The sequence below is a fragment of the Phyllobates terribilis genome, unplaced genomic scaffold (genome assembly GCF_046119375.1).
Source record: "Phyllobates terribilis strain yellow unplaced genomic scaffold, ASM4611937v1 Scaffold_9__5_contigs__length_417890890, whole genome shotgun sequence".
In the NCBI taxonomy this organism is placed as follows: Eukaryota; Metazoa; Chordata; class Amphibia; order Anura; family Dendrobatidae; genus Phyllobates; species Phyllobates terribilis.
In genome coordinates this window covers 331,651,708-331,723,796 of record NW_027362769.1, presented here as the reverse complement: position 1 = coordinate 331,723,796, position 72,089 = coordinate 331,651,708, and positions in this window count along the sequence as shown.

Sequence of the window (72,089 nt, the reverse complement as noted above, 5' to 3'; positions counted from 1 at the left end):
GCTAGAAGCCGAAAAAGTTTTTCAGAGCTAGATGCAGAAAAAAATTATATTGAATTTGCAACCTGATGGAGGTTAGTATAGATGGACTAATAGAACAATTCCCACACACTGCTAGAAGCCGAAATAGTTTTTCAGAGCTAGATGCAGAAAAAAATTATATTAAATTTGCAACCTGTTGGAGGTTAGTATAGATGGACTAATAGAACAAGTCGCACATACTGCTAGAAGCCAAAATATTTTTTCAGAGCTAAATGCAGAAAAAAATTATATTGAATTTGCAACCTGATGGAGGTTAGTATAGATGGACTAATAGAACACGTCCCACACACTGCTAGAAGCCTAATTTTTTTTTCAGAGCTAGATGCACATAAAAATTATATTGAATTTGCAACCTGATGGAGGTTAGTATAGATGGACTAATAGAACAATTCCCACACACTGCTAGAAGCCGAAATAGTTTTTCAATGCTAGATACTGAAAATAATTATATTGAATTTGCAACCTGATGGAGGTTAGTATAGATAGACTAATAGAACAAGTTCCACACACTGCTAGAAGCCGAAATATTTTTTTCAGAGATAGATGTAGAAAAAAATTATATTGAATTTGCAACCTGATGGAGGTTAGTATAGATGGACTAATAGAACAAGTCCCACACACTGGTAGAAGCCGAAATATTTTTTCAGAGCTAGATGCAGAAAAAAATTATATTGAATTTTCAACCTGATGGAGGTTAGTATACATGGACTAATAGAACAAGTCCCACACACTGCTAGAAGTTGAAATATTTTTTCAGAGCTAGATGCAGAAAAAAATTATATTGAATTTGCAACCTGCTGGAGTTTAGTATAGATGGACTAATAGAATAAGTCCCACACTCTTCTAAAAGCCGAAATAGTTTTTCAGAGCTAGATGCAGAAAAAAATTATATTGAATTTGCAACCTGATGGAAGTTTGTATAGATGGACTAATAGAACAAGTCCCACACACTGCTAGAAGCCGAAATAGTTTTTCAGAGCTAGATGCAGAAAAAAATTATATTGAATTTGCAACCTGATGGAGGTTAGTATAGATGGACTAATAGAACAAGTCCCACACACTGCTAGAAGCCGAAAAAGTTTTTCAGAGCTAGATGCAGAAAAAAATTATATTGAATTTGCAACCTGATGGAGGTTAGTATAGATGGACTAATAGAACAATTCCCACACACTGCTAGAAGCCGAAATAGTTTTTCAGAGCTAGATGCAGAAAAAAATTATATTAAATTTGCAACCTGTTGGAGGTTAGTATAGATGGACTAATAGAACAAGTCCTGCACACTGCTAGAAGCCAAAATAGTTTTTCAGAGCTAGATGCAGAAAAAAATTATAAGGAATTTGCAACCTGGTGGAGGTTAGTGTAGATGGACGAATAGAACAAGTCCCACACACTGCTAGAAGCCGAAATAGTTTTCAGAGCTAGATGCAGAAAAAAATTATATTGAATTTGCAACCTGATGGAGGTTAGTATAGATGGACTAATAGAACAAGTCCCACACGCTGCTAGAATCGTACATAGTTTTTCTGAGCTAGATGCAGAAAAAAAATTATATTGAATTTGCAAACTGATGGAGGTTAGTATAGATAGACTAATAGAACAAGTCCCACACACTGCTAGAAGCCGAAATATTTTTTCAGAGCTAGATGCAGAAAAAAATTATATTGAATTTGCAACCTGATGGAGGTTAGTATATATGGACTAATAGAACAAGTCCCACACACTGCTACAAGCCGAAATAGTTTTTCAGAGCTAAATGCAGAAAAAAATTATATTGAATTTGCAACCTGATGGAGGTTAGTATAGATGGACTAATAGAACAATTCCCATACACTGCTAGAAGCCGAAATAGTTTTTCAGAGCTAGATGCAGAAAAAAATTATATTGAATTTGCAACCTGATGGAGGTTAGTATAGATGGACTAATAGAACAAGTCGCACACACTGCTAGAAGCCGAAATATTTTTTCAGAGCTAAATGCAGAAAAAAATTATATTGAATTTGCAACCTGATGGAGGTTAGTATAGATGGACTAATAGAACACGTCCCACACACTGCTAGAAGCCTAATTTTTTTTTCAGAGCTAGATGCAGATAAAAATTATATTGAATTTGCAACCTGATGGAGGTTAGTATAGATGGACTAATAGAACAATTCCCACACACTGCTAGAAGCCGAAATAGTTTTTCAATGCTAGATACCGAAAATAATTATATTGAATTTGCAACCTGATGGAGTTTAGTATAGATGGAATAATAGAACAAGTCCCACACGCTGCTAGAATCGTACATAGTTTTTCTGAGCTAGATGCAGAAAAAAATTATATTGAGTTTGCAAACTGATGGAGGTTAGTATAGATAGACTAATAGAACAAGTCCCACACACTGCTAGAAGCCGAAATATTTTTTCAGAGCTAGATGCAGAAAAAAATTATATTGAATTTGCAACCTGATGGAGGTTAGTATATATGGACTAATAGAACAAGTCCCACACACTGCTACAACCCGAAATAGTTTTTCAGAGCTAGATGCAGAAAAAAATTATATTGAGTTTGCAATCCGATGGAGCTTAGTATAGATGGACTAATAGAACAATTCCCACACACTGCTAGAAGCCAAAATATTTTTTCAGAGCTAGATGCAGAAAAAAATTATATTGAATTTGCAACCTCATGAAGGTTAGTATAGATGGACTAATAGAACAAGTCCCACACACTGCTAGAAGCCGAAAAAGTTTTTCAGAGCTAGATGCAGAAAAAAATTATATTGAATTTGCAACCTGATGGAGATTAGTATAGATGGACTAATAGAACAAGTCCCACACACTGCTAGAAGCCGAAATATTTTTTCAGAGCTAAATGCAGAAAAAAATTATATTGAATTTGCAACCTGATGGAGGTTAGTATAGATGGACTAATAGAACAATTCCCACACACTGCTAGAAGCCGAAATAGTTTTTCAGAGCTAGATGCAGAAAAAAATTATATTGAATTTGCAACCTGATGGAGGTTAGTATAGATGGACTAATAGAACAAGTCACACACACTGCTAGAAGCCGAAATATTTTTTCAGAGCTAAATGCAGAAAAAAATTATATTGAATTTGCAACCTGATGGAGGTTAGTATAGATGGACTAATAGAACACGTCCCACACACTGCTAGAAGCCTAATTTTTTTTTCAGAGCTAGATGCAGATAAAAATTATATTGAATTTGCAACCTGATGGAGGTTAGTATAGATGGACTAATAGAACAATTCCCACACACTGCTAGAAGCCGAAATAGTTTTTCAATGCTAGATACCGAAAATAATTATATTGAATTTGCAACCTGATGGAGGTTAGTATAGATAGACTAATAGAACAAGTTCCACACACTGCTAGAAGCCGAAATATTTTTTTCAGAGCTAGATGCAGAAAAAAAATATATTGAATTTGCAACCTGATGGAGGTTAGTATAGATGGACTAATAGAACAAGCCCCACACACTGCTGGAAGCAGAAATATTTTTTCAGAGCTAGATGCAGAAAAAAATTATATTGAATTTGCAACCTGATGGAGGTTAGTATACATGGAGTAATAGAACAAGTCCCACACAGCGCTAGAAGCCAAAATATTTTTGCAGAGCTAGATGCAGAAAAATATTATTTTGAATTTGCAACCTGATGGAGGTTAGTATAGATGGACTAATAGAACAAGTCCCACATACTGCTAGAAGCTGAAATTTTTTCAGAGCTAGATGCAGAAAAAAATTATATTGAATTTGCAAACTGATGGAGGTTAGTATAGATAGACAAATAGAACAAGTCTGACACACTGCTTGAAGCCGAAATATTTTTTCAGAGCTAGATGCAGAAAAAAATTATATTGAAATTGCAACCTGATGGTGGTTAGTATATATGGACTAATAGAACCAGTCCCACACACTGCTACAAGCCGAAATAGTTTTTCAGAGCTAGATGCAGAAAAAAATTATATTGAATTTGCAACCTGAAGGAGGTTAGTTTAGATCGACTAATAGAACAAGTCCCACACACTGCTAGAAGCCGAAATATTTTTTCAGAGCTAGATACAGAAAAAAATTATATTGAATTTGCAACCTGATGGATGTTAGTATACATGGACTAATAGAACAAGTCCCACACAGCGCTAGAAGCCGAAATAGTTTTTCAGAGCTAGAGGCAGAAAAAAATGATATTGAATTTGCAACCTGATGGAGGTTAGTATAGATGTACTAATATAACAAGTCCCACACACTGCTAGAAGCTGAAATATTTTTTCAGAGCTAGATGCAGAAAAAAATTATATTGAATTTGCAACCTGCTGGAGGTTAGTATAGATGGACTAATAGAATAAGTCCCACACTCTTCTAAAAGCCGAAATAGTTTTTCAGAGCTAGATGCAGAAAAAAATTATATTGAATTTGCAACCTGATGGAAGTTAGTTTAGATGGACTAATAGAACAAGTCCCACACACTGCTACAAGCCGAAATAGTTTTTCAGAGCTAGAGGCAGAAAAAAATTATATTGAATTTGCAAACTGATGGAGGTTAGTATAGATGGACTAATAGAACAAGTCCTACACACTGCTAGAAGCCGAAATAGTTTTTCAGAGCTAGATGCAGAAAAAAATAATATTGAATTTGCAAACTGATGGAGGTTAGTATAGATAGACTAATAGAACAAGTCCAACACACTGCTAGAAGCCGAAATATTTTTTCAGAGCTAGATGCAGAAAAAAATTATATTGAATTTGCAACTTGATGGAGGTTAGTATATATGGACTAATAGGACAAGTCCCACACACTGCTACAAGCCGAAATAGTTTTTCAGAGCTAGATGCAGAAAAAAATTATATTGAATTTGCAATCTGATGGAGCTTAGTATAGATGGACTAATAGAACAAGTCCCACACACTGCTAGAAGCCAAAATATTTTTTCAGAGCTAGATGCAGAAAAAAATTATATTGAATTTGCAACCTGATGGAGGTTAGTATAGATGGACTAATAGAACAAGTCGCACACACTGCTAGAAGCCAAAATATTTTTTCAGAGCTAAATGCAGAAAAAAATTATATTGAATTTGCAACCTGATGGAGGGTAGTATAGATGGACTAATAGAACACGTCCCACACACTGCTAGAAGCCTAATTTTTTTTTCAGAGCTAGATGCACATAAAAATTATATTGAATTTGCAACCTGATGGAGGTTAGTATAGATGGACTAATAGAACAATTCCCACACACTGCTAGAAGCCGAAATTGTTTTTCAATGCTAGATACCGAAAATATTTATATTGAATTTGCAACCTGATGGAGGTTAGTATAGATAGACTAATAGAACAAGTTCCACACACTGCTAGAAGCCGAAATATATTTTTCAGAGATAGATGCAGAAAAAAATTATATTGAATTTGCAACCTGATGGAGGTTAGTATAGATGGACTAATAGAACAAGTCCCACACACTGCTAGAAGCCGAAATATTTTTTCAGAGCTAGATGCAGAAAAAAATTATATTGAATTTTCAACCTGATGGAGGTTAGTATACATGGACTAATAGAACAAGTCCCACACAGCGCTAGAAGCCGAAATAGTTTTACAGAGCTAGAGGCAGAAAAAAATGATATTGAATTTGCAACCTGATGGAGGTTAGTATAGATGTACTAATAGAACAGGTCCCACACACTGCTAGAAGCTGAAATATTTTTTCAGAGCTAGATGCAGAAAAAAATTATATTGAATTTGCAACCTGCTGGAGGTTAGTATAGATGTACTAATAGAACAGGTCCCACACACTGCTAGAAGCTGAAATATTTTTTCAGAGCTAGATGCAGAAAAAAATTATATTGAATTTGCAACCTGCTGGAGTTTAGTATAGATGGACTAATAGAATAAGTCCCACACTCTTCTAAAAGCTGAAATAGTTTTTCAGAGCTAGATGCAGAAAAAAATTATATTGAATTTGCAACCTGATGGAAGTTAGTATAGATGGACTAATAGAACAAGTCCCACACACTGCTAGAAGCCGAAATAGTTTTTCAGAGCTAGATGCAGAAAAAAATTATATTGAATTTGCAACCTGATGGAGGTTAGTATAGATGGACTAATAGAACAAGTCCCACACACTGCTAGAACTGAAATATTTTTTCAGAGCTAGATGCAGAAAAAAATTATATTGAATTTGCAAACTGATGGAGGTTAGTATAGATGGACTAATAGAACAAGTCCTACACACTGCTAGAAGCCAAAATAGTTTTTCAGAGCTAGATGCAGAAAAAAATTATAAGGAATTTGCAACCTGATGGAGGTTAGTGTAGATGGACGAATAGAACAAGTCTCACACACTGCTAGAAGCCGAAATAGTTTTTCAGAGCTTGATGCAGAAAAAAATTATATTGAATTTGCAACCTGATGGAGGTTAGTATAGATGGACTAATAGAACAAGTCCCACACGCTGCTAGAATCGTACATAGTTTTTCTGAGCTAGATGCAGAAAAAAATTATATTGAATTTGCAAACTGATGGAGGTTAGTATAGATAGACTAATAGAACAAGTCCCACACACTGCTAGAAGCCGAAATATTTTTTCAGAGCTAGATGCAGAAAAAAATTATATTGAATTTGCAACCTGATGGAGGTTAGTATATATGGACTAATAGAACAAGTCCCACACACTGCTACAAGCCGAAATAGTTTTTCAGAGCTAGATGCAGAAAAAAATTATATTGAATTTGCAATCTGATGGAGCTTAGTATAGATGGACTAATAGAACAATTCCCACACACTGCTAGAAGCCAAAATATTTTTTCAGAGCTAGATGCAGAAAAAAATTATATTGAATTTGCAACCTGATGGAGATTAGTATAGATGGACTAATAGAACAAGTCCCACACACTGCTAGAAGCCGAAATATTTTTTCAGAGCTAAATGCAGAAAAAAATTATATTGAATTTGCAACCTGATGGAGGTTAGTATAGATGGACTAATAGAACAATTCCCATACACTGCTAGAAGCCAAAATAGTTTTTCAGAGCTAGATGCAGAAAAAAATTATATTGAATTTGCAACCTGATGGAGGTTAGTATAGATGGACTAATAGAACAAGTCGCACACACTGCTAGAAGCCAAAATATTTTTTCAGAGCTAAATGCAGAAAAAAATTATATTGAATTTGCAACCTGATGGAGGTTAGTATAGATGGACTAATAGAACACGTCCCACACACTGCTAGAAGCCTAATTTTTTTTTCAGAGCTAGATGCAGATAAAAATTATATTGAATTTGCAACCTGATGGAGGTTAGTATAGATGGACTAATAGAACAATTCCCACACACTGCTAGAAGCCGAAATAGTTTTTCAATGCTAGATACCGAAAATAATTATATTGAATTTGCAACCTGATGGAGGTTAGTATAGATGAACTAATAGAACAAGTCCCACACGCTGCTTGAATCGTACATAGTTTTTCTGAGCTAGATGCAGAAAAAAATTATATTGAATTTGCAAACTGATGGAGGTTAGTATAGATAGACTAATAGAACAAGTCCCACACACTGCTAGAAGCCGAAATATTTTTTCAGAGCTAGATGCAGAAAAAAATTATATTGAATTTGCAACCTGATGGAGGTTAGTATATATGCACTAATAGAACAAGTCCCACACACTGCTAAAAGCCGAAATAGTTTTTCAGAGCTAGATGCAGAAAAAAATTATATTGAATTTGCAATCCGATGGAGCTTAGTATAGATGGACTAATAGAACAATTCCCACACACTGCTAGAAGCCAAAATATTTTTTCAGAGCTAGATGCAGAAAAAAATTATATTGAATTTGCAACCTCATGAAGGTTAGTATAGATGGACTAATAGAACAAGTCCCACACACTGCTAGAAGCCGAAAAAGTTTTTCAGAGCTAGATGCAGAAAAAAATTATATTGAATTTGCAACCTGATGGAGATTAGTATAGATGGACTAATAGAACAAGTCCCACACACTGCTAGAAGCCGAAATATTTTTTCAGAGCTAAATGCAGAAAAAAATTATATTGAATTTGCAACCTGATGGAGGTTAGTATAGATGGACTAATAGAACAATTCCCACACACTGCTAGAAGCCGAAATAGTTTTTCAGAGCTAGATGCAGAAAAAAAATTATATTGAATTTGCAACCTGATGGAGGTTAGCATAGATGGACTAATAGAACAAGTCGCACACACTGCTAGAAGCCGAAATATTTTTTCAGAGCTAAATGCAGAAAAAAATTATATTGAATTTGCAACCTGATGGAGGTTAGTATAGATGGACTAATAGAACACGTCCCACACACTGCTAGAAGCCTAATTTTTTTTTCAGAGCTAGATGCACATAAAAATTATATTGAATTTGCAACCTGATGGAGGTTAGTATAGATGGACTAATAGAACAATTCCCACACACTGCTAGAAGCCGAAATAGTTTTTCAATGCTAGATACCGAAAATAATTATATTGAATTTGCAACCTGATGGAGGTTAGTATAGATAGACTAATAGAACAAGTTCCACACACTGCTAGAAGCCGAAATATTTTTTTCAGAGCTAGATGCAGAAAAAAAATATATTGAATTTGCAACCTGATGGAGGTTAGTATAGATGGACTAATAGAACAAGTCCCACACACTGCTGGAAGCCGAAATATTTTTTCAGAGCTAGATGCAGAAAAAAATTATATTGAATTTGCAACCTGATGGAGGTTAGTATACATGGAGTAATAGAACAAGTCCCACACAGCGCTAGAAGCCAAAATATTTTTTCAGAGCTAGATGCAGAAAAATATTATTTTGAATTTGCAACCTGATGGAGGTTAGTATAGATGGACTAAGAGAACAAGTCCCACATACTGCTAGAAGCTGAAATTTTTTCAGAGCTAGATGCAGAAAAAAATTATATTGAATTTGCAAACTGATGGAGGTTAGTATAGATAGACAAATAGAACAAGTCTGACACACTGCTTGAAGCCGAAATATTTTTTCAGAGCTAGATGCAGAAAGAAATTATATTGAATTTGCAACCTGAAGGTGGTTAGTATATATGGACTAATAGAACCAGTCCCACACACTGCTACAAGCCGAAATAGTTTTTCAGAGCTAGATGCAGAAAAAAATTATATTGAATTTGCAACCTGAAGGAGGTTAGTTTAGATCGACTAATAGAACAAGTCCCACACACTGCTAGAAGCCGAAATATTTTTTCAGAGCTAGATGCAGAAAAAAATTATATTGAATTTGCAACCTGATGGATGTTAGTATACATGGACTAATAGAACAAGTCCCACACAGCGCTAGAAGCCGAAATAGTTTTTCAGAGCTAGAGGCAGAAAAAAATGATATTGAATTTGCAACCTGATGGAGGTTAGTATAGATGTACTAATATAACAAGTCCCACACACTGCTAGAAGCTGAAATATTTTTTCAGAGCTAGATGCAGAAAAAAATTATATTGAATTTGCAACCTGCTGGAGGTTAGTATAGATGGACTAATAGAATAAGTCCCACACTCTTCTAAAAGCCGAAATAGTTTTTCAGAGCTAGATGCAGAAAAAAATTATATTGAATTTGCAACCTGATGGAAGTTAGTTTAGATGGACTAATAGAACAAGTCCCACACACTGCTACAAGCCGAAATAGTTTTTCAGAGCTAGAGGCAGAAAAAAATTATATTGAATTTGCAAACTGATGGAGGTTAGTATAGATGGACTAATAGAACAAGTCCTACACACTGCTAGAAGCCGAAATAGTTTTACAGAGCTAGATGCAGAAAAAATAATATTGAATTTGCAAACTGATGGAGGTTAGTATAGATAGACTAATAGAACAAGTCCAACACACTGCTAGAAGCCGAAATATTTTTTCAGAGCTAGATGCAGAAAAAAATTATATTGAATTTGCAACCTGATGGAGGTTAGTATATATGGACTAATAGGACAAGTCCCACACACTGCTACAAGCCGAAATAGTTTTTCAGAGCTAGATGCAGAAAAAAATTATATTGAATTTGCAATCTGATGGAGCTTAGTATAGATGGACTAATAGAACAAGTCCCACACACTGCTAGAAGCCAAAATATTTTTTCAGAGCTAGATGCAGAAAAAAATTATATTGAATTTGCAACCTGATGGAGGTTAGTATAGATGGACTAATAGAACAAGTCGCACACACTGCTAGAAGCCAAAATATTTTTTCAGAGCTAAATGCAGAAAAAAATTATATTAAATTTGCAACCTGATGGAGGTTAGTATAGATGGACTAATAGAACACGTCCCACACACTGCTAGAAGCCTAATTTTTTTTTCAGAGCTAGATGCACATAAAAATTATATTGAATTTGCAACCTGATGGAGGTTAGTATAGATGGACTAATAGAACAATTCCCACACACTGCTAGAAGCCGAAATTGTTTTTCAATGCTAGATACCGAAAATATTTATATTGAATTTGCAACCTGATGGAGGTTAGTATAGATAGACTAATAGAACAAGTTCCACACACTGCTAGAAGCCGAAATATATTTTTCAGAGATAGATGCAGAAAAAAATTATATTGAATTTGCAACCTGATGGAGGTTAGTATAGATGGACTAATAGAACAAGTCCCACACACTGCTAGAAGCCGAAATATTTTTTCAGAGCTAGATGCAGAAAAAAATTATATTGAATTTTCAACCTGATGGAGGTTAGTATACATGGACTAATAGAACAAGTCCCACACAGCGCTAGAAGCCGAAATAGTTTTACAGAGCTAGAGGCAGAAAAAAATGATATTGAATTTGCAACCTGATGGAGGTTAGTATAGATGTACTAATAGAACAGGTCCCACACACTGCTAGAAGCTGAAATATTTTTTCAGAGCTAGATGCAGAAAAAAATTATATTGAATTTGCAACCTGCTGGAGGTTAGTATAGATGTACTAATAGAACAGGTCCCACACACTGCTAGAAGCTGAAATATTTTTTCAGAGCTAGATGCAGAAAAAAATTATATTGAATTTGCAACCTGCTGGAGTTTAGTATCGATGGACTAATAGAATAAGTCCCACACTCTTCTAAAAGCTGAAATAGTTTTTCAGAGCTAGATGCAGAAAAAAATTATATTGAATTTGCAACCTGATGGAAGTTAGTATAGATGGACTAATAGAACAAGTCCCACACACTGCTAGAAGCCGAAATAGTTTTTCAGAGCTAGATGCAGAAAAAAATTATATTGAATTTGCAACCTGATGGAGGTTAGTATAGATGGACTAATAGAACAAGTCCCACACACTGCTAGAAGCTGAAATATTTTTTCAGAGCTAGATGCAGAAAAAAATTATATTGAATTTGCAAACTGATGGAGGTTAGTATAGATGGACTAATAGAACAAGTCCTACACACTGCTAGAAGCCAAAATAGTTTTTCAGAGCTAGCTGCAGAAAAAAATTATAAGGAATTTGCAACCTGATGGAGGTTAGTGTAGATGGACGAATAGAACAAGTCCCACACACTGCTAGAAGCCGAAATAGTTTTTCAGAGCTTGATGCAGAAAAAAATTATATTGAATTTGCAACCTGATGGAGGTTAGTATAGATGGACTAATAGAACAAGTCCCACACGCTGCTAGAATCGTACATAGTTTTTCTGAGCTAGATGCAGAAAAAAATTATATTGAATTTGCAAACTGAAGGAGGTTAGTATAGATAGACTAATAGAACAAGTCCCACACACTGCTAGAAGCCAAAATATTTTTTCAGAGCTAGATGCAGAAAAAAATTATATTGAATTTGCAACCTGATGGAGGTTAGTATATATGGACTAATAGAACAAGTCCCACACACTGCTACAAGCCGAAATAGTTTTTCAGAGCTAGATGCAGAAAAAAATTATATTGAATTTGCAATCTGATGGAGCTTCGTATAGATGGACTAATAGAACAATTCCCACACACTGCTAGAAGCCAAAATATTTTTTCAGAGCTAGATGCAGAAAAAAATTATATTGAATTTGCAACCTCATGGAGGTTAGTATAGATGGACTAATAGAACAAGTCCCACACACTGCTAGAAGCCGAAAAAGTTTTTCAGAGCTAGATGCAGAAAAAAATGATATTGAATTTGCAACCTGATGGAGGTTAGTATAGATGGACTAATAGAACAAGTCCCACACACTGCTAGAAGCCGAAATATTTTTTCAGAGCTAAATGCAGAAAAAAATTATATTGAATTTGCAACCTGATGGAGGTTAGTATAGATGGACTAATAGAACAATTCCCACACACTGCTAGAAGCCAAAATAGTTTTTCAGAGCTAGATGCAGAAAAAAATTATATTGAATTTGCAACCTGATGGAGGTTAGTATAGATGGACTAATAGAACAAGTCGCACACACTGCTAGAAGCCGAAATATTTTTTCAGAGCTAAATGCAGAAAAAAATTATATTGAATTTGCAACCTGATGGAGGTTAGTATAGATGGACTAATAGAACACGTCCCACACACTGCTAGAAGCCTAATTTTTTTTTCAGAGCTAGATGCAGATAAAAATTATATTGAATTTGCAACCTGATGGAGGTTAGTATAGATGGACTAATAGAACAATTCCCACACACTGCTAGAAGCCGAAATAGTTTTTGAATGCTAGATACCGAAAATAATTATATTGAATTTGCAACCTGATGGAGGTTAGTATAGATAGACTAATAGAACAAGTTCCACACACTGCTAGAAGCTGAAATATTTTTTTCAGAGCTAGATGCAGAAAAAAAATATATTGAATTTGCAACCTGATGGAGGTTAGTATAGATGGACTAATAGAACAAGTCCCACATACTGCTAGAAGCTGAAATAGTTTTTCAGAGCTAGATGCAGAAAAAAATTATATTGAATTTGCAAACTGATGGAGGTTAGTATAGATAGACAAATAGAACAAGTCTGACACACTGCTTGAAGCCGAAATATTTTTTCAGAGCTAGATGCAGAATAAAATTATATTGAATTTGCAACCTGATGGTGTTTAGTATATATGGACTAATAGAACCAGTCCCACACACTGCTACAAGCCGAAATAGTTTTTCAGAGCTAGATGCAGAAAAAAATTATATTGAATTTGCAACCTGAAGGAGGTTAGTATAGATCGACTAATAGAACAAGTCCCACACACTGCTAGAAGCCGAAATATTTTTTCAGAGCTAGATGCAGAAAAAAATTATATTGAATTTGCAACCTGATGGATGTTAGTATACATGGACTAATAGAACAAGTCCCACACAGCGCTAGAAGCCGAAATAGTTTTTCAGAGCTAGAGGCAGAAAAAAATGATATTGAATTTGCAACCTGATGGAGGTTAGTATAGATGTACTAATATAACAGGTCCCACACACTGCTAGAAGCTGAAATATTTTTTCAGAGCTAGATGCAGAAAAAAATTATATTGAATTTGCAACCTGCTGGAGGTTAGTATAGATGGACTAATAGAATAAGTCCCACACTCTTCTAAAAGCCGAAATAGTTTTTCAGAGCTAGATGCAGAAAAAAATTATATTGAATTTGCAACCTGATGGAGGTTAGTATAGATGGACTAATAGAACAAGTCCCACACACTGCTAGAAGCTGAAATATTTTTTCAGAGCTAGATGCAGAAAAAAATTATATTGAATTTGCAAACTGATGGAGGTTAGTATAGATGGACTAATAGAACAAGTCCTACACACTGCTAGAAGCCGAAATAGTTTTTCAGAGCTAGATGCAGAAAAAAATTATAAGGAAATTGCAACCTGATGGAGGTTAGTGTAGATGGACGAATAGAACAAGTCCCACACACTGCTAGAAGCCGAAATAGTTTTTCAGAGCTAGATGCAGAAAAAAATTATATTGAATTTGCAACCTGATGGAGGTTAGTATAGATGGACTAATAGAACAAGTCCCACACGCTGCTAGAAGCGTACATAGTTTTTCTGAGCTAGATGCAGAAAAAAATTATATTGAATTTGCAACCTGATGGAGGTTAGTATACATGGACTAATAGAACAAGTCCCACACACTGCTAGAAGCCGAAATATTTTTTCAGAGCTAGATGCAGAAAAAAATTATATTGAATTTGCAACCTCATGGAGGTTAGTATACATGGACTAATAGAACAAGTCCCACACACTGCTAGAAGCTGAAAAAGTTTTTCAGAGCTAGATGCAGAAAAAAATGATATTGAATTTGCAACCTGATGGAGGTTAGTATAGATGGACTAATAGAACAAGTCCCACACACTGCTAGAAGCCGAAATATTTTTTCAGAGCTAAATGCAGAAAAAAATTATATTGAATTTGCAACCTGATGGAGGTTAGTATAGATGGACTAATACAACAATTCCCACACACTGCTAGAAGCCGAAATAGTTTTTCAGAGCTAGATGCAGAAAAAAATTATATTGAATTTGCAACCTGATGGAGGTTAGTATAGATGGACTAATAGAACAAGTCGCACACACTGCTAGAAGCCGAAATATTTTTTCAGATCTAAATGCAGAAAAAAATTATATTGAATTTGCAACCTGATGGAGGTTAGTATAGATGGACTAATAGAACATGTCCCACACACTGCTAGAAGCCTAATTTTTTTTTCAGAGCTAGATGCAGATGAAAATTATATTGAATTTGCAACCTGATGGAGGTTAGTATAGATGGACTAATAGAACAATTCCCGCACACTGCTAGAAGCCGAAATAGTTTTTCAATGCTAGATACCGAAAATAATTATATTGAATTTGCAACCTGATGGAGGTTAGTATAGATAGACTAATAGAACAAGTCCCACACACTGCTAGAAGCTGAAATAGTTTTTCAGAGCTAGATGCAGAAAAAAATTATATTGAATTTGCAAACTGATGGAGGTTAGTATAGATAGACAAATAGAACAAGTCTGACACACTGCTTGAAGCCGAAATATTTTTTCAGAGCTAGATGCAGAAAAAAATTATATTGAATTTGCAACCTGATGGTGGTTAGTATATATGGACTAATAGAACCAGTCCCACACACTGCTACAAGCCGAAATAGTTTTTCAGAGCTAGATGCAGAAAAAAATTATATTGAATTTGCAACCTGATGGAGGTTAGTATAGATCGACTAATAGAACAAGTCCCACACACTGCTAGAAGCCGAAATATTTTTTCAGAGCTAGATGCAGAAAAAAATTATATTGAATTTGCAACCTGATGGAGGTTAGTATACATGGACTAATAGATCAAGTCCCACACAGTGCTAGAAGCCGAAATAGTTTTTCAGAGCTAGAGGCAGAAAAAAATGATATTGAATTTGCAACCTGATGGAGGTTAGTATAGATGTACTAATAGAACAAGTCCCACACACTGCTAGAACCTGAAATATTTTTTCAGAGCTAGATGCAGAAAAAAATTATATTGAATTTGCAACGTGATGGAGGTTAGTATAGATGGACAAATAGAACAAGTCCCACACTCTTCTAAAAGCCGAAATAGTTTTTCAGAGCTAGATGCAGAAAAAAATTATATTGAATTTGCAACCTGATGGAGGTTGGTATAGATGTACTAATAGAACAAGTCCCACTCACTGCTAGAAGCTGAAATATTTTTTCAGCGCTAGATGTAGAAAAAAATTATATTGAATTTCCAAACTGATGGAGGTTAGTATAGATGGACTAATAGAACAAGTCCCACACACTGCTAGGAGCCGAAATTGTTTTTCAGAGCTAGATGCAGAAAAAAATTATATTGAATTTGCAACCTGATGGAGGTTAGTATAGATGGACTAATAGAACAAGTCCCACACACTGCTAGAAGCCAAAATATTTTTTCAGAGCTAGATGCAGAAAAAAATTATATTGAATTTGCAACCTGATGGAGGTTAGTATAGATGGACTAATAGGATAAGTCCCACACTCTTCTAAAAGCCGAAATAGTTTTTCAGAGCTAGATGCAGAAAAAAATTATATTGAATTTGCAACCTGATGGAGGTTAGTATAGATGGACTAATAGAACAAGTCCCACACACTGCTAGAAGCCAAAATATTTTTTCAGAGCTAGATGCAGAAAAAAATTATATTGAATTTGCAACCTCATGGAGGTTAGTATAGATGGACGAATAGAACAAGTCCCACACACTGCTAGAAGCCGAAAAAGTTTTTCAGAGCTAGATGCAGAAAAAAATGATATTGAATTTGCAACTTGATGGAGGTTAGTATAGATGGACTAATAGAACAAGTCCCACATACTGCTAGAAGCCGAAATATTTTTTCAGAGCTAAATGCAGAAAAAAATTATATTGAATTTGCAACCTGATGGAGGTTAGTATAGATGGACTAATAGAACAATTCCCACACACTGCTAGAAGCCGAAATAGTTTTTCAGAGCTAGATGCAGAAAAAAATTATATTGAATTTGCAACCTGATGGAGGTTAGTATAGATGGACTAATAGAACAAGTCGCACACACTGCTAGAAGCCAAAATATTTTTTCAGAGCTAAATGCAGAAAAAAATTATATTGAATTTGCAACCTGATGGAGGTTAGTATAGATGGACTAATAGAGCACGTCCCACACACTGCTAGAGGCCTAATTTTTTTTTCAGAGCTAGATGCAGATAAAAATTATATTGAATTTGCAACCTGATGGAGGTTAGTATAGATGGACTAATAGAACAGTTCCCACACACTGCTAGAAGCCGAAATAGTTTTTCAAAGCTAGATACCGAAAATAATTATATTGAATTTGCAACCTGATGGAGGTTAGTATAGATAGACTAATAGAACAAGTCCCACACACTGCTAGAAGCCGAAATATTTTTTTCAGAGCTAGATGCAGAAAAAAATTATATTGAATTTGCAACCTGATGGAGGTTAGTATAGATGGACTAATAGAATAAGTCCCACACTCTTCTAAAAGCCGAAATAGTTTTTCAGAGCTAGATGCAGAAAAAAATTATATTGAATTTGCAACCTGATGGAGGTTAGTATAGATGGACTAATAGAACAAGTCCCACACACTGCTAGAAGCCGAAATATTTTTTCAGAGCTAGATGCAGAAAAAAATTATATTGAATTTTCAACCTGATGGAGGTTAGTATACATGGACTAATAGAACAAGTCCCACACAGCGCTAGAAGCCGAAATAGTTTTACAGAGCTAGAGGGAGAAAAAAATGATAATGAATTTGCAACCTGATGGAGGTTAGTATAGATGTACTAATAGAACAGGTCCCACACACTGTTAGAAGCTGAAATATTTTTTCATAGCTATATGCAGAAAAAAATTATATTGAATTTGCAACCTGCTGGAGTTTAGTATAGATGTACTAATAGAACAGGTCCCACACACTGCTAGAAGCTGAAATATTTTTTCAGAGCTAGATGCAGAAAAAAATTATATTGAATTTGCAACCTGCTGGAGGTTAGTATAGATGGACAAATAGAATAAGTCCCACACTCTTCTAAAAGCCGAAATAGTTTTTCAGAGCTAAATGCAGAAAAAAATTATATTGAATTTGCAACCTGATGGAGGTTAGTATAGATGGACTAATAGAACAATTCCCACACACTGCTAGAAGCCGAAATAGTTTTTCAGAGCTAAATGCAGAAAAAAATTATATTGAATTTGCAACCTGATGGAGGTTAGTATAGATGGACTAATAGAACAATTCCCACACTGCTAGAAGCCGAAATAGTTTTTCAGAGCTAGATGCAGAAAAAAATTATATTGAATTTGCAACCTGATGGAGGTTAGTATAGATGGACTAATAGAACAAGTCGCACACACTGCTAGAAGCCAAAATATTTTTTCAGAGCTAAATGCAGAAAAAAATTATATTGAATTTGCAACCTGATGGAGGTTAGTATACATGGACTAATAGAACACGTCCCACACACTGCTAGAAGCCTAATTTTTTTTTCAGAGCTAGATACAGATAAAAATTATATTGAATTTGCAACCTGATGGAGGTTAGTATAGATGGACTAATAGAACAGTTCCCACACACTGCTAGAAGCCGAAATAGTTTTTCAAAGCTAGATACCGAAAATAATTATATGGAGTTTGCAACCTGATGGAGGTTAGTATAGATGTACTAATAGAACAGGTCCCACACACTGCTAGAAGCTGAAATATTTTTTCAGAGCTAGATGCAGAAAAAAATTATATTGAATTTGCAACCTGCTGGAGGTTAGTATAGATGGACTAATAGAATAAGTCCCACACTCTTCTAAATGCCGAAATAGTTTTTCAGAGCTAGATGCAGAAAAAAATTATATTGAATTTGCAACCTGATGGAAGTTAGTATAGATGGACTAATAGAACAAGTCCCAGACACTGCTAGAAGCCGAAATAGTTGTTCAGAGCTAGATGCAGAAAAAAATTATATTGAATTTGCAACCTGATGGAGGTTAGTATAGATGGACTAATAGAACAAGTCCCACACACTGCTAGAAGCTGAAATATTTTTTCAGAGCTAGATGCAGAAAAAAATTATATTGAATTTGCAAACTGATGGAGGTTAGTATAGATGGACTAATAGAACAAGTCCTACACACTGCTAGAAGCTGAAATAGTTTTTCAGAGCTAGATGCAGAAAAAAATTATAAGGAATTTGCAACCTGATGGAGGTTAGTGTAGATGGACGAATAGAACAAGTCACACACACTGCTAGAAGCCGAAATAGTTTTTCAGAGCTAGATGCAGAAAAAAATTATATTGAATTTGCAACCTGATGGAGGTTAGTATAGATGGACTAATAGAACAAGTCCCACATGCTGCTAGAAGCGTACATAGTTTTTCTGAGCTAGATGCAGAAAAAAATTATATTGAATTTGCAAACTGATGGAGGTTAGTATAGATAGACTAATAGAACAAGTCCCACACACTGCTAGAAGCCGAAATATTTTTTCAGAGCTAGATGCAGAAAAAAATTATATTGAATTTGCAACCTGATGGAGGTTAGTATATATGGACTAATAGAACAAGTCCCACACACTGCTACAAGCCGAGATAGTTTTTCAGAGCTAGATGCAGAAAAAAATTATATTGAATTTGCAATCTGATGGAGCTTAGTATAGATGGACTAATAGAACAAGTCCCACACACTGCTAGAAGCCGAAAAAGTTTTTCAGAGCTAGATGCAGAAAAAAATGATATTGAATTTGCAACCTGATGGAGGTTAGTATAGATGGACTAATAGAACAAGTCCCACACACTGCTAGAAGCCGAAATATTTTTTCAGAGCTAAATGCAGAAAAAAATTATATTGAATTTGCAACCTGATGGAGGTTAGTATAGATGGACTAATAGAACAATTCCCACACACTGCTAGAAGCCGAAATAGTTTTTCAGAGCTAGATGCAGAAAAAAATTATATTGAATTTGCAACCTGATGGAGGTTAGTATAGATGGACTAATAGAACAAGTCGCACACACTGCTAGAAGCCAAAATATTTTTTCAGAGCTAAATGCAGAAAAAAATTATATTAAATTTGCAACCTGATGGAGGTTAGTATAGATGGACTAATAGAACACGTCCCACACACTGCTAGAAGCCTAATTTTTTTTTCAGAGCTAGATGCAGATAAAAATTATATTGAATTTGCAACCTGATGGAGGTTAGTATAGATGGACTAATAGAACAATTCCAACACACTGCTAGAAGCCGAAATAGTTTTTCAATGCTAGATACCGAAAATAATTATATTGAATTTGCAACCTGATGGAGGTTAGTATAGATAGACTAATAGAACAAATTCCACACACTGCTAGAAGCCGAAATATTTTTTTCAGAGCTAGATGCAGAAAAAAAATATATTGAATTTGCAACCTGATGGAGGTTAGTATAGATGGACAAATAGAACAAGTCCCACACACTGCTAGAAGCCGAAATATTTTTTCAGAGCTAGATGCAGAAAAAAATTATATTGAATTTGCAACCTGATGGAGGTTAGTATACATGGAGTAATAGATCAAGTCCCACACAGCACTAGAAGCCAAAATATTTTTTCAGAGCTAGATGCAGAAAAAAATTATATTGAATTTGCAACATGATGGAGGATAGTATAGATAGACTAATAGAACAAGTCCCACACACTTCTAGAAGCCTAAATATTTTTTTCAGAGCTAGATGCAGAAAAAAATTATATTGAATTTGCAACCTGATGGAGGTTAGTATAGATGGACTAATAGAACAAGTCCCACACACTGCTAGAAGCCGAAATATTTTTTCAGAGCTAGATGCAGAAAAAAATTATATTGAATTTTCAACCTGATGGAGGTTAGTATACATGGACTAATAGAACAAGTCCCACACAGCGCTAGAAGCCGAAATAGTTTTACAGAGCTAGAGGCAGAAAAAAATTATATTGAATTTGCAACCTGATGGAGGTTAGTATAGATGTACTAATAGAACAGGTCCCACACACTGCTAGAAGCTGAAATATTTTTTCAGAACTAGATGCAGAAAAAAATTATATTGAATTTGCAACCTGCTGGAGGTTAGTACAGATGTACTAATAGAACAGGTCCCACACACTGCTAGAAGCTGAAATATTTTTTCAGAGCTAGATGCAGAAAAAAATTATATTGAATTTGCAACCTGCTGGAGGTTAGTATAGATGGACTAATAGAATAAGTCCCACTCTTCTAAAAGCCGAAATAGTTTTTCAGAGCTAGATGCAGAAAAAAATTATATTGAATTTGCAACCTGATGGAAGTTAGTATAGATGGACTAATAGAACAAGTCCCACAAACTGCTAGAAGCCGAAATAGTTTTTCAGAGCTAGATGCAGAAAAAAATTATATTGAATTTGCAACCTGATGGAGGTCAGTATAATGGACTAATAGAACAAGTCCCACACACTGCTAGAAGATGAAATATTTTTTCAGATCTAGATGCAGAAAAAAATTATATTGAATTTGCAAACTGAAGGAGGTTAGTATAGATGGACTAATAGAACAAGTCCTACACACTGCTAGAAGCCGAAATAGTTTTTCAGAGCTAGATGCAGAAAAAAATTATAAGGAATTTGCAACCTGATGGAGGTTAGTGTAGATGGACGAATAGAACAAGTCACACACACTGCTAGAAGCCGAATTAGTTTTTCAGAGCTAGATGCAGAAAAAAATTATATTGAATTTGCAACCTGATGGAGGTTAGTATAGATGGACTAATAGAACAAGTCCCACATGCTGCTAGAAGCGTAAATAGTTTTTCTGAGCTAGATGCAGAAAAAAATTATATTGAATTTGCAAACTGATGGAGGTTAGTATAGATAGACTAATAGAACAAGTCCCACACACTGCTAGAAGCTGAAATATTTTTTCAGAGCTAGATGCAGAAAAAAATTATATTGAATTTGCAACCTGATGGAGGTTAGTATATATGGACTAATAGAACAAGTCCCACACACTGCTACAAGCCGAAATAGTTTTTCAGAGCTAGATGCAGAAAAAAATTATATTGAATTTGCAATCTGATGTAGCTTAGTATAGATGGACTAATAGAACAAGTCCCACACACTGCTAGAAGCCAAAATATTTTTTCAGAGCTAGATGCAGAAAAAAATTATATTGAATTTGCAACCTGATGGAGGTTAGTATAGATGGACTAATAGAACAAGTCCCACACACTGCTAGAAGCCGAAATATTTTTTCAGAGCTAAATGCAGAAAAAAATTATATTGAATTTGCAACCTGATGGAGGTTAGTATAGATGGACTAATAGAACAATTCCCACACACTGCTAGAAGCCGAAATATTTTTTCAGAGCTAGATGCAGAAAAAAATTATATTGAATTTGCAACCTGATGGTGGTTAGTATATATGGACTAATAGAACCAGTCCCACACACTGCTACAAGCCGAAATAGTTTTTCAGAGCTAGATGCAGAAAAAAATTATATTGAATTTGCAACCTGATGGAGGTTAGTATAGATCGACTAATAGAACAAGTCCCACACACTGCTAGAAGCCGAAATATTTTTTCAGAGCTAGATGCAGAAAAAAATTATATTGAATTTGCAACCTGATGGAGGTTAGTATACATGGACTAATAGAACAAGTCCCACACAGCGCTAGAAGACGAAATAGTTTTTCAGAGCTAGAGGCAGAAAAAAATGATATTGAATTTGCAACCTGCTGGAGGTTAGTATAGATGGACTAATAGAATAAGTCCCACACTCTTCTAAAAGCCGAAATAGTTTTTCAGAGCTAGATGCAGAAAAAAATTATATTGAATTTGCAATCTGATGGAGCTTAGTATAGATGGACTAATAGAACAAGTCCCACACACTGCTAGAAGCCAAAATATTTTTTCAGAGCTAGATGCAGAAAAAAATTATATTGAATTTGCAACCTCATGGAGGTTAGTATAGATGGACTAATAGAACAAGTCCCACACACTGCTAGAAGCCGAAAAAGTTTTTCAGAGCTAGATGCAGAAAAAAATGATATTGAATTTGCAACCTGATGGAGGTTAGTATAGATGGACTAATAGAACAAGTCCCACACACTGCTAGAAGCCGAAATATTTTTTCAGAGCTAAATGCAGAAAAAAATTATACTGAATTTGCAACCTGATGGAGGTTAGTATAGATGGACTAATAGAACAATTCCCACACACTGCTAGAAGCCGAAGTAGTTTTTCAGAGCTAGATGCAGAAAAAAATTATATTGAATTTGCAACCTGATGGAGGTTAGTATAGATGGACTAATAGAACAATTCCCACACACTGCTAGAAGCCGAAATAGTTTTTCAATGCTAGATACCGGAAATAATTATATAGAATTTGCAACCTGATGGAGGTTAGTATAGATAGACTAATAGAACAAGTTCCACACACTGCTAGAATCCGAAATATTTTTTTCAGAGCTAGATGCAGAAAAAAATTATATTGAATTTGCAACCTGATGGAGGTTAGTATATATGGACTAATAGAACAAGTCCCACACACTGCTACAAGCCGAAATAGTTTTTCAGAGCTAGATGCAGAAAAAAATTATATTGAATTTGCAATCTGATGGAGCTTAGTATAGATGGACTAATAGAACAAGTCCCACACACTGCTAGAAGCCAAAATATTTTTTCAGAGCTTAATGCAGAAAAAAATTATATTGAATTTGCAACCTCATGGAGGTTAGTATAGATGGACTAATAGAACAAGTCCCACACACTGCTAGAAGCCGAAAAAGTTTTTCAGAGCTAGATGCAGAAAAAAATGATATTGAATTTGCAACCTGATGGAGGTTAGTATAGATGGACTAATAGAACAAGTCCCACACACTGCTAGAAGCCGAAATATTTTTTCAGAGCTAAATGCAGAAAAAAATTATATTGAATTTGCAACCTGATGGAGGTTAGTATAGATGGACTAATAGAACACGTCCCACACACTGCTAGAAGCCTAATTTTTTTTTCAGAGCTAGATGCAGAAAAAAAATATATTGAATTTGCAACCTGATGGAGGTTAGTATAGATGGACTAATTGAACAAGTCCCACACACTGCTAGAAGCCGAAATATTTTTTCAGAGCTAGATGCAGAAAAAAATTATATTGAATTTGCAACCTGATGGAGGTTAGTATATATGGACTAATAGAACAAGTCCCACACAGCGCTAGAAGCCAAATTATTTTTTCAGAGCTAGATGCAGAAAAAAAATATTTTGAATTTGCAACCTGATGGAGGTTAGTATAGATGGACTAATAGAACAAGTCCCACACACTGCTAGAAGCTGAAATAGTTTTTCAGAGCTAGATGCAGAAAAAAATTATATTGAATTTGCAACCTGATGGAGGTTACTATAAATAGACAAATAGAACAAGTCTGACACACTGCTTGAAGCCGAAATATTTTTTCAGAGCTAGATGCAGAAAAAAATTATATTGAATTTGCAACCTGATGGTGGTTAGTATATATGGACTAATAGAACCAGTCCCACACACTGCTACAAGCCGAAATAGTTTTTCAGAGCTAGATGCAGAAAAAAATTATATTGAATTTGCAACCTGATGGAGGTTAGTATAGATCGACTAATAGAACAAGTCCCACACACTGCTAGAAGCCGAAATATTTTTTCAGAGCTAGATGCAAAAAAAAATTATATTGAATTTGCAACCTGATGGAGGTTAGTATACATGGACTAATAGAACAAGTCCCACACAGCGCTAGAAGACGAAATAGATTTTCAGAGCTAGAGGCAGAAAAAAATGATATTGAATTTGCAACCTGATGGAGGTTAGTATAGATGTACTAATATAACAAGTCCCACACACTGCTAGAAGCTGAAATATTTTTTCAGAGCTAGATGCAGAAATTTTTTTTATTGAATTTGCAACCTGCTGGAGGTTAGTATAGATGGACTAATAGAATAAGTCCCACACTCTTCTAAAAGCCGAAATAGTTTTTCAGAGCTAGATGCAGAAAAAAATTATATTGAATTTGCAATCTGATGGAGCTTAGTATAGATGGACTAATAGAACAAGTCCCACACACTGCTAGAAGCCAAAATATTTTTTCAGAGCTAGATGCAGAAAAAAATTATATTGAATTTGCAACCTGATGGAGGTTAGTATAGATGGACTAATAGAACAATTCCCACACACTGCTAGAAGCCGAAGTAGTTTTTCAGAGCTAGATGCAGAAAAAAATTATATTGAATTTGCAACCTGATGGAGGTTAGTATAGATGGACTAATAGAACAAGTCGCACACACTGCTAGAAGCCGAAATATTTTTTCAGAGCTAAATGCAGAAAAAAATTATATTGAATTTGCAACCTGATGGAGGTTAGTATAGATGGACTAATAGAACACGTCCCACACACTGCTAGAAGCCTAATTTTTTTTTCAGAGCTAGATGCAGATAAAAATTATATTGAATTTGCAACCTGATGGAGGTTAGTATAGATGGACTAATAGAACAATTCCCACACACTGCTAGAAGCCGAAATAGTTTTTCAATGCTAGATACCGAAAATAATTATATAGAATTTGCAACCTGATGGAGGTTAGTATAGATAGACTAATAGAACAAGTTCCACACACTGCTAGAAGCCGAAATATTTTTTTCAGAGCTAGATGCAGAAAAAAAATATATTGAATTTGCAACCTGATGGAGGTTAGTATAGATGGACTAATTGAACAAGTCCCACACACTGCTAGAAGCCGAAATATTTTTACAGAGCTAGATGCAGAAAAAAATTATATTGAATTTGCAACCTGATGGAGGTTAGTATACATGGAGTAATAGAACAAGTCCCACACAGCGCTAGAAGCCAAAATATTTTTTCAGAGCTAGATGCAGAAAAAAAATATTTTGAATTTGCAACCTGATGGAGGTTAGTATAGATGGACTAATAGAACAAGTCCCACACACTGCTAGAAGCTGAAATAGTTTTTCAAAGCTAGATGCAGAAAAAAATTATATTGAATTTGCAAACTGATGGAGGTTAGTATAAATAGACAAATAGAACAAGTCTGACACACTGCTTGAAGCCGAAATATTTTTTCAGAGCTAGATGCAGAAAAAAATTATATTGAATTTGCAACCTGATGGTGGTTAGTATATATGGACTAATAGAACCAGTCCCACACACTGCTACAAGCCGAAATAGTTTTTCAGAGCTAGATGCAGAAAAAAATTATATTGAATTTGCAACCTGATGGAGGTTAGTATAGATTGACTAATAGAACAAGTCCCACACACTGCTAGAAGCCGAAATATTTTTTCAGAGCTAGATGCAGAAAAAAATTATATTGAATTTGCAACCTGATGGAGGTTAGTATACATGGACTAATAGAACAAGTCCCACACAGCGCTAGAAGACGAAATAGTTTTTCAGAGCTAGAGGCAGAAAAAAATGATATTGAATTTGCAACCTGATGGAGGTTAGTATAGATGTACTAATATAACAAGTCCCACACACTGCTAGAAGCTGAAATATTTTTTCAGAGCTAGATGCAGAAATTTTTTTTATTGAATTTGCAACCTGCTGGAGGTTAGTATAGATGGACTAATAGAATAATTCCCACACTCTTCTAAAAGCCGAAATAGTTTTTCAGAGCTAGATGCAGAAAAAAATTATATTGAATTTGCAATCTGATGGAGCTTAGTATAGATGGACTAATAGAACAAGTCCCACACACTGCTAGAAGCCAAAATATTTTTTCAGAGCTAGATGCAGAAAAAAATTAAATTGAATTTGCAACCTCATGGAGGTTAGTATAGATGGACTAATAGAACAAGTCCCACACACTGCTAGAAGCCGAAGTAGTTTTTCAGAGCTAGATGCAGAAAAAAATTATATTGAATTTGCAACCTGATGGAGGTTAGTATAGATGGACTAATAGAACAAGTCGCACACACTGCTAGAAGCCGAAATATTTTTTCAGAGCTAAATGCAGAAAAAAATTATATTGAATTTGCAACCTGATGGAGGTTAGTATAGATGGACTAATAGAACACGTCCCACACACTGCTAGAAGTATAATTTTTTTTTCAGAGCTAGATGCAGATAAAAATTATATTGAATTTGCAACCTGATGGAGGTTAGTATAGATGGACTAATAGAACAATTCCCACACACTGCTAGAAGCCGAAATAGTTTTTCAATGCTAGATACCGAAAATAATTATATAGAATTTGCAACCTGATGGAGGTTAGTATAGATAGACTAATAGAACAAGTTCCACACACTGCTAGAAGCCAAAATATTTTTTTCAGAGCTAGATGCAGAAAAAAAATATATTGAATTTGCAACCTGATGGAGGTTAGTATAGATGGACTAATTGAACAAGTCCCACACACTGCTAGAAGCCGAAATATTTTTACAGCGCTAGATGCAGAAAAAAATTATATTGAATTTGCAACCTGATGGAGGTTAGTATACATGGAGTAATAGAACAAGTCCCACACAGCGCTAGAAGCCAAAATATTTTTTCAGAGCTAGATGCAGAAAAAAAATATTTTGAATTTGCAACCTGATGGAGGTTAGTATAGATGGACTAATAGAACAAGTCCCACACACTGCTAGAAGCTGAAATAGTTTTTCAGAGCTAGATGCAGAAAAAAATTATATTGAATTTGCAAACTGATGGAGGTTAGTATAAATAGACAAATAGAACAAGTCTGACACACTGCTTGAAGCCGAAATATTTTTTCAGAGCTAGATGCAGAAAAAAATTATATTGAATTTGCAACCTGATGGTGGTTAGTATATATGGACTAATAGAACCAGTCCCACACACTGCTACAAGCCGAAATAGTTTTTCAGAGCTAGATGCAGAAAAAAATTATATTGAATTTGCAACCTGATGGAGGTTAGTATAGATCGACTAATAGAACAAGTCCCACACACTGCTAGAAGCCGAAATATTTTTTCAGAGCTAGATGCAGAAAAAAATTATATTGAATTTGCAACCTGATGGAGGTTAGTATACATGGACTAATAGAACAAGTCCCACACAGCGCTAGAAGACGAAATAGTTTTTCAGAGCTAGAGGCAGAAAAAAATGATATTGAATTTGCAACCTGATGGAGGTTAGTATAGATGTACTAATATAACAAGTCCCACACACTGCTAGAAGCTGAAATATTTTTTCAGAGCTAGATGCAGAAAATTTTTTTATTGAATTTGCAACCTGCTGGAGGTTAGTATAGATGGACTAATAGAATAAGTCCCACACTCTTCTAAAAGCCGAAATAGTTTTTCAGAGCTAGATGCAGAAAAAAATTATATTGAATTTGCAACCTGATGGAAGTGAGTTTAGATGGACTAATAGAACAAGTCCCACACACTGCTAGAAGCCGAAATAGTTTTTCAGAGCTAGATGCAGAAAAAAATTATATTGAATTTGCAACCTGATGGAGGTTAGTATAGATGGACTAATAGAACAAGTCCCACACACTGCTAGAAGCTGAAATATTTTTTCAGAGCTAGATGCAGAAAAAAATTATATTGAATTTGCAAACTGATGGAGGTTAGTATAGATGGACTAATAGAACAAGTCCTACACACTGCTAGAAGCCGAAATAGTTTTTCAGAGCTAGATGCAGAAAAAAATTATAAGGAAATTGCAACCTGATGGAGGTTAGTGTAGATGGACGAATAGAACAAGTCCCACACACTGCTAGAAGCCGAAATAGTTTTTCTGAGCTAGATGCAGAAACAAATTATATTGAATTTGCAACCTGATGGAGGTTAGTATACATGGACTAATAGAACAAGTTCCACACACTGCTAGAAGCCGAAATATTTTTTCAGAGCTAGATGCAGAAAAAAATTATATTGAATTTGCAACCTCATGGAGGTTAGTATACATGGACTAATAGAACAAGTCCCACACACTGCTAGAAGCCGAAAAAGTTTTTCAGAGCTAGATGCAGAAAAAAATGATATTGAATTTGCAACCTGATGGAGGTTAGTATAGATGGACTAATAGAACAAGTCCCACACACTGCTAGAAGCCGAAATATTTTTTCAGAGCTAAATGCAGAAAAAAATTATATTGAATTTGCAACCTGATGGAGGTTAGTATAGATGGACTAATAGAACAATTCCCACACACTGCTAGAAGCCGAAATAGTTTTTCAGAGCTAGATGCAGAAAAAAATTATATTGAATTTGCAACCTGATGGAGGTTAGTATAGATGGACTAATAGAACAAGTCGCACACACTGCTAGAAGCCGAAATATTTTTTCAGATCTAAATGCAGAAAAAAATTATATTGAATTTGCAACCTGATGGAGGTTAGTATAGATGGACTAATAGAACATGTCCCACACACTGCTAGAAGCCTAATTTTTTTTTCAGAGCTAGATGCAGATGAAAATTATATTGAATTTGCAACCTGATGGAGGTTAGTATAGATGGACTAATAGAACAATTCCCACACACTGCTAGAAGCCGAAATAGTTTTTCAATGCTAGATACCGAAAATAATTATATTGAATTTGCAACCTGATGGAGGTTAGTATAGATAGACTAATAGAACAAGTCCCACACACTGCTAGAAGCTGAAATAGTTTTTCAGAGCTAGATGCAGAAAAAAATTATATTGAATTTGCAAACTGATGGAGGTTAGTATAGATAGACAAATAGAACAAGTCTGACACACTGCTTGAAGCCGAAATATTTTTTCAGAGCTAGATGCAGAAAAAAATTATATTGAATTTGCAACCTGATGGTGGTTAGTATATATGGACTAATAGAACCAGTCCCACACACTGCTACAAGCCGAAATAGTTTTTCAGAGCTAGATGCAGAAAAAAATTATATTGAATTTGCAACCTGATGGAGGTTAGTATAGATCGACTAATAGAACAAGTCCCACACACTGCTAGAAGCCGAAATATTTTTTCAGAGCTAGATGCAGAAAAAATTTATATTGAATTTGCAACCTGATGGAGGTTATTATACATGGACTAATAGATCAAGTCCCACACACTGCTAGAAGCCGAAATAGTTTTTCAGAGCTAGAGGCAGAAAAAAATTATATTGAATTTGCAACCTGATGGAGGTTAGTATATGTGGACTAATAGAACAAGTCCCACACACTGCTATAAGCCGAAATAGTTTTTCAGAGCTAGATGCAGAAAAAAATTATATTGAATTTGCAACCTGATGGAGGTTAGTATAGATAGACTAATAGAACAAGTCTCACACACTGCTAGAAGCCAAAATATTTTTTCAGAGCTAGATGCAGAATAAAATTATATTGAATTTGCAACCTGATGGAGGTTAGTATAGATGGACTAATAGAACAAGTCGCACACACTGCTAGAAGCCGAAATATTTTTTCAGAGCTATATGCAGAAAAAAATTATATTGAATTTGCAACCTGATGGAGGTTAGTATATATGGACTAATAGAACAAGTCCCACACACTGCTATAAGCCGAAATAGTTTTTCAGAGCTAGATGCAGAAAAAAATTATATTGAATTTGCAACCTGATGGAGGTTAGTATAGATGGACTAATAGAACAATTCCCACACACTGCTAGAAGCCGAAATAGTTTTTCAAAGCTAGATACCGAAAATAATTATATTGAATTTGCAACCTGATGGACGTTAGTATAGATAGACTAATAGAACAAGTCCCACACACTGCTAGAAGCCGAAATATTTTTTTCAGAGCTAGATGCAGAAAAAAATTATATTGAATTTGCAACCTGATGGAGGTTAGTATAGATGGACTAATAGAATAAGTCCCACACTCTTCTAAAAGCCGAAATAGTTTTTCAGAGCTAGATGCAGAAAAAAATTATATTGAATTTGCAACCTGATGGAGGTTAGTATAGATGGACTAATAGAACAAGTCCCACACACTGCTAGAAGCCGAAATATTTTTTCAGAGCTACATGCAGAAAAAAATTATATTGAATTTTCAACCTGATGGAGGTTAGTATAAATGGACTAATAGAACAAGTCCCACACAGCGCTAGAAGACGAAATAGTTTTACAGAGCTAGAGGCAGAAAAAAATGATATTGAATTTGCAACCTGATGGAGGTTAATATAGATGTACTAATAGAACAGGTCCCACACACTGCTAGAAGCTGAAATATTTTTTCATAGCTAGATGCAGAAAAAAATTATATTGAATTTGCAACCTGCTGGAGTTTAGTATAGATGTACTAAAAGAACAGGTCCCACACACTGCTAGAAGCTGAAATAGTTTTTCAGAGCTAGATGCAGAAAAAAATTATATTGAATTTGCAACCTGATGGAAGTTAGTATAGATGGACTAATAGAACAAGTCCCAGACACTGCTAGAAGCCGAAATAGTTTTTCAGAGCTAGATGCAGAAAAAAATTATATTGAATTTGCAACCTGATGGAGGTTAGTATAGATGGACTAATAGAACAAGTCCCACACACTGCTAGAAGCTGAAATATTTTTTCAGAGCTAGATGCAGAAAAAAATTATATTGAATTTGCAAACTGATGGAGGTTAGTATAGATGGACTAATAGAACAAGTCCTACACACTGCTAGAAGCTGAAATAGTTTTTCAGAGCTAGATGCAGAAAAAAATTATAAGGAATTTGCAACCTGATGGAGGTTAGTGTAGATGGACGAATAGAACAAGTCACACACACTGCTAGAAGACGAAATAGTTTTCAGAGCTAGATGCAGAAAAAAATTATATTGAATTTGCAACCTGATGGAGGTTAGTAGAGATGGACTAATAGAACAAGTCCCACACGCTGCTAGAAGCGTACATAGTTTTTCTGAGCTAGATGCAGAAAAAAATTATATTGAATTTGCAAACTGATGGAGGTTAGTATAGATAGACTAATAGAACAAGTCCCACACACTGCTAGAAGCCAAAATATTTTTTCAGAGCTAGATGCAGAAAAAAATTATATTGAATTTGCAACCTGATGGAGGTTAGTATATATGGACTAATAGAACAAGTCCCACACACTGCTACAAGCCGAAATAGTTTTTCAGAGCTAGATGCAGAAAAAAATTATATTGAATTTGCAATCTGATGGAGCTTAGTATAGATGGACTAATAGAACAAGTCCCACACACTGCTAGAAGCCAAAATATTTTTTCAGAGCTAGATGCAGAAAAAAATTATATTGAATTTGCAACCTCATGGAGGTTAGTATAGATGGACTAATAGAACAAGTCCCACACACTGCTAGAAGCCGAAAAAGTTTTTCAGAGCTAGATGCAGAAAAAAATGATATTGAATTTGCAACCTGATGGAGGTTAGTATAGATGGACTAATAGAACAAGTCCCACATACTGCTAGAAGCCGAAATATTTTTTCAGAGCTAAATGCAGAAAAAAATTATATTGAATTTGCAACCTGATGGAGGTTAGTATAGATGGACTAATAGAACAATTCCCACACACTGCTAGAAGCCGAAATAGTTTTTCAGAGCTAGATGCAGAAAAAAATTATATTGAATTTGCAACCTGATGGAGGTTAGTATAGATGGACTAATAGAACAAGTCGCACACACTGCTAGAAGCCAAAATATTTTTTCAGAGCTAAATGCAGAAAAAAATTATATTGAATTTGCAACCTGATGGAGGTTAGTATAGATGGACTATTGGAACACGTCCCACACACTGCTAGAAGCCTAATTTTTTTTTCAGAGCTAGATGCAGATAAAAATTATATTGAATTTGCAACCTGATGGAGGTTAGTATAGATGGACTAATAGAACAGTTCCCACACACTGCTAGAAGCCGAAATAGTTTTTCAAAGCTAGATACCGAAAATAATTATATTGAATTTGCAACCTGATGGAGGTTAGTATAGATAGACTAATAGAACAAGTCCCACACACTGCTAGAAGCCGAAATATTTTTTTCAGAGCTAGATGCAGAAAAAAATTATATTGAATTTGCAAAACCTGATGGAGGTTAGTATAGATGGACTAATAGAATAAGTCCCACACTCTTCTAAAAGCCGAAATAGTTTTTCAGAGCTAGATGCAGAAAAAAATTATATTGAATTTGCAACCTGATGGAGGTTAGTATAGATGGACTAATAGAACAAGTCCCACACACTGCTAGAAGCCGAAATATTTTTTCAGAGCTAGATGCAGAAAAAAATTATATTGAATTTTCAACCTGATGGAGGTTAGTATACATGGACTAATAGAACAAGTCCCACACAGCGCTAGAAGCCGAAATAGTTTTACAGAGCTAGAGGCAGAAAAAAATGATATTGAATTTGCAACCTGATGGAGGTTAGTATAGATGTACTAATAGAACAGGTCCCACACACTGCTAGAAGCTGAAATATTTTTTCATAGCTAGATGCAGAAAAAAATTATATTGAATTTGCAACCTGCTGGAGGTTAGTATAGATTGACTAATAGAATAAGTCCCACACTCTTCTAAAAGCCGAAATAGTTTTTCAGAGCTAAATGCAGAAAAAAATTATATTGAATTTGCAACCTGATGGAGGTTAGTATAGATGGACTAATAGAACAATTCCCACACACTGCTAGAAGCCGAAATATTTTTTCAGATCTAAATGCAGAAAAAAATTATATTGAATTTGCAACCTGATGGAGGTTAGTATAGATGGACTAATAGAACAATTCCCACACACTGCTAGAAGCTGAAATAGTTTTTCAGAGCTAGATGCAGAAAAAAATTATATTGAATTTGCAAACTGATGGAGGTTAGTATAGATGGACTAATAGAACAAGTCGCACACACTGCTAGAAGCCGAAATATTTTTTTAGAGCTAAATGCAGAAAAAAATTATATTGAATTTGCAACCTGATGGAGGTTAGTACAGATGGACTAATAGAACAAGTCCCACACACTGCTAGAAGCCGAAATATTTTTTCAGAGCTAGATGCAGAAAAAAATTATATTGAATTTGCAACCTGATGGAGGTTAGTATACATGGACTAATAGAACAAGTCCCACACAGCGCTAGAAGACGAAATAGTTTTTCAGAGCTAGAGGCAGAAAAAAATTATATTGAATTTGCAACCTGATGGAGGTTAGTATAGATGTACTAATATAACAAGTCCCACACACTGCTAGAAGCTGAAATATTTTTTCAGAGCTAGATGCAGAAATTTTTTTTATTGGATTTGCAACCTGCTGGAGGTTAGTATAGATGGACTAATAGAATAAGTCCCACACTCTTCTAAAATCCGAAATAGTTTTTCAGAGCTAGATGCAGAAAAAAATTATATTGAATTTGCAACCTGATGGAAGTGAGTTTAGATGGACTAATAGAACAAGTCCCACACACTGCTAGAAGCCAAAATAGTTTTTCAGAGCTAGATGCAGAAAAAAATTATATTGAATTTGCAACCTGATGGAGGTTAGTATAGATGGACTAATAGAACAAGTCCCACACGCTGCTAGAAGCTGAAATATGTTTTCAGAGCTAGATGCAGAAAAAAATTATATTGAATTTGCAAACTGATGGAGGTTAGTATAGATGGACTAATAGAACAAGTCCTACACACTGCTAGAAGCCGAAATAGTTTTTCAGAGCTAGATGCAGAAAAAAATTATAAGAAATTTGCAACCTGATGGAGGTTAGTGTAGATGGACGAATAGAACAAGTCCCACACACTGCTAGAAGCCGAAATAGTTTTTCAGAGCTAGATGCAGAAAAAAATTATATTGAATTTGCAACCTGATGGAGGTTAGTATAGATGGACTAATAGAACAAGTCCCACACGCTGCTAGAAGCGTACATAGTTTTTCTGAGCTAGATGCAGAAAAAAATTATATTGAATTTGCAACCTGATGGAGGTTTGTATATATGGACTAATAGAACAGGTCCTACACACTGCTACAAGCCGAAATAGTTTTTCAGAGCTAGATGCAGAAAAAAATTATATTGAATTTGTAATCTGATGGAGATTAGTTATAGATGGACTAATAGAACAAGTCCCACACACTGGTAGAAGCCAAAATATTTTTTCAGAGCTAGATGCAGAAAAAAATTATATTGAATTTGCAACCTCATGGAGGTTAGTATAGATGGACTAATAGAACAAGTCCCACACACTGCTAGAAGCCGAAAAAGTTTTTCAGAGCTAGATGCAGAAAAAAATGATATTGAATTTGCAACCTGATGGAGGTTAGTATAGATGGACTAATAGAATAAGTCCCACACTCTTCTAAAATCCGAAATAGTTTTTCAGAGCTAGATGCAGAAAAAAATTATATTGAATTTGCAACCTGATGGAAGTGAGTTTAGATGGACTAATAGAACAAGTCCCACACACTGCTAGAAGCCAAAATAGTTTTTCAGAGCTAGATGCAGAAAAAAATTATATTGAATTTGCAACCTGATGGAGGTTAGTATAGATGGACTAATAGAACAAGTCCCACACACTGCTAGAAGCTGAAATATTTTTTCAGAGCTAGATGCAGAAAAAAATTATATTGAATTTGCAAACTGATGGAGGTTAGTATAGATGGACTAATAGAACAAGTCCTACACACTGCTAGAAGCCGAAATAGTTTTTCAGAGCTAGATGCAGAAAAAAATTATAAGAAATTTGCAACCTGATGGAGGTTAGTGTAGATGGACGAATAGAACAAGTCCCACACACTGCTAGAAGCCGAAATAGTTTTTCAGAGCTAGATGCAGAAAAAAATTATATTGAATTTGCAACCTGATGGAGGTTAGTATAGATGGACTAATAGAAAAAGTCCCACACGCTGCTAGAAGCGTACATAGTTTTTCTGAGCTAGATGCAGAAAAAAATTATATTGAATTTGCAACCTGATGGAGGTTTGTATATATGGACTAATAGAACAGGTCCTACACACTGCTACAAGCCGAAATAGTTTTTCAGAGCTAGATGCAGAAAAAAATTATATTGAATTTGTAATCTGATGGAGATTAGTTATAGATGGACTAATAGAACAAGTCCCACACACTGGTAGAAGCCAAAATATTTTTTCAGAGCTAGATGCAGAAAAAAATTATATTGAATTTGCAACCTCATGGAGGTTAGTATAGATGGACTAATAGAACAAGTCCCACACACTGCTAGAAGCCGAAAAAGTTTTTCAGAGCTAGATGCAGAAAAAAATGATATTGAATTTGCAACCTGATGGAGGTTAGTATAGATGGACTAATAGAACAATTCCCACACACTGCTAGAAGCCGAAATAGTTTTTCAGAGCTAGATGCAGAAAAAAATTATATTGAATTTGCAACCTGATGGAGGTTAGTATAGATGGACTAATAGAACAAGTTGCACACACTGCTAGAAGCCAAAATATTTTTTCAGAGTTAAATGCAGAAAAAAATTATATTGAATTTGCAACCTGATGGAGATTAGTATAGATGGACTAATAGAACACGTCCCACACACTGCTAGAAGCCTAATTTTTTTTTCAGAGCTAGATGCAGATAAAAATTATATTGAATTTGCAACCTGATGGAGGTTAGTATAGATGGACTAATAGAACAATTCCCATACACTGCTAGAAGCCGAAATAGTTTTTCAATGCTAGATACCGAAAATAATTATATTGAATTTGCAACCTGATGGAGGTTAGTATAGATAGACTAATAGAACAAGTTCCACACACTGCTAGAAGCCGAAATATTTTTTTCAGAGCTAGATGCAGAAAAAAATTATATTGAATTTGCAACCTGATGGAGGTTAGTATAGATGGACTAATAGAACAAGTCCCACACACTGCTAGAAGCTGAAATATTTTTTCAGAGCTAGATGCATAAAAAAATTATATTGAATTTGCAACCTGATGGAGGTTAGTATACATGGAGTAATAGAACAAGTCCCACACAGCGCTAGAAGCCAAAATATTTTTTCAGAGCTAGATGCAGAAAAAAATTATATTGAATTTGCAACATGATGGAGGTTAGTATAGATAGACTAATAGAACAAGTCCCACACACTTCTAGAAGCCTAAATATTTTTTTCAGAGCTAGATGCAGAAAAAAATTATATTGAATTTGCAACCTGATGGAGGTTAGTATAGATGGACTAATAGAACAAGTCCCACACACTGCTAGAAGCCGAAAAATTTTTTCAGAGCTAGATGCAGAAAAAAATTATATTGAATTTGCAACCTGATGGAGGTTAGTATACATGGACTAATAGAACAAGTCCCACAAAGCTCTAGAAGCCGAAATAGTTTTACAGAGCTAGAGGCAGAAAAAAATGATATTGAATTTGCAACCTGATGGAGGTTAGTATAGATGTTCTAATAGAACAGGTCCCACACACTGCTAGAAGCTGAATTATTTTTTCAGAGCTAGATGCAGAAAAAAATTATATTGAATTTGCAACCTGCTGGAGGTTAGTATAGATGTACTAATAGAACAGGTCCCACACACTGCTAGAAGCTGAAATATTTTTTCAGAGCTAGATGCAGAAAAAAATTATATTGAATTTGCAACCTGCTGGAGGTTAGTATAGATGGACTAATAGAATAAGTCCCACACTCTTCTAAAAGCCGAAATAGTTTTTCAGAGCTAGATGCAGAAAAAAATTATATTGAATTTGCAACCTGATGGAAGTTAGTATAGATGGACTAATAGAACAAGTCCCACACACTGCTAGAAGCCGAAATAGTTTTTCAGAGCTAGATGCAGAAAAAAATTATATTGAATTTGCAACCTGATGGAGGTTAGTATAGATGGACTAATAGAACAAGTCCCACACACTGCTAGAAGCTGAAATATTTTTTCAGAGCTAGATGCAGAAAAAAATTATATTGAATTTGCAAACTGATGGAGGTTAGTATAGATGGACTAATAGAACAAGTCGCACACACTGCTAGAAGCCGAAATAGTTTTTCAGAGCTAGATGCAGAAAAAAATTATAAGGAATTTGCAACCTGATGGAGGTTAGTGTAGATGGACGAATAGAACAAGTCACACACACTGCTAGAAGCCGAAATAGTTTTTCAGAGCTAGATGCAGAAAAAAATTATATTGAATTTGCAACCTGATGGAGGTTAGTATAGATGGACTAATAGAACAAGTCCCGCACGCTGCTAGAAGCGTACATAGTTTTTCTGAGCTAGATGCAGAAAAAAATTATATTGAATTTGCAAACTGATGGAGGTTAGTATAGATAGACTAATAGAACAAGTCCACACACTGCTAGAAGCCGAAATAGTTTTTCAGAGCTAGATGCAGAAAAAAATTATATTGAATTTGCAACCTGATGGAGGTTAGTATACATGGACAAATAGAACAAGTCCCACACACTGTTACAAGCCGATATAGTTTTTCAGAGCTAGATGCAGAAAAAAATTATATTGAATTTGCAATCTGATGGAGCTTAGTATAGATGGACTAATAGAACAAGTCCCACACACTGCTAGAAGCCGAAATATTTTTTCAGAGCTAGATGCAGAAAAAAATTATATTGAATTTGCATCCTCATGGAGGTTAGTATAGATGGACTAATAGAACAAGTCCCACACACTGCTAGAAGCCGAAAAAGTTTTTCAGAGCTAGATGCAGATAAAAATTATATTGAATTTGCAACCTGATGGAGGTTAGTATAGATGGACTCATAGAACAAGTCGCACACACTGCTAGAAGCCAAAATATTTTTTCAGAGCTAAATGCAGAAAAAAATGATATTGAATTTGCAACCTGATGGAGGTTAGTATAGATGGACTAATAGAACAGTTCCCACACACTGCTAGAAGCCAAAATATTTTTTCAGAGCTAGATGCAGAAAAAAATTATATTGAATTTGAAACCTGATAGAGGTTATTATAGATGGACTAATAGAACAAGTCCCACACACAGCTAGAAGCCAAAATATTTTTTCAGAGCTAGATGCAGAAAAAAATTATTTTGAATTTGCAACCTGATGGAGGTTAGTATAGATGGACTAATAGAACAAGTCCCACACACTGCTAGAAGCTGAAATAGTTTTTCAGAGCTAGATGCAGAAAAAAATTATATTGAATTTGCAAACTGATGGAGGTTAGTATAGATAGACAAATAGAACAAGTCTGACACACTGCTTGAAGCCAAAATATTTTTTCAGAGCTAGATGCAGAAAAAAATTATATTGAAATTGCAACCTGATGGTGATTAGTATATATGGACTAATAGATTCAGTCCCACACTCTGCTACAAGCCGAAATAGTTTTTCAGAGCTAGATGCAGAAAAAAATTATATTGAATTTGCAACCTGATGCAGGTTAGTATAGATCGACTAATAGAACAAGTCCCACACACTGCTAGAAGCCAAAATATTTTTTAAGAGCTAGATGCAGAAAAAAATTATATTGAATTTGCAACCTCATGGAGGTTAGTATAGATGGACTAATAGAACAAGTCTCACACACTGCTAGAAGCCGAAAAAGTTTTTCAGAGCTAGATGCAGAAAAAAATTATATTGAATTTGCAATCTGATGGAGGTTAGTATAGATGGACTAATAGAACAAGTCCCACACACTGCTAGAAGCCGAAATATTTTTTCAGAGCTAAATGGAGAAAAAAATTATATTGAATTTGCAACCTGATTGAGGTTAGTATAGATGGACTAATAGAACAAGTCCCACACACTGCTAGAAGCTGAAATAGTTTTTCAGAGCTAGATGCAGAAAAAAATTATATTGAATTTGTAACCTGATGGAGCTTAGTATAGATGGACTAATAGAACATGTCCCACACACTGCTAGAAGCATAAATAGTTTTTCAGAGCTAGATGCAGAAAAAAATTATATTGAATTTGCAACATGATGGAGGTTAGTATAGATGGACTAATATAACAAGTCCCAAACACTGCTAGAAGCCAAAATAGTTTTTCAGAGCTAGATGCAGAAAAAATTATATTGAATTTGCAACCTGATGGAGGTTAGTGTAGATGGACTAATAGAACAAGTCCCACACACTGCTAGAAGCCGAAATAGTTTTTCAGAGCTAGATGCAGAAAAAAATTATATTGAATTTGCAACCTGATGGAGGTTAGTATAGATGGACTAATAGAACAAGTCCCACACACTGCTAGAAGCCTAAATATTTTTTCAGAGCTAGATGCAGAAAAAAATTATATTGAATTTGCAACCTGATGGAGGTTAGTATAGATGGACTAATAGAACAAGTCCGACACACTGCTAGAAGCCGAAATATTTTTTCAGAGCTAAATATAGAAAAAAATTATATTGAATTTGCAACGTGATGGAGGTTAGTATTGATGGACTATTGGAACAAGTCCCACACACTGCTAGAAGCCGAAATTTTTTTTCAGAGCTAGATGCAGATAAAAATTATATTGAATTTGCAACCTGATGGAGGTTAGTATAGACGTACTAATAGAAAAATTCCCACACACTGCTAGAAGCCGAAATAGTTTTTCAGAGCTAGATGCAGAAAAAAATTATATTGAATTTGCAACCTGATGGAGGTTAGTATAGATAGACTAATAGAACAAATCCCACACACTGCTAGAACTCGCAATATTTTTTCAGAGTGAGATGCAGAAAAAAATTATATTGAATTTGCAACCTGATGGAGGTTAGTATAGATGGACTAATAGAGCAAGTCCCGCACACTGCTACAAGCCAAAATATTTTTTCAGAGCTAGATGCAGAAAAAATTTATATTGAATTTGCAACCTGATGGAGGTTAGTATAGACGGACTAATAGAACAATTCCCACACAGTGCTAGAAGCCAAAATAGTTTTTCAGAGCTAGATGCAGAAAAAAATTATATTGAATTTGCAACCTGATGGAGGTTAGTATAGATAGACTAATAGAACAAGTTCCACACACTGCTAGAAGCCGAAATATTTTTTCAGAGCTAGATGCAGAAAAAAATGATATTGAATTTGCAACCTGATGGAGGTTAGTATATATGGACTAATAGAACAAGTCCCACACACTGCTTCAAGCCGAAATAGTTTTTCAGAGCTAGATGCAGAAAAAAATTATATTGAATTTGCAACCTGATGGAGGTTAGTATAGATGGACTAATAGAACAAGTCCCACACACTGCTAGAAGCAGAAATAGTTTTTCAGAGCTAGATGCAGAAAAAAATTATATTGAATTTGCAACCTGATGGAGGTTAGTATAGATGGACTAATAGAACAAGTCCCACACACTTCTAGAAGCCAAAACAGTTTTTCAGAGCTAGATGCAGAAAAAAATTAAATTGAATTTGCAACCAGATGGAGGTTAGTATAGATGGACTAATAGAACAAGTCCCACACACTGCTAGAAGCTGAAATCGTTTTTCAGAGCTAGATGCAGAAAAAAATTATATTGAATTTGCAACCTGATGGAGGTTAGTATACATGGACTAATAGAACATGTCCCACACACTGCTCAAAGCCAAAATAGTTTTTCAGAGCTAGATGCAGAAAAAAATTATATTGAATTTGCAACCTGATGGAGCTCAGTATAGATGGACTAATAGACCAAGTCCCACACACTGCTAGAAGCCTAAATATTTTTTCAGAGCTCGATGCAGAAAAAAATTATATTGAATTTTCAACCTGATGAAGGTTAGTATAGATGGACTAATAGAATGATGCTATGCCCAAAAGCTTTTACTTCACTAGGTGCAGTAAAAAAAATTGTATTCTTTACACAGGTGGTGTAGCTTGCAACACAGACAGGCTTCTCCACTGACTAACACACACTGCAAGAGGACAAAAAGGATTTGCTTTCCTAGCTTTAGCCAAATGCTGGGAAAAAAACTTGCACAGCACTGGCATAGACCTTTCTGGCAAAAGGTGATAGGAGCTGATGTAACCTAGCCCTGAAAAGGACTGCAATTACAATTAGTCTTTACTAGAGATGAGCGCTGTTCTACTCGAACTGTTCGCCAATCTCAAATTCGAGCTGTTTTGGGCGGTGTTCGAGCCGTTCGGCGAACACGAACAATTTGAGGAAAATTCGGCTGTTCGAGGTTATGTTCGATAACTGTTCGTGCACCAAAATCATAACTGGATTTTTTCTCAGTAATGATGAAAATTAATGTTAATACGCAGTTTGAGTGTACAGCGGGGTGGGGGGAGGGGCAGGGGATGGATCTCTGCAGGAACAATGAAGATCTCCATTTTTTTTTCTCTTTCCCGCATTTACAGTGGGGAGGTGCAATCTGTCAGCCTATCAGCAGCGCACACACGGAGCGAAGTGCTTTTTATCACACAAGCAAGGGCATGTGTCATTGGCAGTGTATGTCACATGTCCTTGCCCTATAAGACCAAGCCATTTTCCCCGTCGCCACCATTTTCTCACTGCTGCAGCTGCGTGTTAGACGGCACCGCTGTTGCTGTGTGCGCTATACCTTGTTAATTTCAAGCCAATTTTCGCACAAATATACAGATAGCTTGGGAGTAGGGAATAGTTGTGATTGCAGTCCTTTTAAGGACTAGGTTACAGCATTTCCTACGACTTTTATCAGGCAGGTCTGTGCTCTTAAATAGATAGGTTGTGGGAGTAAAGACTAATTGTAATTGGAGTCCTTTTCAGGACTAGGTTACATCAGTTCCTATCAGTTTTTGCCAGGCAGGTCTGTGCCAGTGCTGTGCAAGTTTTTTTCACAGCATTTGGCTGAATCTAGCAAAGCTAATCCTTTTTGGCCTATTGCAGAGTGTGTTAGTCAGTGGAGTAGCCTATCTGTGTTGCAAGATATACCACCTGTGTATAGAATACCAATTTTTTTACTGCACCTAGTGAAGTAAAATCTTTTGGGCATAGCATCATTCTATTAGTCCATCTATACTGACCTCCATCAGGTTGCAAACTGAATATATTTTTTTCTGCATCTACCTCTGAAAAAATATTGGCCTTCTAGCTGTGTGTGGGTCTTGTTCTATTAATCCATCTATACTGACCTCCATCAGGTTGCAAACTGAATATGATTTTTTTCTGCATCTAGCTCTGAAAAAATATTTGGCCTTCTAGTAGTGTGTCGGACTTTCTCTATTAGTCCATCTATACTGACCTCCATCAGGTTGCAAATTAAAAATAATTTTTATCTGCATCTACAGTACCTCTGAAAAAATATTTGGGCTTCTAGCTGTGTGTGGGACTTGTTGTATTAGTCCATCTATACTGACCTCCATCAGGTTGCATACTGAATATATTTTGTTCTGCATCTACCTCTGAAAAAATATTGGGCTTCTAGCTGTGTGTGGGACTTGTTGTATTAGTCCATCTATACTGACCTCCATCAGGTTGCAAACTGAATATATTTTTTTCTGCATCTACCTCTGAAAAAATATTGGGCTTCTAGCTGTGTGTGGGTCTTGTTCTATTAATCCATCTATACAGACCTCCATCAGGTTGCAAACTGAATATAATTTTTTTCTGCATCTAGCTCTGAAAAAATATTTGGCCTTCTAGCAGTGTGTGGGACTTGTTCTATTAGTCCACCTATACTGACCTCCATCAGGTTGCAAATTCAAAATAATTTTTTGCATGCATCTAGCTCTGAAAAAATATTTGGCCTTCTAGCAGTGTGTGGGACTTTCTCTATTAGTCCATCTATACTGACCTCCATCAGGTTGCAAACTGAATCTAATTTTTTTCTGCATCTAGCTCTGAAAAAATATTTGTCCTTCTAGCAGTGTGTCGGACTTTCTCTATTAGTCCATCTATACTGACCTCCATCAGGTTGCAAATTCAAAATAATTTTTATCTGCATCTACAGTACCTCTGAAAAAATATTGGCCTTCTAGCTGTGTGTGGGTCTTGTTCTATTAATCCATCTATACTGACCTCCATCAGGTTGCAAACTGAATATAATTTTTTTCTGCATCTAGCTCTGAAAAAATATTTGGCCTTCTAGTAGTGTGTCGGACTTTCTCTATTAGTCCATCTATACTGACCTCCATCAGGTTGCAAATTCAAAATAATTTTTATCTGCATCTACAGTACCTCTGAAAAAATATTTGGGCTTCTAGCTGTGTGTGGGACTTGTTGTATTAGTCCATCTATACTGACCTCCATCAGGTTGCAAACTGAATATATTTTTTTCTGCATCTACCTCTGAAAAAATATTGGGCTTCTAGCTGTGTGTGGGACTTGTTGTATTAGTCCATCTATACTGACCTCCATCAGGTTGCAAACTGAATATGTTTTTTTCTGCATCTACCTCTGAAAAAATATTGGGTTTCTAGCTGTGTTTGGGACTTGTTGTATTAGTCCATCTATACTGACCTCCATCAGGTTGCAAACTGAATATATTTTTTTCTGCATCTACCTCTGAAAAAATATTGGGCTTCTAGCTGTGTGTGGGACTTGTTGTATTAGTCCATCTATACTGACCTCCATCAGGTTGCAAATTGAATATAATTTTTTTCTGCATCTAACCCAGCCAATAGTTTTGGCCTAATACCACAGTTTGGCCACTCAGCTCTGCTCGGTTACCATCCATTGGTTTTTTGTGCAAACAACTCCAGAGTTGTGAATTAGTTAACCACCAAAATGAGTGGAAAAAGGCCTGCTGCTGGTGGAAAGGGGAATAGGCGTGTTGGGAAGGGGAAAAAAGGTTGTGTCCGTGGGGTAGGTGTTAAAGCAACAGTAACATCTGCAGAAGAAAGACCATCTTCCAGCCAAACTAAAATGTCTACTTCTTTTAGCGGACAATGTGATAAGATCCCTTTCTTACGGCCACGCCAATCGCTACAAATTCCAGATGAGGCACAAAAACAGCAGGTGCTTCAAAGGATATCAAGTGCTCCTTTAAGTGGGCTCTCCTCCACATCAACTTCAACATCACAAATACTCCAGTCCTCAAAGGTGTCACCCAAATCGCACTTGCTTCCTCACAGCTCCCAAATCTCCAGCTGCCCGTCTGAGTATGAGGTAGAACAGATGGTTGAGTCTGCAGAGCTGTTTACTCATACTATAGCCTGGGAATCAGAGGTCGACTCCAGCGCTTCTGTGAATCCAGACGAGGAAATGATCTGCACTGATGCCCAGAATCTTTATGAGTCGGATCCAGGACCAGACGCAGAAGGTTCTGACCATAATGTAGACCCTCATTCCCAAACTGTAACTCCTGTTGGTGGAGACAATGAGGAAGACGATGATAAGACTCAAATACCTGATTGGAGCGACAACTTTAGTTTTTTGTCAGGGCAGGAACAGGTTGGCTCTGAGGACGACGGGTGTGATAACACACAGGGTGATGATGATGAGGTTGGAGATCCCACTTACTGTCAACCCACAGTCAGCCAAGAGATGAGGTCAGCAGAGGAGGTGGAGTAAGATGCTAGTGACGACGAGGTCAGGTTGCGCCTTCCTGGACAGAGACGTAGTACTGGAAGCATGTCAACAACTGCATCCTCAAACACAACTCTGCCTCTCACCACAAGTCGTGGTGGCTCTTCAGGTCGCATGGGTGCTAAGCCTTGCATAGCCTGGGCATTTTTTCAGATCGATAAAGATGACCCAACTCGTGTTATCTGTAACATTTGTCAGCAAAAGCTAAGTAGAGGCCAAAAGATACATAGTTTGAGTACTTCATGCATGAACCGGCACATGGACATGAAGCATAAGTTGCAGTGGGAAGCTCAGTGTGCTACAATGCGGCCTAGCCGGCCGGGCCACCCACCGTCTGCCATATCTTGTGCATCCGCGGCCTCTTCATCCTCTGTGACTGGGGGGACAGCAGTCACACCTGTTTTGGGGCGCAGACCTGCCACCTCTTTACCCGCAACAGCCAGCGTGATTGGCAGGTCATCATTTTCTTTGGAGGTGGTAACACCAGCTGGTGTTGAGCGCTGTCCGACATCGATAGCACCACCTTTGGATCAAGGCAACCTAACATGTCCGCCTGCATCTTCCTCACAGACCGGCAGTTTGCCGGGGACACCCTTATCAACCCCATCTAAGCACAATAGCCAGCCCTCGGTCCCTCAAATGTGGACAAGTAAAAGACCATTTCCTCCTAGCCATGAGAAAGCTAAGAGGTTGAATTTCACCATCTGCAAGCTCTTGGCTACAGAAATGCTGCCTTTCCGCCTGGTGGACACAGAGGATTTTCGAGACCTTATGTCCGTCGCAGTGCCCCAGTACCAGATGCCCAGTCGGCACTACTTCTCAAAGAAAGGTGTGCCTGCGCTCCACCAGCATGTCGCACACAACATCACCGCTTCTTTGAGAAACTCTGTGTGTGACAGGGTGCATTTCACCACAGACACTTGGACGAGTAGGAATGGACAGGGGCGTTACATGTCGCTGACTGGGCACTGGGTAACTATGGTGACAGCAGGACAAGGGGCTGCTGTCCAAGTCTTGCCGTCCCCACGAGTTGTGCGTCAATCCTCTTTATGTCAAAGTTCCTCCACTGCTTCTGCCTCCTCAACCTCCTCTCGGTCGTCCACCTGCACCCAAAGCCTGTCTGGTCATGCCACAAGCTTTCTAACTGCGCAGAAGGGATCCTGCACACCTCCTTACTATGCTGGCAGTAGGGCTCAACGTCATCAGGCGGTTTTTACATTGAAATGTCTGGGAAATGTGAGTCACACAGCTGAGGAGTTGTGGTCAGCTCTGGAGAACTAATTTCATGAATGGTTGTCTCCACTGGACCTGAAACCAGGGATGGCCGTGTGCGACAATGCTGCAAACCTGGGTGCGGCCCTTCGCCGGGGCAATGTCACACACGTGCCTTGTATGGCTCACGTGTTGAACCTGGTTGTCCAGCAATTTTTAGCCCGCTATCCCAGACTAGATGGCCTTCTGCAGAGGGCACGGTCGCTGTGTGCTCACTTCCGCCGTTCGCATCCCGCAGCTCAGCGACTTACATCTCTACAGAAGTCGTTGGGCCTGCCACTTCACCGGCTAAAATGCGATGTGCCTACCCGGTGGAATTCAACTCTGCACATGTTGCAGCGACTGTGGCAGCACCGACAAGCCCTGGTGCAATACGTTCTGACATATAGTCTGGGCCAACGAGATTCAGAGGTGGGGCAAATCACGCTGGAGGAGTGGTCTCAGATCAGGGACCTATGCACCCTTCTGCACAGTTTTGAAATGACGACGAAGATGTTTAGTGCTGACGATGCCATTATCAGCATGACTATTCCGGTGATTTACATGCTGGAGCACATGTTAAACAGAATTCGGAGTCAGGTGGTGGCACAAGAGGAGGTGGAGGAAGTAGAGGAGGAGGAGTTGTATGCGGAAGGGCTAACATCTGCAAGGTCCAGACGGTCGGCAGCACCAAGGCGGCAGGCATGTGAGGGTGGGGGAGATGGTTTTACCAGGGCGCATGGTAGCAGCCAAACTAGTGAGGAAGGTGCAGGAGCCCAGGAAGAAGTGGAGGACGAACTGATGGAAGACTCATCAGATGAGGGAGACCTTGATCACATTTCTGTTGTGCGAGGTTGGGGGGAGAGGACAGAGGAAGGAAGCATGATTGTTACCTCGCCACCAACACAACAGGGACTTGGTGCTCCTGGATGCGCAACACACATGAGTGCCTTCTTGCTGCACTACCTGCAACATGACCCTCGAATTGTGAGAATTAGAAATAATCCTGACTACTGGGTTGCCACACTGTTAGATCCCCGGTACAAAAGTAAATTTGCCGAAATTATTCCTGCCATAGAAAGGGATGCACGCATGCAGGAGTATCAGCAGAGACTGTTGCAGAATCTTACATGTGCTTTTCCACAAAATACCAGTGGTGCACGTAGTGAATCTCACAGTTCCAACTTGCCAACCGTGGGACCGTCAAGTGTTCAGCACTCAAACCGTAACAGAACCACAGTATCTGCTGGTAACATCAATTTTGCGGAATCATTTCACCACTTTTTTAGCCCATCCTTTGCAAGGCCACAGGAGACAAGAAGTCTGACACATAGTCAACGCCTAGAGACGATGGTACAGGAGTATCTCCAAGTAAACATTGAAGCCACGACTGTGTCACTGGACCCTTGCTCTTTTTGGGCTTCCAATCTGGATAAATGGCCGGAGCTAGCCACTTACGCCTTGGAGATCTTGTCATGCCCCGCAGCCAGCGTTCTGTCTGAACGTGTGTTCAGCGCTGCTGGTGGTGTGCTGACAGATAAGCGCACGCGGCTCTCCACTGATAATGTAGACAGACTCACGTTCATAAAGATGAACAAATCATGGATCCGAAACGACTTTTCTACCCCTGTGTCATCCTGGGGAGAGTAAAAGCTTGATGATTGGTTAAAATCACCCTACCAACCGTTTTAAGCTTTCAAATTACTAATCATGTTTATCTGTATCTTGACTGGAAAATAATTTGGGCTTTGTAGCAGTGTGTAGCACTGATCCTATTAGGCCATCTATAATAAGCTCCACCAGATTTAAAATTAAAAATAATTTTTAGCTGCATCTAGCCCGGAAAATAGTTTTGGGGCTCCGAGATGCGCAAGACACATAAGTGCCTTCTTGCTGCACTACCTGCAGCATGACCCTCATATTGTCAGAATTCGAAGTAATCATGACTACTGGGTTGCCACACTCTTAGATCCCCCAAACTTTTCGATCAACCTTTTCATTTTAATAAAGACCAAAAAAATGGTCATTTTTGAAATTATAAGCATTAGCAGGTTGTTAGAAACTGAAATCAAACAGTTTTCAACTCAAAACTTTATTGTAGGTGATGTTACATTTTCACATAGGACCCCTTGTTCGAAAGGAGCTTCTGAACTCTCTCGTCCATTGAATTTGTCAGGTTTTGGATGGTTTCTGCTTCAATTGTTTTGCATGAGGACAGAATACCCTCCCAGAGCTGTTGCTTAGATGTGAACTGCCTCCCGTCATCATAGACACTCCTTTTAATGATGCTCCAAAGGTTCTGAATGGGGTAGAGGTCAGGGGAGCATGGGGGTCACACCATAAGTTTGTCCCCTTTTATGCCCATATCAGCCAGAGATGCAGATGTTTTATGTGCAGCATGAGATGGTGCATTATCATGCAGAAAAATGATCATGCTGTGAAATACACGGTTCTTCTTCTTGAACCATGGCAGGAAGTGCTGTTTGAGAAAATCCACATACATTATGGAGTTCATCTTTAGCGCCTTCAGGGATCCTAAAGGGGCCGACAATCTCTCTCCCCATGATTCCAGCCCAAAACATTACTCCACCTCCTCCTTGTTGGCGCTGTAGCCGTGTTTGCGTGGGGTGTCCATCAACCAGCCATCCTCCACTCCATCCATCTGTCCATCGAGCGCTGCACGGCACTCATCCGTGAACAAAACAGTTTTGAAATCAGTCTTCATGTAATGTTTGGCCCACTGGAGCCATTTCTGCTTGTGTGAAGTGGATAGAGGAGGTCGACAGGATGGCGTATGCACAGCTGCAAACCTCTGAAGGACCCTGCATCTTGTTGTTCGGGGGACGTTGGAGGCACCAGCAGCTTCAAAAACTTGTCTGCTGCTATGACAAGGCTTTCTTGCCGCTGCTCTTTTAACCTGACGTAATTGCCTGTAGGAAAGAGTCCTCAATTTGCCCTTATCAGCACGCACACGTGTGTACTGTGAATCAGCTACATACTTCTTGATTGCCAAGACACTTCATCCTGATCATCGCACAATGTTGATTGTAGTCATGCCTTGACCTAAACACTCCACAATTTGTTGCTTCTCAGCAGCCGACACATCCTTTTTCTTTCCCATTTTGGCAGAAAATGTAGGCTGCTTAATAATGTGAGAGAGCCTTCTTAAGTAGTCTTGCCTTTCATTGGACACACCTGCCAAACTAATTAGCACAGGTGTCTGCAATTGCTTACAGTGATATAAAGAGCCCTGACACACATCACCATCAATGAGTTTAACTGACAAACAAACAAATTCTTCCCTTATCACTCCTAAACACTTTTTGCATAATAATTTGGAACGCAGTGTACATGTGCTTTTCCACAAAACACCAGTGGTTCACGTAGTCAATCTTACAGTTCTAACTTGCCAACCGTGGTCTGTATGGAATTGTTCAATAAAGGGCCCAAAATTAAGATAACATAGATGGGAGAGGTCTCTATGAATAGGAATTCCTAAGTATTTGATACCCTGTGAGGGACAGGCAAAGGGAAAGTTGGACTGGATGGAATCCTATATGGATTTGGGGAGGGAGACATCGAGGGCCTCAGACTTCGCTGCATTGATTTTAAAATTTTACCATGTAACAAAGTGATCTATTTCAGCCATAACAGCAGGGATGGATATATGTGATTGAGTGATATATACTAGGACATCATCAGCAAATAGAGAGCACTTGTACTCGGTGCCTCCCACCTCAATCCACCTAATATTGGGGTTATGGCGAATTGATGAGAGCAGGTGCTCCGTCACTAGGATGTATAAGAGAGGGGACAGAGGACATCCCTGCCTTGTCCCATTGGTGATTGTGAAAGGTGATGAAAATGTTCTGACGCACCCCCTGGGCCTTGGGACACCCGGAGCCGGACCCTTTTTGGTGGATGCTGGTGGTTGTAGTCTTTGTGGCGGCGACCCGGTTCCGTGGCTCAGGGCGGTCAAACCAGTGGCGGAACTATTTATGTGGTTTTGATGTTTAAATGTCCGACTACGCCACCCGTGGATTGCGGTCAGAGTGAACCGCCGCTACAGGGCAGACCGCTGAGGCTGGTGTTGTGGGTGCAGCAGAGCGTAGCATAACTCCCCACGGGAGGAGTATAGCCTCAGGGCAGTGTATGCGGAGGATGGGGGTGATGGTGCAGGGCAGCAGCAGTAACGACACGGAGTCAGTGATGCAGTCCAGGGCCTTTACTCACAGTTCTTATTATCCAGACCACGTCTGCAGGTAACGGCTGCCCACGTCGTACTGTGCTCACCAGGTGAGGGGCTCAGACAACTCCCAGATAACTTTGGAGCACTTCACAGGACCCCCTTTGTGTGTCCTTTGTCTGGCCTTTTTTACCAACACTTCTGTCCGGCTGCCTCGGGCCTCCTCTTGGTAAACTTGGCGCCAGTTTCCCTGACCCTTTGTGGTGCCTTCCTAGCGGGTGTAGCGAGGGGCTGCGCCACATAAAATGTCAGAGCCTCCGGTTTCTAGCTGAGGGTCGTTTCCTGCCTCCACTAGTTCGGGGACCGGTCTCCCCCTTTGGCCTGACCCCTCCACGCAGGTGGATTTGGGCGTGCGGTGGCGACTCGCCCGTCCGCACCCCTGGGATCCCTTCATTCCTCGTTCCTGGAGCCTTCTCCGCTCCTCTTCCTTCCTTCTCCCTCTTCCAGGCCTGGGCCTCTGTTACTAGGCCCGCCTCCGGAGCAGAGCTCATGCAGAGCCCCTGCTCCCTGCCACTTCTGCTCAGACTTCTCTGCACTGAACTAAGATGGTGCCCACCTTTTATACTCCCTTCTCAATGCACCCAGGAACTGCTTCCTCCCTGCTCCTGCACTACAGGGTTCCCCTTCCTCAGTGTTCCCTCCCCCCACTCCAGCCAGGGACAGGGACTGTCGTGCCCATCTCAGGGGCATATTGGTCGCCCTGCCCCACGGCAATGTGGTGTAATGCATGCAGGTGTCGGGTCCTGATCCACACTCCATCCTTACCTGAGAGTGAGATATCACACCTCTGGGTGAGGTGCAATACGTCTGTAGCAACCGAGCCCTCAGGGTGCTACAGTTCCATTTATCTTCAGCCTAGGTGACGTATTGCGATACAGGGCCGTGATTTTGGCTATAAAAGGGTCCCCTAGACCCCTACCCCAAGCTTTTTAAGAGAATCATATATGGCGTGCCAGGAGACTCTATGGAATGCTTTCTCAGCATCCAACGAGAGTATCTAATTACAAATTTTTAACTGCATCTAGCCCAGGAAATACTTTGTGCCTAGTAGCAGTGTCTGCTAGTCAGCGGATTATCCCGGCTGTTAAGCAAGCTACGCCACCTGTAGTTTAGACACTTAATTTTTTCAAAGGAAATGCTTCGGGACCATGGGATACTTAGTGAAGAGCATCAGGAGGCACCCCAAGGCATAGGGGCTGGGACTGGCAGTAGGATGCCTTGCGGTGGACAGCCGAGCTCGATCCTTATAAAAGCATTTAACTGCAGCAGCTTTAGTGGACGCTACTGGAGCTGGAATTACCGCGGCTGCTGGCATGAGACTTGCCCTCCAATAGATCCTTGTAAATGGATTTAAAGTGTATTCATTCAAATTAGAGAGACAATTTAAATTAAAAAGCTTAGAGCTGCCTCCACCACAGGGGGGCTCGCTCGACCCACCAGCGGACAGGCACCAGTATTGGGAGAGGGGGGCTGGCCGTCAGGGTTCACCGCGGCTCTGGCACAAACCCGGCAACACGGAGGTGGCACGGGCAGGAGCGGACTGGCCGTGACGGCTTCTCACTTTTTGGATTTTAGAAGGGCATGACATGCCTATATCTGTGTCTCCCCCTCCTTTTACTCCTCCACCTCTTTTATTTTCGCATGACTATATGTACTTGTCACTTTTCCATGTGTTAGTTATGTCTTCTGAGCAGTTTGTCAGCTTTTGGACACCTTTGAAGGTGTTTTCTATGTGTTTCTATGTGTTTTTGTTTGCCTGCCATTGGTTTTAACGGTGTTCGAAGGTGTTCGACGAACAGTTCGACGAACAGTTCGGCGAACACACGGGTGTTCGACGAACCGAACCGAACTCGAACACTACGGGGGTGGCTCAACACTAGTCTTTACTCCCAACCTATCTATTTAAGTGCACAGACCTGCCTGATAAAAGTGATAGGAACTGATGTAACCTAGCCCTGAAAAGGACTGCAATTACAATTAGTCTTTACTCCCAGCGTATCTATTTAAGAGCACAGACCTGCCTGATAAAAGTCGTAGGAAATTATGTAACCTAGTCCTTGAAAGGACTGCAATCACAACTATTCCCTACTCCCAAGATGTCTGTAGATCTGTGTGAAAATTGCCTTTAAATTAACAAAGTTTAGCGCACACAGCAACAGCGGTGCCGTCGAACTCGCAGCTGCAGCAGTGAGAAAACGGTGACGACGGGGAAAATGGCTGGGTCTTATAGGGCATGGACATGTGACATACACTGCCAATGACACATGCCCTTGCTTGAGTGAAAAAAAGCAGTTCGCTCCGTGTATGCGCTGCTGATAGGCTGACAGATTGCACCTCTCCACTGTAAATGCGGGAAAGAGAAAAAAAAATGGAGATCTTCATTATTTCTGCAGAGATCCATCCCCTCTCCCTCCCCCCACCCCGCTGTACACTCAAACTGTGTATTAACATTAATTTTCAGCATTACTGATAAAAAATCCAGTTATGATTTTGGTGCACGAACAGTTATCGAACATAACCTCGAACAGCCGAATTTTTTTCAAATCGTTCGTGTTCGCCGAACGGCTCGAACACCGCCCAAAACAGCTCGAATTTGAGATTAGCGAACAGTTCGAGTCGAACACCGCTCATCTCTACTTGTAAGCTACTGGGACCTCCACCACTTTTCCAACAGGCATTAAAACCGTCTTGTTAAGCTACTGCAACCTACACCACTCTTCCAAGGGGCATTGATATTGTCTTTTTATTCCACTGCGACCCCCACCACTCTTCCAAGGGGCATTAAAATTGTCTTGTTAAGCTACTGCGACCTCCACCACTCTTCCAAGGGGCATTAAAATCGTCTTGCTAAGCTACTGCGACCTCCACCACTCTTCCAAGGGGCATTAAAATTGTCTTGTTAAACCACTCTGAACTCCACATCTCTTTCAAGGGGCATTAAAACCGTCTTGTTAAGCTACTGTGACCTCCACATCTCTTCCAAGGGGCATTTAAACTGTCTTGTTAAACCACTCTGAACTCCACAGCTCTTCCAAGGGGCATTGAAATGTTGTTTTTAATTACCTCTAACCTCTATGACTCTTCCAACAGGCATTGCATTTCCTCCTAATTTTCAGCTTTTGCTTTTCAATGCATAGGCGAACACTAAGGGAGACCCACTCCCCAATAATAGGTAGAAGGTTTTTAGTATGCTGTAATCCACGTCTGTTTCAAGGGGCATTGCAGTTCCTCATAATTTTTGGAAAGCCTTCCATTCACTGCTTAGGCCAACAGTGTAGAGGAGACCCAGTTGCTCTAAATGGAAAAAACAGTTTAGTTAATGCCCTCTGACCTCCATGTCACTTCCAAGGGGCATTGGAGTGCCTCAAAATTTTTAGTAGGCATTGCACTCACTGTATGCCCTATAACTGTGTAGCCGAACCGCTCCTTTTGGTACAGAAACATATCCTACAAGACATGTGTGGTTGACTGGCCTGATGTTGATGTGAATGGTCCCTGTTCCTCCTGCTCTTTCTCCTTTACCACCACCTCATCCATCATTCATCACCTGAAGCTTTGTTTTAATGGGAGTCATAGAACTGGGATAATAGCAGGAAAACATCCAGCAATCCTCGGAGGAGGTAGGATATGCGCCAAAACGCTGACCACCTCAGGCCTAACCGCTACTTCTATTCCAAGGAACTGAAAGCTAAGGAGATGGATGGTCTCATGATCATGAATAATTTACTCATTGTGTAGGAGGCCGACCACTGCTGCTGTCTACCTTCTGAACTTTGTGTTGAAGCCTGATTGACCCACGACCCGCAATCCTCTATGTCTGGAGGATGTGTTGCATCCCAGTGTCGAACTGTGTCTTGTCTTCCACAATATTAACCCAGTGTGAAGGATGGACCATCCCTGGCCACATTCACTTGTCCATGTGTTTGTAGTTCGGCTGTCCTTCAAATAGGGGTGGATGGGGACCGTTTATGGACACCCGGCCGCCCCCTGGCGGCTGGGGACCAAGTGTGGCCACCCGGCCGCCGGGCGGCTGGGGACTGTGTATGGATACCAGGCCACCGACGCAGCCATGACGTGGTCGACAGATTCCACCTCCACATGCCTAAAAGGCCCAATTTCAAGTGCAAGCAAGATAGCAGTATTGTATTGCAGCCTGGGGGTGGGTGGGTGTCAGGCTGCAGACTTATGCTTGCATTCCAAAAAACAAAGCAGATGCTAACTTCTATCATCATCATCATGCTCCTCACCTTTGCACTCTCAACTCTCCTGATGGAGAAGCCAGGGCCCATCGGAGGAGTCTGGTTGTCTGGCTGGCTCGGCCAATGCTGCCCTAAAGCAGACCAGGCTAAGAAAAGTGTGTGGAAGATTACCAGGACAGATAGGGGCGGCTAGGTACCGTTTATTGACACCTGGCCGCCCCCAGGTGGCTGGGGAGCTTGTGTGGACACCCGGCCGCGCGTGGGTGGGTGGCAGGCTGCATACTTGCGCTTGCGTTGCAAGGAATGGGGGAGGTACAATTGAACACTGCCCTGGGACAAGGACTTGCAAGTCTGATGCGGAATGAATCACTTCTAATGGGCACACTTTTAGGCAGTGACCTGGGTGTCAGAGATGCTTCCAGGGGTCTTCCCCATGCTGTTCCCATGTTTTTTCAGCACTGTATGCATGTGTCACACAGCACATGGCTAGATAAGGTTGTAAAATGTTAAAATGACATTTCCCGGTGAATGCATTTGTCACGGTTGAAAGCAATGCAAAAGTGCAAAAATGCATAAAAAATGCTACTTGTGAACATAGCCCAAAGTGTGGAGGAGTATTTTTTTTTTGTTATTTATTTTATCTTATACACAAGTCTTTACCCTGGAAAGGAACTTCCTTAACATATTTCACAGGAAATCAGTTTCAGTTTAGTTTTTGAACGTTTTATTGTGAGCCCTTAAATGTGGCTTAATACCTCTGACCATGTTGTTGACAGCAGTGACCTGGGGGTCAGAAATGCTTCCTGGGGCGATCCCCATGCTGTCCCCATGTCATTTGAGCACTGTCACTATCATTTTGGGCACTTTTTAGGCTTTCTACAGACTGCCGGCTGTGCCGCCGCAAAAATGCTCGGGTCTCCCATAGACTAACATTGGGCTCGTTGCTCGGATCGAGCACCCGAGTATCACGGTGAGCTCGGCCCGAGCTTCGACACCCGAGCATTTTAGCGCTCGCTCAACACTAACCATAATCCATTGCCGCTCATGTAAGTTATTTGACACGATTAAAGGTGCTACTATATTCACCAAGTTAGACCTACGTGGTGTTTATAACCTATTCCCCATCAAAGAGGCAATAAATGGAATATGGCATTCAACACCCGCAATGGTCACTATGAATACTGGTTGTGTTCCAGAACTTTGTCAATGAAATCTTTCAAGATGTCTTGTGTCAGCATGTCTTAGTTTATCTGGACGACATCTAATCTTCTCTAGAGACTTGGACTGATCGCTTCACGGCCACTCCGTTCTCATGAGACTGCAATAAAACCACCACTATGCCAAGTTGGGGAAATGTCTGTTTGAGCGACAACAATTGCCATTTTTAAGCTACATCATTTCTTCTGGTGGTCTTCATTTATATCCTAAGAAAGTTTCTCCATATTGGATTGGCCACAGCCAGTCATTCTCAAGGCTCTGCAAAGATACCTTTGCTAATTATTACCACCAGTTTATTAAAAACTACTCTCCAATGCAGAGGTAGGGGGGGGCAGGCTGGGCATCTAACGCGACCCTTGGGCCGTGGGGTACTCGGTAGCCGAGTCAGTCGGTGCTGGGGATGTCACAGTGGCAGTGACCCGGTCCTTGACCCAGGGCGGTCAATAAAAGGGGAAAAGTAAAAGGGGAATGAAGTTTTTGTATATATTGTTCGTGACGCCACCTGTGGTATGCGGCTATACGGAGCCGCCGCTGCGGTGCAGATCCTCTGGAGCTGATGGTGACGCAGCAGAGTTGGTTCAACTCTCCACAGGCAGAGCTTAGCTCTAGCGAGGTTCAGGGATGATTTAATAAGGTAGATGTTGCTGTGCAGTGTAGTGCAGGTGATGGCGCAGATAATAATTCTAGGACACAGTGGGGTGCAGTCTCCAGATATACTTACAGTTATCAGACTCCAGGTTACCAACGCCAGGGTAACCTCCCAAGGGAGGGGTTCAGCAATCTCCCAGGTGTTTCAGGAATACATAACGGGACCCCATTCTGTGTGCCTTCCTCCATCGTCTTCCTGCGCTGGCTCTCACCCTCCTGCCCTGTGCCTCGCAACCAGTGTCCCAAGCCGGTAGCCTCAGATTTTGGCGGGCAACGTGCAGTCCTCTGAATCCTATGCGGCCTCCTTTTTAGCTATTTAGCTGCGGTTGTGAGCAGCTGCACCCTGAAAGTACAGTAGCCTCCTCTTTCTATCTGAGTCTTGTAGTTCTCCACTAGTTAGGGGCCCATCCCCTTTGCGGCCTGTCCCTCCACGTTCTGGTAGATTTGGGCACACGGGTGGCTTCAGCACTCGCCGTGCCCCTGGGACCCTCTCTGTTCTTGGAGCCTTCTCTCTGCTCCCGTCCTCTTCCAGCCTGTCCTCCTGGGCCTCTCAATCTAGGCCCTCTCCTCTGAGCAGAGCTCCTACAGAGCTCCTACAGAGCTCCTGCTCCCACTCCTTCTCTCAGACTGATTTGTCTCTTCCAAGATGGTTCCCCCTTTTATACTCCTACTCAAAGTGCTCCCCTGTCTGCTTCCTCCACCCACACCCACTACATGGTTCCCGCACTCTCGGTTCCCCCCACTTCCAACCAGGGACAGGGCTTAGCATAAGCCAGTGCGTCTTGCCCCGCATGCTGGTCTGGAATGGTGTAGTGTTGGATGCTGGTGGGTGGGTCCCGGTCAGTACTCCCTCCTTACCTGAGAGTGGGATACCATACTTCTGGGTGAGATGCAGTAGCTCTGTGGCGACTGAACCCGCAGGGCCCAACATACCCCCCTAGTAAAACACAGCACGTCCGTGGGCTGGAACAGAGTAAAAACAAGGTATTTTAGACATACAAAATTTTTAGATTGCATTCGCTTAGAAGAACAATCATAACTTTTCTTCCCTTTATGGGAGGCTCTCTTTTTAAACATTACAGGTTTCTTTATCACCTTACAAAACATTATAAAACTTTCTCCAATAAAATTTTCTTCACATCTATAAGACATTTTTCATATAAAACAATATCATCTCAATACAGTGAGATCCATAACCGCGTGTCCATCTCACTGAAGAAGGTGAAATTTGAGGGACCCGTCCAAAAACCCTTAACGTAGGCCCTGGGCGTGGCTGCAGGGCATAGGTGATCCAGCTGTTGGACCACGTCTTCAGCCACGCCAAACGGGTTTTTGTTCTGCGGTCTGTATAAAACCAATAAGAAGCACTTTAAGAAGTGCAAACTATTTACAGTTAAAAGTTTTTGGCTGCTCACTGTCCTCAGCCTAACAGTTTTTATACCCTTACCGGGTAATGATGTAAGTGCACAAACTTTTCAAACTTACTCAAACAATGATGTACCCTTCCGGGTAACTATATACAGTTCAGTTTATAAATCGGGAGTTCAATAGTGGTGCTCCCTCCTGGGAGACACCTGACCTGTTTAGGCTGGCCCAGCCGGGTCGTCAGCCTCGGACTGCAGGAGCATGTCCTCTTCCTCCTCCACTACCCTGTGCACATGGATGGCATACCACTCGCGCTCTCCCTTATGCCAGGTAAAGGTGACACGGTCACCAGGATACAGGTCTCGACCGGGATGTCCTTGCTGGAGGTAGGACTCAACGTCCCTCCTGTTGACAAAGAGATCGTTTGCTACCTTTGGTTCTCTGATGAAGCCCCACCCAGCTTCCAGGTCGAACTTCATGACAGTACCTTCTGCACGGGGACTGGGTGTGGCCGGCTTGATCTTGCGGGCCCGGGTTTTGGCTGTCTGGTTGCGGACCTCCATCCGTTACCATCTGTCTTGCTTCTCCCGGCGCTCTGTGGTCAGCTTCCGGAGCTCCCGCTCACACTGTTCCTCCCTCCTGAGGGCCTCGGTCTCCATCTCCCTCAGGAACCCCATGAGGTTGCCCTTCGGGTTGTTCCACTGGAACTCTTCTCCTCCATGGCAGGCAACCGGGGGTGCGGGCATGGGTAGAAGAGGGGCTCTCTGCTGGTCCTCATATTTGGCTGACCAGTCCCACGCAGGGTGCCCGTACACCCATGCGGGTGCAGGGAAAGGAGGTTCCTGTAGGGGGCCCAGGAGCTGGTTAAAGTGGTAGTCGCCCGGGGCAGGGGGCTCCGGTGAAGGGCCCAGGAATGGATCGGTGTGGCAAGCGCCCAGGGAAGGAGATTCCGGCAAAGGGCCCAAGAGTAGGTCGACGCTCTCAGTGCCCGGGTCAGGGGTGCCGTCATTACCTTCTCCTGCATCTGCTCCAGCACTGCTTGGTACCTCCTGGTCCAGGAGAGGCTCTGCCGGGGCTGGGGCGTTGCTGGAGGGATGCAGCGTGGACTTCTACCGGGTCATCAATTTCTCCAATAGTTCGGCCCTCCAAATGGTAACGGCAGCCTGCTGGGCCTCCTCCATCCCCCGGCCCAGCTCCTGTACCTCATCGTGGAGGAAGCTCATATCCTCCAGCTACAATTGAGATAATACCCTTTCCATGTTGAGGGGTGCAGCTGCAGGCTGCAGGCCACGAGCCGGAGTCAGAGGTTGGTCTCCCTCCATCGTGCCTGCCGGGTGCAGTCTGTCTGCACTGCTGGAGACCCCGCCCTGTCTCCAAGCTTTCTCTTCTCCTCCACCCTTTCTGGGGCGGTCCCATGGCTGCTTGCTGTCGGCCACTTCTGGGGGCGGCTTCCCCAGACTGATGGACAAGTCTAGGTATATGGCCACAGGCGCATGGAGCGGGTTGCGCTTTTGGCCCCATTCTGGGACCCGGCCTACAATGGGAGGTTCCTTGTTTTCCTTTATCACACACATAATGGCGCCCGTTCTTCTGGGGCGGGCGCCACATTCAGTATACAACACAGTCTCTAGGCGCACAGTATCCGGTTATGATGGGTTGGTTCATATCCTGTTTGTGACGCCAAGTTGTCGTGCCCCCTGGGCCATGGGGTACTTGGTAGCTGGGCCGGTCGGTGCTGGGGATGTCACATTGGCAGTGGCCTGGTCCGTGACCCAGGGCAGTCAATAAAAGGGGAAAAGTAAAAGGGGAATGAAGTTTTTGTATATATTGCTTGTGACGCCACCTGTGGTATGCGGCTATATGGAGCCGCCACTGTGGATCAGATACTCTGGACCTGATGGTGATGCAGCAGAGTTGGTTCTGCTCTCCACAGTAAGAGCTAAGCTCCAGGGCAGTGCAGGGATGATTTAATGAGGTAGATGTTGCTGTGCAGTGCAGTGCAGGTGATGGCGCAGATAATAATTCTAGGACAAGGTGGGGTCCAGTCTCCAGATTTACTCACATTTTTCAGACTCCAAGTTACCAGCGCCAGGGTAACCTCCCACACCATCCTGTGTTCACCAAGGTAGGGGTTCAGCAATCTCCCAGGTGTTTCAGGAATGCATAACGGGACCCCATTCTGTGTGCCTTCCTACGTCGTCTTCCTGCGCTGGCTCTCACCCTCCTGCTCTGTGCCTCGCAACCAGTGTCCCAAGCCGGTAGCCTCGGATTTTGGCGGGCAACATGCAGACCCCTGAATCCTATGCGGCCACCGTTTTAGCGATTCAGTTGCGGTTGTGAGCAGCTGCACCCTGAAAGTACAGTAGCTTCTGGTTTCTAGCTGAGCCTTGTAGTTCTCCAATAGTTAGGGGCCGGTCCCCTTTGCGGCCTGATCCCTCCACGTTCTGGTAGATTCGGGCGCACGGGTGGCTTCCGCACTCGCCGTGCCCCTGGGACGCTCTTTGTTCTTGGAGCCTTCCCTCTGCTCCCATCCTCTTACAGCCTGTCTTCCTGGGCCTCTCAGTCTAGGCCCTCTCCTCTGAGCAGAGCTCCTACAGAGCTCCTGCTCCACTCCTTGTCCTCTCAGACTGATCTGTCTCTTCCAAGATGGTACCCCCTTTTATACTCCTACTCAAAGTGCTCCCCTGTCTGCTTCCTCCACCCACACCCACTACATGGTTCCCCCACTCTCTGTTTGCCCCAATTCCAACCAGGGACATGGCTCAGCATAAGCCAGTGCATGTTGCCCCGCCTGATGGTCTGGAATGGTATAGTGTTGGATGCAGGTGGGTGGGTCCCGGGCAGTACTCCCTCCTTACCTGAGAGTGGGATACCACACCTCTGTGTGAGATGCAGTACCTATGTGGCGACTGAACCTGCAGGGGCGCCACACATCTGCCCCGGGAGTAGCTGACAGGGGGGTGCTGTCAGACCTCCTAATGCGGCGGCCAGAAGTGTTTCCTCCGGCGGCAGCATTTTGCTGCCCCTGGACTGGCAGTCGAACGTTCTCTGAGCCAGCTGTCAAGCTGACAGTCGACTCACAGAAGGTGCAGCACACCAGCTCCCGGTGAACAATTTCAATTTCTTTCAGACACAAGTACAATTGAAGCTCTGACCACATAGCAGCGATAGCAGCGTGATAAAGTCATGTGATCATGCTGCTCACATCACTCGCTGGCGCTGCCGAAGCGTGCATTGGTGTTAAGTGTTCCAGTGGAGCTGAAGACACCAAAGATTCAGTGTAACGTGGAGGTATTTATTGTTTTGGGGGAGATTTAGGATGGGGGTAGTGTATAGGAGTGATTTAGTATAATGAGGGAGATTTGAGGACCTAGTGTGACGCTGAGTCATTTTCACCGCCAGGCCGTGAGACGGGATAGTCAAGGAGTCTGAAATCAAAGCCAGGAGGGTACTTCATAAACAGAGGGAAGAGGCAAAGGCGTAGTCAGGTAATGTTCTGTTGGTCAGAATACCAGGAGGATAGCAGATCAGAGCAGAAGGGGTTAAACAGATGGATGGTCAGAACAAGGTCCAAGGTCAGGCAACAGAAGATCAATAAACAGAACAAGGCACAGAGAACAGACCACATACTAGCTGAATGTACCTCTGGCAGAGATCTGGGAGAAACAGTTCAATTAAGTAGCCAGGCATTCACCTGTGATAATGATAATGAGCACCTGAAGATAGCCAGTGCCTCCCAGTCTCAGATTGGACAGCCGAGCTGTCCATCAACACACTGCCAGTTTCAGTACACCCCTGTACCAGATTGGATGGTCAAGCTGTCAATCACAGTACTAACAGCTCCAGCATGCCCCCACACCAGATTTGACCGCTGAACTCTCAGTAACTGCATCCGAGACACAGTGAGGGGTGGAAACGTGACACTTAGTTTGGGGAGCAGGGAAGGGACAGGTGCGGACACAATATGGGGAGCAGGAGAAATTTGAAGACACTGTATAAGTAGCAAGGGGGGGAGTTGAGGAGCATGAGGAAACAGTATGGAGGGGATGCGTGCAGACACAGTATGGTGAATGGGGGATGGTACAGACAAAGAATGGGGAGAATGGGTGTGAAAGCAGTATGGGGAGCGAGGGTGATGGGATGTGTACAGACAGTATGGGGAGAAAGGGTGATGGGATGTGTGCAGACACAGTATGGGGCGTGAGGGTGATGGGATGGGTGCAGAAGGTATGGTGAGTCAGGGAGTCCATTACTAACCTGGGCTTCACGTCAGCCGCCACTACCAGGCTGACGTGAACCCCAACCCCATTATCCCACTCGCCACCGCTACAGGGCAGTGGGAAGAGGGGAGGTAAGCACCAGATTTGCTCACAAGAGAATGCCAAGAGTGTGCAAAGCAGTCATCAAAGCAAAAGGTGGCTACTTTGAAAAACCGAGAATATAAGACATATTTTCAGTTGTTTCACACTTTTTTGTTAAGTATATAATTTCACATGTGTTAATTCACAGTTTTGAAGCCTTCAGTGTGAATGTACAATTTTCATTGTCATGAAAATACAAAAAAATCTTTAAATGAGAAGGTGTGTCCAAACTTTTGGACTGTACTGTGTTTGTAAGGGTGTGTGGACTAGAGATGAGCGGTGTTCGACTCGAACTGTTCGCTAATCTCAAATTCGAGCTGCTTTGGGCGGTGTTCGAGCCGTTCGACGAACCCGAACGATTTGAAAAAAATCCGGCTCTTCGAGGTTATGTTCGATAACTGTTCATGCACCAAAATCGTAACTGGATTTTTTCACAGTAATGCTGATAATCAATGTTAATACACAGTTTGAGTGTACAGCTGGGCGGGGGGAGGGGCATGGGATGGATCTCTGCAGAAATAATGAAGATCTCCATTTTTTTTTCTCTTTCCCGCATTTACAGTGGGGAGGTGCAGTCTGTCAGCCTATCAGCAGCGCACACACGGAGCGAAGTGCTTTTTTTCACACAAGCAAGGGCATGTGTCATTGGCGGTGTATGTCACATGTCCTTGCCCTATAAGACCCAGCCATTTTCCCCGTCGCCACCATTTTCTCACTGCTGCAGCTGAGCGTTAGACGGCACTGCTGCTGCTGTTAGCACTATATGGTGTAACTGAATTGCAAGCGAATTTTCTCTTAAATAGAAAGGTTTAGGGAGTAGGGACTAGTTTGTAATTGCAGCCCTTTTGAGGGCTAGGTTACAACAGTTCCTAGCACTTTTAGCAGGCAGGTCTGTGCTCTTAAATAGACAGATAGGTTGGGAGTAGTCACTAGTTGTAATTCCAGCTCTTTTGATGGCTAGGTTACATCAGTTCCTATCACTTTTTGCCAGGTAGGTCTGTTTTAGTGCTGTGCAAGTGTTTTTCACAGCATTTGGCTATATCCAGCTAAGCAAATCCTTTTGGGCCTCTTGCAGTGTGTGTTAGTCAGTGGAGTAGCCTATCTGTGTTGCAAGATACACCACCTGTGTATAGAATACAAATTTTTTACTGCACCTAGCCAAGTAAAACCTTTTGGGTATAGTAGCAGTGTGTGGTACTCATTGTATTAGGCCATCTATACCAAGCTCCAGCAGTTTTTAAATTAATAATAATTTTTAGCTGCATATTGCCCGGAAAATAATTTTGGGCATAGTAGCAGTGTGTGGTACTCATTGTATTAGGCCATCTATACCAAGCTCCACCAGCTTTGAAATTAATAATAATTTTTAGCTGCATCTAGCCCGGAAAATAATTTGGGGCATATTAGCAATGTGTGGTACTCATTGTATTAGGCCATCTATACCAAGCTCCAGCAGTTTTGAAATTAATAATAATTTTTAGCTGCATCTTGCCTGTAAAATAATTTTGGGCATATTAGCAGTGTGTGGTACTCATTCTATTAGGCCTTCTATACTAAGCTCCACCAGCTTTCAAATTACTAATAATTTTTAGCTGCATCTAGCCCGGAAAATAATTTTGGGCATAGTAGCAATGTGTGGTACTCATTGTATGAGGCAATCTATACCATGCTCCACCAGCTTTGAAATTAATAATAATTTTTAGCTGCATCTAGCCTGGAAAATAATTTTGGGCATAGTAGCAGTGTGTGGTACTCATTGTATTAGGTCATCTATACCAATCTCCACCAGCTTTGAAATTAATAATAATTTTTAGCTGCATCTTGCCTGTAAAATAATTTGGGGCATATTAGCAGTGTGTGGTACTCATTCTATTAGGCCATCTATACTAAGCTCCACCAGCTTTCAAATTACTAATAATTTTTAGCTGATCTAGCCCGGAAAATAATTTTGGGCATATTAGCAGTGTGTGGTACTCATTCTATTAGGCGATCTATACTAAGCTCCACCAGCTTTTAAATTACTAATAATTTTTTGCTACATCTTGCCTGGAAAATAATTTTGGGCCTGTAGCAGTGTTTGGTACTCATTCTATTAGGCCATCTATACCAAGCTCCACCACCTGTGTATCTAATAAAATAGTTTTACTGCTTCTAACCCAGCCAATCCTTTTGGGCTAATACCACAATTTGGCCACTCAGCTCTGCTCTGTTTCCATCCATCGTTTTTTGTGCAAAAAACTCCAGAGTTGTCGATTAGTTAACCACCAAAATGAGTGGCAAAAGGCCTGCTGCTGGTGGAAGGGGGACTAGGCGTGTTAGGAAGGGAAAAAAAGGTTGTGTCCGTGGGGTAGGTGTTAAAGCAACAGTAACATCTGCAGAAGAAAGACCATATTCCGGCCAAACTAAGATGTCTACTTCTTTTAGTGGACAATGTGATAAGATCCCTTTCTTACGGCCACGCCAATCGCTACAAATTCCAGATGAGGCACAAAAACAGCAGGTGCTTCAATGGATATCAAGTGCTCCTTTAAGTGGGCTCTCCTCCACCTCAACTTCAACATCACAAATACTCCAGTCCTCAGAGGTGTCACCCCAATCGCACTTGCTTCCTCACAGCTCCCAAGTCTCCAGCTGCCCGTCTGAGTATGGGGTAGAATAGATGGTTGAGTCTGCAGAGCTGTTTACTCATACCATAGCCTGGGAATCAGAGGTTGGCTCCAGAGCTTCTGTGAATCCAGACGAGGAAATGATCTGCACTGATGCCCAGAATCTTTATGAGTCGGATCCAGGACCAGATGAAGAAGGTTCTGAGCATAATGTAGACCCTCATTCCCAAACTGTAACTCCTGTTGGTGGAGACAATGAGGAAGACAATGATGAGACTCAAATATCTGATTGGAATGACAACTTGAGTTTTTTGTCAGGGCAGGAAGAGGTTGGCTCTGAGGACGACGGGTGTGAGAACACACAGGGTGATGATGACGAGGTTGCAGATCCCACTTACTGTAAACCCACAGTCAGCCAGTTGATGAGGGCAGCAGAGGAGGAGGAGGATGCTAGTGACAATGAGGTCAGGCTGCGCCTTCCTGGACAGAGACGTAGTACTGGAAGCACGTCAACAACTGCATCCTCAAACACAACTCTGCCTCTGATCACAATTGGTGGTGGCTCTTCAGGTCGCATGGCTTCTAAGCCTTGCATAGCCTGGGCATTTTTTCAGATCAATAAGGATGACCCAACTCATGTTATCTGTAACATTTGTCACCAAAAGCTAAGTAGAGGCCAAAAAATCCATAGTTTGAGTACTTCATGCATGAACCGTCACATGGATATGAGGCGTAAGTTGCAGTGGGAAGCTCACTGTGCTACAATGCGGCCTAGAGGGCCGAGCCAACCACCATCTGCCCCATCTTGTGCATCCGCGGCCTCTTCATCCTCTGTGACTGGGGGGACAGCAGTCACACCTTTTTTGAGGTGCAGACCTGCCACCTCTTTACCCGCAACAGCCAGTGTGATTGGTAGGTCATCATTTCATTTGGAAGTGGAAACACCAGCTGGTGTTGAGTGCTCTCTGACATCGAGAGCACCACCTTTGGATCAAGGCAACCTACCTTTTCCGCCTGCATCTTCCTCACAGACCGTCAGTTTGCCGGGGACACCCTTATCAACCCCGTCTAAGCACAAGAGCCAGCCCTCGGTCCCTCAGATGTGGACAAGTAAAAGACCATTTCCTCCTAGCCATGAGAAAGATAAGAGGTTGAATTTCACCATCTGCAAGCTCTTGGCTACAGAAATGCTACCTTTCCACCTGGTGGACACAGAGGATTTTCGAGACCTTATGTCCATCGCAGTGCCCCAGTACCAGATGCCCAGTCGGCACTACTTCTCAAAGAAAGGTGTGCCTGCACTCCACCAGCATGTCGCACACATCATCACCACTTCTTTGAGAAACTCTGTGTGTGACAGGGTGCATTTCACCACAGACACTTGGACGATTAGGCATGGACAGGGGTGTTACATGTCGCTGACTGGGCACTGGGTAACTATGGTGACATCAGGACAAAGGGCTGCTGTCCAAGTCTTGCCATCCCCACGAGTTGTGCATCAATCCTCTTTATCTCGAAGTTCCTCCACTGCTTCTGCCTCCTCAACCTCCTCTCGGTCCTCCACCTGCACCCAAAGCCTGTCTGGTCATGCCACAAGCTTTCTAACTGCGCAGAAGGGATCCTGCACACCTCCTTACTATGCTGGCAGCAGGGCTCAACGTCATTAGGCGGTTTTTACTTTGAAATGTTTTGGAAATGTGAGTCACACAGCTGAGGAGTTGTGGTCAGCTCTGGAGAACCAATTTCATGAATGGTTATCTCCACTGGACCTGAAACCAGGGAAGGCCGTGTGTGGTAATGCTGCAAACCTGGGTGCGGCCCTTCGCCAGGGCAATGTCACACACGTGCCTTGTATGGCTCACGTGTTGAACCTGGTTGTCCAGCAATTTTTAGCCCACTATCCCGGACTAGATGGCCTTCTGCAGAGGGCACGGTCGCTGTGTGCTCACTTCCGCCATTCGCATCCGCAGCTCAGCGACTTACATCTCTACTGAAGTCGTTGGGCCTGCCACTTCACCGGCTAAAATGCGATGTGCCAACACGGTGGAATTCAACTCTGCACATGTTGCAGCGACTGTGGCAGCACCGACAAGCCCTGGTGCAATACGTTCTGACTTATAGGCTGGGCCAACGAGATCCAGAGGTGGGAGAAATCACGCTGGAGGAGTGGTCTCAGATCAGGGACCTATGCACCTTTCTGCACAGTTTTGAAATAGCGACGAAGCTGTTTAGTGCTGACGATGCCATTATCAGCATGACTATTCCGGTGATTTACATGCTGGAGCACATGTTAAACAGAATTCGGAGTCAGATGGTGGGACAAGAGGAGGTGGAGGAAGTAGAGGAGGAGGAGTTGTATGCGGAAGGGCTAACCTCTGCAAGGTCCAGATGGTCGGCAGCACCAAGGCGGCAGGCATGGGAGGGTGGGGGTGAGGGATTAACCAGGGCGCATGGTAGCAGCCAAACTAGTGAGGAAGGTGCAGGAGCACAGGAAGAAGTGGAGGATGAACTGGCGATGGGCATGGAAGACTCATCAGATGAGGGAGACCTTGATCACGTTTCTGTTGTGCGAGGTTGGGGGGAGAGGGCAGAGTAAGGAAGCATGATTGTTACCTCGCCACCAACACAACAGGGACTTGGTGCTCCTGGATGCGCAAGACACATGCGTGCCTTCTTGCTGCACTACCTGCAACATGTCCCTTGATTTGTCAGAATTCGAAATAATCCAGACTACTGGGTTGCCACACCATTAGATCCCCGGTACAAAGTAAATTTGACGAAATAATTCCTGCCATAGAAAGGGATTGACGCATGCAGGAGTATCAGCAGAGACTGTTGCAGAATCTTACATGTGCTTTTCCATAAAACACCAGTGGTGCACGTAGTGAATCTCACAGTTCTAACTTGCCAACCGTGGGACTGTCGAGTCTTCAGCACTCAAACCGTAACAGAAACACAGTATCTGCTGGTAACAGCAATTTTGCGGAATCCTTTCACCACTTTTTTAGCTCATCCTTTGCAAGGCCACAGGAGACTAGAAGTCAGACACATAGTCAACGCCTAGAGACGATGGTACAGGAGTAACTCCAAGTGAACATCGATGCCATGACTGTGTCACTGGACCCTTGATCTTTTTGGGCTTCCAATATGGATAAATGGCCGGAGCTCGCCACTCACTTTTCTACCCCTGTGTCATCCTGGGGAGAGTAAAAGCTTGAGGATTTGTTAAAATCACCTCACCAACCATTTTAAGCTTTCAAATTAATAATAATTTTTAGCTGCATCTAGCCCGGAAAATAATTTTGGGCCTGTAGCAGTGTGTGGTACTCATTCTGTTAGGCCATCTTTGCTAAGATCCACCAGCTATCAAATTACTAATAATTTTTAGCTGCATCTTGTCTGGAATATAATTTTTGGCATAGTAGCAGTATGTGGTACTCATTCTATTAGGCCATTCTTACTAAGCTCCCCCAGCTTTCAAATTAATAATAATTTTTGTTCTCTCTGAACGTGTGTTCAGCGCTGCTGGTGGTGTGCTAACAGATAAGCGCACGCGGCTGTCCACTGACAATGTAGACAGACTCACGTTCATAAAGATGAACAAATCATGGATCCGCAAGGACTTTTCTACCCCTGTGTCATCCTGGGGAGAGTAAAAGGTTGAGGATTTGTTAAAATCACCTCACCAACCGTTTTAAGCAACTCTGGGGCAATTGATGCCATTTAAGTCATTTAAGTGGTGTCTGTGCCCCAATTTTTTGGAAAAAATGCAGAATCTTTTTGGAGTCCCCTTGCTGTGTTTTACGTGACCTTGGCATCGTCAATTCCAGGTGTGTTGGGTCTCCCCCCCCCCCCCCTGTTAACCGTAAGAAAGTACATACACTATGGCTTGGGGTAACACAGATGGTTGAGTCTGAAGAGCTGATTACTCAGAGGTCTGCTCCAAAGCTTCAGTGTCTGCTAGTCAGCGTAGTAACCCAGCTGTGAAGCAAGCTGCACCGCCTGTGTATCTAATAATGATTTTAACTGCATCTAGCCTAGGCAGACTGTGGTGACCCCCAACCAAACCCAGACGCTTAGCCCCCTACCGCCCCCCTTTCATTGACAATACTATCATGTAACTCTTACAACTGGATGGGTGAGGATCGGTCACAGCTTTATTAACTGTTTATACTCATTACATTAGAAAGGCATTTTATTTCTAAAATAATTCAGCTTGTTGCAGCATGCCCTGTGTCTCCAGTCTCCACAACGGCAAGTTGGCAAACAAGAGTAACTCTCCAACATGTCCTTTCTATTTCCAGGCCACGGAGGATCCTGCGTACTCGTATGCAGGACTCTGACCACCATTCATCACTCTTAACGCTTGTTCCACTCTGTCCTGGAGTCTTGACAGGAATATGTCCAGTCCAATATCCATTAAGTGAACACAGTCGGGACGTATGAGGCCTGCTTTAGCTCCTTCCAGTTGTCCGCCTCTGTCTCTTATAAATTTTGGCATCCAAATATTTATTAGCCGCCTTGTCCATTCGATGGCCGTGATGTCTCGGGCACCTTGCCATACTGTGCTCGGCACAATCTCTGATTGTTTTTGTGAAAAATTCACTGAAGCGCTCAGTGTCGAGTTTCATTATTTCCATTAGTTATGCGCTCTTGTGATAACCTAGGTCATTTCCATAGGCCTGTATAACTAAGATGACCGGACCTCTTGCCTCTCTCCCTACCTTGATTACCTCCATTAGTATATGTGGCCATTGCAGGCCTCTAATAACTCTCCAGTTGAAATATGTGTTATGAAACTCAAATTTCCTCCCGCCTGGGTGGACTTTCGCCCTTTTTTCTGCCCAATATATATACGAGTGGCCTATCACCCACACTGTTGGCTTAGCGTCACCTGTAAAAGAAACAAACCACGTTAGGATAACAAGTCCGGTCTCATGTATCTCGTCAAACACGTGGATCGCCATCTCCCTATCCTCTGAACTTCCGTTTGTGACAGTCCTGCTCTTGCTGCTTCCGTGGCCGCGCCTATGCGGAAAGAGTGTGTCTCATAATCTTTGGGGTCGTTCCCTGCCGATGTTATGCATTTATTAAATATAGCTTGGAACTGGTATCTTGATAATGGCGTTCCATCAATGTGTGATAGGAAGAAATTACTTTGTGATCTGATGGTTATATATGTTTTTACTATTGTTACCCGACTCAGCGTACCATTTGTGGGTTGTATAAGTACCAAGTGCCCCTGCCCCCTGGAACCGTTTTCGATTTGCATATGCTTAGACGTATTGCATTATTGGCTATGACTACGTCCTGGTGTAATAAGCCTCCACTGGTGGTAATTTTGGATTGAGGGACTAATTCGCTTATGCATAGCGCCCCGAAGAAGGCGATCGCAAATACAGTAGACAGTAGTGTTGCTTCGAATTGTGAGTATCATGTTAATGGTGTTAGGGATATGATGTGAGAAATCAGTTTTAGTGACACGGGACGGGACGTCTACACTCCTGACTTGGCTGACCCCTTTTCCACCCTTTTATGGATTGTCTGATGATGAATCTCTTTGTCACATGTCCCCAATTCAGTAGTTGGAAGTGAAATGCTACTCCGGTCAGCCACCGCTGCGCTGACGCCCCTGATATGCCCCACATCATTAGCTGGTGGAGAAATTCTATGGTGACTTGTAATCTAGCTTGTTCACATTGGTCAACCGGTCTGCCTGCTATTAGTCGTGTCCACTCTTCCCATGCCTTACCGTATGCTTGCCACATCGATGGGGAAACTGACGCTCTGATTAATGGCATCAACTATTCTCCTCTAGATCCCATAGGGAGGCTGGGCAACTGTTGCCCGATGGGTGGGCATTGGGGAGGAGCTCTGTGAAAATCTGCCAATTGAATTGTGATAAAGCGTTAGCAGCAGCGATAGGTCCCTCAGCATCATGGCTAGCGCGGACCCATACATTATGTTTTAGGCACAGGAATGCTAGCCGGCGTAGTAGGCCTAGCACTGGGAGAGACGATGATGCCATATTATTAATGAAGAGCGCTATGCTGGTGTTTTTTGCTATGAAGAGTATATTTTTGTTAGCCAGGCGCGCGCCCCATATTTCTATTGCTACCACTATTGGAAACAGTTCCAGGACTGTCTGTTTTTTTCTCAGCACTTGTTCTGCCCAATACGGAGGCCATAAGCTTGTGCACCTTTGGTTATTTAGTATCCCTGCATATCCGCCTGATTCTGCCGCCCCGGTAAATAATCTTAGTTGAATGTTGGACTGTTCTACTGACATAAATAACGTGTGACCGTTGAATGATTATAAGAAGGTTTTCCACACGTCTAAGTCCGGCCGTAGCTGCCTGCTGATTCTGATTGTATGACTTGGTTTAGATGCCCCTTTTGTTGCAGGCGATAAATGAAGAGAAAAAACCCTTCCGACTGGCATCACCCGGCTCGCAAACATGAGGAGACCTAGTAATACTTGCATCTGCTGTAGTGTTACTGTGGCGCCCCTGAGGGTTCGACCGCCACAGTGATGCTGCACTTCTCTAATGGAGTGTAGTGTTCCTCCTCTGAGGTAAGAACAGTGCGATGGTCAAGACCCTTCCTTCACATTCAACACCACACTACTCCCACCAATGGGGGCTAGAATGCACTAGGTGCTGCCCCTCCTGGTAAGCGGGAGACTGGGGAACCAAGAGATAGGAGAACCATTTAGTGGGTGAGGGTGGAGGACTCACATTTTAGTGACACTTAAAATTTCATATTTAATACACAGCCATCTTGGTTCTTGGTCTTTTGATGGTTCTTTGACTGTTCTTCTACTGTGACCTCCTACCCTGAACGCAGATCCTGTGTGGTCCTGCATCGGATGGAGACACAGCCCTCGTACCTTGGCCTTGGGTCGAGGGGCAGGCTGCAGATAATGAGTGTCTCAGCCCGGTCAAGGATCATGACCAAGAAGGCCCGGAGCTTAGGAGTGTAGCTCCAACACAAATGGATCCCAGGGAGGATGCAGACGGAGCGGTATACGCCACCTGTCCTCGCCAACCTGATCTATTCAGAGGGATTCCGGCTGCAAAAGGGGTACCGGCCCCCGCACCTGACCTTGCTACTCCACGTCCTGGTCAGGAAAGCCTGGTAGGCCCTGAGGATCCCACCGGGTATCGGAAGGAGCTGAGCTGCCACCCGTACCCTTTTTCTGAGTGAAGTTCAGAGGGAGACCTGGCCTATCTACACACACACAGACAGGAAAGGACCCGGTCTGAAGTCTAGGAACACTCTGATGCGGGGTCCTGATTGAACACTGGACTTACTCGGAGGTTGTCGGACCCCCCCGTCTCTGGTGACCGCAGAACTCCACGAGGAGCAGGGAGAAGCCTTGCAGCTGTACTCTTCAACGTGAGTAAAAACCCTGGAAGTTAACCCCTATGGCCTCCGGACTCTTTATTCGGCATTACACTGCAC